The sequence below is a fragment of the Buteo buteo genome, unplaced genomic scaffold, assembly GCF_964188355.1.
Source record: "Buteo buteo unplaced genomic scaffold, bButBut1.hap1.1 HAP1_SCAFFOLD_275, whole genome shotgun sequence".
In the NCBI taxonomy this organism is placed as follows: Eukaryota; Metazoa; Chordata; class Aves; order Accipitriformes; family Accipitridae; genus Buteo; species Buteo buteo.
The window spans coordinates 15238-80784 of NW_027439439.1; the positions used below are offsets into that span (position 1 = coordinate 15238).

General features: G+C 44.0%; 1 protein-coding gene and 1 pseudogene across 1 annotated transcript in view; both read left to right on the forward strand.

The window, feature by feature from the left end:
* The window catches only part of LOC142028359 (protein ELYS-like), an 11931-nt gene extending 9765 nt beyond the window's left edge, over positions 1-2166 (forward strand). The window contains exons 7-8 of the mRNA XM_075022252.1: positions 1-896; positions 1677-2166. The exon at positions 1-896 is cut by the window's left edge and continues 929 nt beyond it. Coding sequence (XP_074878353.1) covers positions 1-896; positions 1677-2053 — 1273 coding nt within the window. The 3' untranslated portion in view covers positions 2054-2166. The remainder of the gene's footprint in view (positions 897-1676) is intronic.
* Positions 2167-6461: 4295 nt separating this feature from the next.
* LOC142028358 (protein ELYS-like) lies at positions 6462-50762 on the forward strand (annotated as a pseudogene).
* Positions 50763-65547: the final 14785 nt, after the last annotated feature.

The window sequence follows — 65547 nt, forward strand, 5'->3', positions numbered from 1 at the left end:
CGTAGCCGCTACTCCAAGAAGAAGATTAAGGAGAGCGAAGGAAGCTGCAGCTGAACTCTTGGGAGAGGCTAATGAGGAAACTTCTCTTGCTGAAGGTAGCGTTATCGCTTCTGCTACTTCCCAAAGGACTAGAGGAGGGAAAAGTTCAGCAGGAGGTCAAGAAACTGGCCAGACTGACACGGGTCATAAGATAAAAACGTCAGTCAGTCCCAGCAGAAGTGCAAGAAAACTGAAAAGCGTTAATTTACAATTTATGGAAAATATTGTCAAGGATCAAGAGGTGCAGCCTAGTGCCCAACTCCTTTTACCGGTGGCAACTCAAAGAGGCAGAAGAAGAAAGACGAGTTCATCAGAAGTTTCAGAAAATTCTGACCTTGATCTGTCTAAATCATCGCTTCCTCAAACAGAATTCAAACTTCCCGTCACTCCGAGGAGAAGTGCTAGGAAGCAGGCACAAAATCTCCTGGCAGACACAGAATCTCTCTCTGCTCAGGAAGACATGTGTGCAGGTGGGAAAGTGGGAATCCTCGATACTCCTAAGAGAAGAATAAGAGGAGTCCCACATGCTAAACTAGAAAAAACGGATGCTCCTGAGCAAAGAGCTGCCCAGCCAAACGAGGAATCAAGCACACCCAGGACTACAGTAGGAACAGGGCATTGGGGCAGAAAGAGACAGTCAGTATTGGAGGAGAGCACAGGGGAGAAGGCCTTCCGCCAAGGAGCTGGTGACAGTCCTTTGCTGCCTGAAGACAGAAACCCATCAGGACATGCTTTAACAGATCGTTTTACAAGAGCCAGATCCCGCAAAACTTCTATGCATCAGAAACTGTCTCTTGAGGAAAAAGAGTCCTTCCTTTTCTCTCCTCCTCTCACAAAGCTGACAAAGAAATGTAAAGGTAGGTGCACTATGTTTATATGCAAAATAGGGCATATTGCTGTTTTGTAAACCACAGAAAACAGCTTGTGAGGATGGCTTTAAGTATGGTGAGAGTATAACCATAGGAAATAAAAAATTGGGAAAGAGGCATTTCATCTTTTTTCTGAACTCTCTATGACTGCCTGGCTAGCTGTGGTGGAGACAGGAGAGGAGGCTGATCTGAGTACACTGAAATGAAATTTAAGCTTAATTTTTTGTCATGAGCTGAATGTCTATCTGTTTTGAAAACTGGAGGACATATCTTAATATGTGGTTGTCATCACTTCCCCCCAGTGGAGAAATAAAGGAGACATGCTTTCAAATTCTGTTAATGTTTTAACTTAACATGAGCTGCAACTTGCAACAAACTATACAGCTGTTTAGTTATAGGATTGTTTTTCATGGGCATATACTTTGTTAGTGAAGTCACTGCTCATGGGGTTCTTTGTATTGGAGTACATGATAAAAAAATATTTTTTGAGATGAGTAAGGACTGTCGATGCCTCTTGAGCATAGTATCTTTCATTATGTAAGGGCAGGTAAAATGGCTACACTGGCTTATTTTTGTTTCACTATATAATGTAAAAGAATGGATCTCAAGAGGCAGTTACTAGGCGAAGAATACCTGCACATTTTTTATAAACCCAATTGGACCTTTTATGTCAGGAATCTATTGTGCTTTTGATTATTAGCTGTAATTTAATGTCACTGTCGTTTATGTATAACGTACATGAATGTTAAGAATGCCTTGTCATTTTAGCTGGAAAAGAAGACCATCCTGTGCAGCTTAAGGATATAGACCCGGACTTGTCTTCTCAATTTGTCTTTTCACCCCCTCTGTTGAGGTCGAGGAGAAAAAATAAATCTAGGATTTCCCAAATTGTGAAAGAAGCAGTAAGTAAAAACTCTAGTTGTTTCATGTTCAGAAGAATAAGAGGAGTCCCACATGCTAAACCAGAAAAAACGGATGCTCCTGAGCAAAGAGCTGCCCAGCCAAACGAGGAATCAAGCACACCCAGGACTACAGCAGGAACAGGGCGTCGGGGCAGAAAGAGACGATTAGCACTGGAGGAGAGCACAGAGGAGGAGGCCTTCCCCCAAGGACCTGGTGGCAGTCCTATGATGCTTGAAGAGTGAAACCCATCAAAATGTGCTGCAATATTAAGATCTGTAATGGATCGTATTACAAGAACATGCCTAGTGTGTCAATAAAGCCGCAGATAACTCTCAGGGTTGTCAGTGCAATCCATTTATTTGCTGGAGTTTCATCGGTTCCCATGTAACTAATCCGAAATAGCCTAGGTGTTGATTTCTGGTGGGGATCTGGCCTGTTGAGAGAAAAGCTCTGCAGAACTCCTGGGCTCGCGCTAACAAGCAGCCCTGCAGCGAGCAAGCTCACAGGGCGCGGCACAAGCGCGGGGCAGTCTGCGGCACCTCCCCGACCCCGCGTGAGGGAAGGCCGCAGCGCGGCGGTGGCAGAGACGTGACCCCAGAGGGTCACCGTGGCCCGAATCCTGCTGTCCTCGCTGTGTGTGCCCCCGGCCAGGCGGAGGGGTGCTGGGTGACCGTGGTGCTGCTGCTGACGGGCGGCTGAACCACCTCAGAGCAGCCGGGCCGGGGGAGGCGACTGCTCGCGGCTCTGCTCCGGACAACGGGCCTTGCTCCTATCATCGCTCGCTCCCCCAACGTTTCCCCTCGGGAGACGGACACCAGAACTACCGTTTTTGCTGAAGTCCCCTGTCGACAGAGCTGGAGAGGGGTCTGCAGAGCCGCTTACGCAGGACGAGCCCGGGCTGGGGCTGGTTGAGGAGGAGGGGGCTCCGGCTGGCCCGGACGTGCGTGACCCGTCTCTGGAGCACAAGCGAGCTCAGCTCCCCACGGCTGCTCGCGCAGGCAGCTCCGAAAGCTGCTCAGCCCTGGCAGGCAGGGCCAGTCCCGGGCTCATCTGGGACGGGGATGGGAGGGAGACGTCGTCTTTGCAGCCGGGGGAGGTTGGGAGCCAGCGGTGCTTCCGTACCCCCTTTCTGCGGGTGCAGGGGATGAGCGGCTTTGTCTGCTGCTTCATCCTGAGAGGCGGTAGGTCGTTTGCTTTGAGGCACACCTTTGTGGTTCTCGTCTTTACAGCAATTCTTCCTAGGTCAGATGTTCCAAGAGCGGTAACTGTCGCAACCTATTTATTTCCTCTGCGTTTCTGCAGAGTATCGTTTTCTGTATCTTACTTCATAATGTCTGAGCGACGGATCTGGTAATTTTTCCTGCTGTTGATACCGTATTTTAACAGATTTTTCTCGACGAAGCCATCGCCAAACAGCCAGTTATAAATCTGGCGGACTTGGCAGGAAGCGAAAGGCAAAAATCCTCCTCTGAAGGATCTGAAGGAGACAGGTTGAAGGAAGGCAGGTGGGTAAATCTAAGTCTAACCACATTAGGAAATGTCACCAGCTGGTTTTCTTTTTCTTTTTTTAAAAAAAAATCCTTCCCTGTGAAGTAAAAATTAAATTTCTGCAGGTGAAAAATAGTTTTCCCTCCATTCAGGATTCCTTGCCGTCTGGCTAAAGAAGTTACTTAAATGAATAAAGCCTGAGATGTCCACAAGCACAAACATACTGAAGCCTGTGCCTAAGCATGAATATGCAGAAGGTTCTAATCTGGTAGCCTCTTCCCTGCCGCCGGCCCCCCAGATTTGCTTTTCATAGTCATGCTTCTACTTTTCACTTTATTTTCCCTTAGTGCTCTGGCTGAGGTTGCTACAGGAAAGAGAGTGGTGCACATCCCATACAGGGACTTGGTCCTGACGAGACTCCTGCAGTCTGCTCAGGGGGGAAGAAGCAGGACCATCATGGTAAGTTGATTCTTGAATTTATAACCCGCTTTGCCCATTGAAATAGAATTGTGCGGCTCTGACATTGGTGAAAGTGAGTGTAATTTAAAAGTTAAGCTTGCTTCCTGTGCAACACAAAGGGGAGAACCCTTCTGCTGGTCAAAAGCTTCTAGCCACTACTAAACGTGTTACTCAAATGGAGAGCACTTCTGTTTTCGGAACAGAAATGTGGCTGGCGCAAAATAGATATCTCTGTCTACGTTAGAGATACAACCTCCGTTTCTTCTGAAAGAGTTTTCTGCATATCTGTAAAAATTTATTGACATATAGGTAAATGTAGCTATAAAACTCAGAGGCACCTGTTTTATATAAAACCCGTGTTCTTTACCTACCTAAAACTAGGCTGCATTATGAAACAAGTCCTTTTTGCCCTAACTTCTGAGATTATCGTTTGTGCCGTGCACCAGAGGTTGCATTCCTAAATGAGATGAAACTCCCCTAGGTTCTTCCTTGTCTCAGGTGAATTAACTGTATGCTCCAGCATCTTGGAAGAGGTATTTTTTTTAAAGGAAGTGCAATTAAATGAAAGGTGGAAGAATACGAACAGAAAATGTGCACATGTGAAAAGGTTGACTGTAAATGCTGATACTCTCAAAACAGCTTACCTGGGTTTCTTCAAATGCTAGCTTGCATAATTCATCAAAGATGTTTTGAACAAATTGAAGGACAGATTCTTCAATTGCTACTTGTACAAAGACCATCAAAGTGGTTTTGCGCCTTTTTTTTTTTTTTTTTTTTTGCGTTGGTGCTAGCATTAAGGCAGAGTTAGCAGGATTCGAGCGCCTTCAGTATTAATTTTTGCAAAACCCACCTCTATCTTCTCATCTTTCTTTCTGTCTCATTTCTCTTCTGGCACAAGTGTTAGAAAGAGTTAATTTATGGCCAGATTGCTAAGACACCTGGGTTCTCCTTTTATATTTGGGGACTTAATGGTCTATCTTTCCACGTTAATCCCTGTCTGGTTTTTGGTAGCGTTTAAAACTATTTTAAAAACCCTCCTTCAAAATCTAATGTCAGTTAATACTTTTCATATGCTTAGAGATTGCGGCCGTTGAGTCCAGCAGACATCTGTTACGAAGAAACTTTGTCAACCTTACGATATGCTGACAGGTACGCTTTCATAAGTTTTCCCTTTCTGGTCTTGGTGCACATTGCGGTCAGGTGCTGGGCAAAATGACAGAAGATACCAGTTCAACGGGACTGACAGCTCAGAAGGAAGAAAGGGTGAATCTGTCCATAGGCAGGGGCGGCACATGAAGAGCTTGTTCTTTACCCTTATTAACGAACGGCATGTGTTTTTACAGGTAAGTTGTACGACAGAGGTAACTGTATTTCCTGAGGATTCCAGGTCTCCCTCATATGTGTGACTTAATTGAGCTTCTTTCCTGCCCTTTCTTTCCCAGTAACACAGCACCTCTAAAACTAAGCTGTAGTTTGGGGTCCCACAGCCCAACCGTGGTTGAAACGTAGAACATAGAAGTGATGCCTGCTGCCAGGCATTTGTCGTCTCTGCTTCCCAATCCCAGATCCCAGCGATAGTGCCACACAGAGCTATTCCTTCCTGCCCAGGAGCAGCTTGCTTTCCCGGCCACTTTCCCAGTCCGTCAGCTCCTTCTGGAGGAGAAGGTTCCCTCTCTGCTCCCCTTTGCTCTCCTCCTGCGCTTCCTGGGCCTCAGGACTGAAAACCGCTCTCTTTGCAGTCCTTTCAGGCAGGCTTTTGCTGGACTCCAGCACTAATGCCTTCTTATTCCCTCTCCCATAAAAAGAGGTCAGGCACTTACACCCCAGTCCGTTATCCCAAAGCGGGTGATGGCTCGGTGACCTTGTAGCCGCAGCAGCCTGGCTGTTCGCAGGTGTCAGGAGCAGAAGATTTAATGTCTCCAGCAGCAGTTCAGTCCTGCAGAGAGCTGAACTGCTTTCATGTGCCGATATGAACGCAGACCAACAAACTCCCCACGCCTGAGCCAGCTCCGTGCAGGGGCAGCTGGAGTTGTCCTTTGCCTGCCTACCTGCCGTACCCACACTTACAGTGGGTGAGGTGTGGTTTTGAAGTACCCCATCCCATATTGCCCTGCATACTAGAGGCAGAGCGGCTATGGCTCCATTGCTGCAAGTTAGGGTTAGCTGGAGAAGAGAAGGGTTTTCGTGGGCTGGCAGGGGCAAAACCAAACCGGGCTGTGATTGCTGGTAGCGGTACAGGAGAGGGCATCAGATGTTTCCACCCAAGGAGCAAAGTGGCTGTGAGACTTTTTCGCTTGTGAAGTTCCAGAGCTACATGGGATATTTCCGAACAGGGAAAAGAACAAAACAAAACCAAACCAAAAGTCACGTTTGATTGGAAACGTTGTCGTTTGCTGGGATTGTCTGGGTAACAGCTTCTTTTTTGTCTTTTATGTATTTTCATATTTAAAAGGACAAAACGGGTCAGGAACAAAGCCGTGGTAAATGCCAGTCCCAGTGGGAAGCTTCTAAGAGAACCAACCGCAGGCTGCAAATAACAAACTGTTGTGCAGACTGGCTGGGCTCGGGAGCACAGGGCGACCAATAGCCGATGGAACACGTACGTATTTCAGCATAAATACAGCTATGAATAGCAAGCAGATTTTGACTTCCCAGAACATTCTCAGGAGGCATTTTTGGTAATCTGTAACACCGAAGAAGTACGGTGGGAATGGAGCTGAGGAGGATTCGCGGGGGTTGGCTCCTGTGCACGCTCTGGGCACCGTGTTTTGTTGATCACCTTCTGGTTAGACGAGGACAAGGAAGATGGCAGCTTTCATTTCCAGTTCAGGATGCTGACAGCAGCAACAAACATCTCGGCTGTTCCGCAGCGAGGTGGGTTTGTGTCCCCACGTGCCGTACGGTCCCCAGGAGGTTTGGGTTGGAAGGGCTTGCTCTGCAAGAGGCCAGACCGCCTCCCACTGCATGGCTTCCTCGCTGCTGGTCCTCGTCTCTCACGGGGCTTGATATTTTACACGTAGGTACCCTGGTTAAAGCTGTCTTGCTGTTCACAAGAGGTGTGGTTTTTGCTGGCTGAGAACAAGTGGCAGATCTGGAGCACGCAGGCGACGTGGGAGTCCTGGCTGGAGGAAGCCCAGAAGGAGTGGGAGCACCAGCACACTGCAGTGGCTCAGGCGAGTTTCCCAGTAATGGGCATCGCGGGCAGATACCTTAACCTCTGCTCTTCTGCTTCTGATGTTTTCCCCTTCTTGTCATCTTTAAGACTCGTTGCTCACACACTTCTGTGCCAACAGTGCCCCGATGAGACCCTCCAGGGGCTTTTCAGCCTGGGTAAACTGGCAATAACGTAGCCCTGGGTTACGGGTCCACAACATAATAGCAAATCTCTCATGAGCTCAGATAACAGCATATTCTGTCTACTTCTAAGTACCTTACGGTTTCTTGGTTTCATTTTGTAGTTGTGAGAAATCATGACTGAAATAAAAGGTGCCAGTGAATGTACCGAGCCGTGTCAAAGCAGCTCAGGCTTGGGTCACTTCAAAGTCCTTGACAGGCAGAACCAGAGGTTTTCCCTTTAAAACCAGTCATGAGATGAACACCCTAGAACTTGGGGCAGATGTGTTCTTTGCACTTTCTGAAAAAAACCCAAAAAACAAACCAAACCCCCCCCAAACAAACCCCCAAAACCCAACACCCCCTCCCCCCCCTTTTAGTTTTGGGCATGTTTCTGAAAGCAACCAATGTTCACATGACTTATTTAGCCAGCCAGAAGCATTTCAGTAGGAGGCTGTGGCGGTGCGTGAGAGCCAAGGAGTGCATGACGGGCTGCTCTGGGAAAGAAGGGGCCTGATGGTGACTTGATGAATAAGTCGTTCAAGGCACACCTTCACTGAAAGGCCATACGCTGCTCCCCTCCCAGCTGCTTCTCACGAACCATTTTATTGCTTCAACATGGGTAACTGCCAAACAGAGGAGCTGGGAAATCGGCTCTCTGCATAGAGCGGCGATCGATTGCGGGAAGAGGGCTGGGTTTAATGGGGAGAGCAGAGCTTTACAGGAATCCCGCGCGTTTTGTGGGGGTCTCTTGATTTTTGCATGAAGACTGCATCACGCAGCAAAGTTGCTGACTTAAACAAAAGTGCTTGATTTCTTCCTGACTCGAGGTCTGGAGCTTCTGCCAATAGAAGGAAGCGTGGAGTCAGTCTTTCAGCTCTAGTAATTGCTTGCTGATGGTGTTTGGTAAAACTAGGGGACATTCAGGGGCTGAATTCTGTCGGGAATGCTGAACCCCGTGTAGGGTGTACGGCTAAACATGGTAGTTCAAGTGCCGCCTTAGGCCCATCGGTCTGGATGATGGCATCAGTCTTGGCTGGCAGCTGTCACAGGTGTTTGGGCACACAGGACAGGACCCTGTTCTGCTGAGGACAGCTCCTCATCCACTTACTGCATCGGCTCGTTTTCCTGCATTGATTTGCCCGGGGTGTGCTTTTTTAAGACGGTGAAATGAACTTAATCGGGCTTCTATTAGTTTTGAGTCTTCTCCCCAGCAAGCTGTTGGATACAGTTTTAGAGAAGTAATGGTGACAAGCCTTTGCTGGTGTGGTATTTTTTCACCTGTGTGGTGGAGAGAATACTTAAATTGGTAGGAGAGAGTCACCAAAAGCCTGGGCCTGTTGCACGTGTTGCCAATGTTTTTGCGGTTCAGCTTGTCAGGTTGCTGTTTGTCCAAGTACGTTTCAGAGCTGGATACTCAGAAGCCGTCTGGACGTGGTGCTGGGCAGGCTGCTCTAGGTGAGCCTGCTTGAGCAGGGGCTTGGACCAGATGACCTCCAGTGATTCTGGAAGGCCGCCTGCTTCCAGAAGAGAACTTCTGGAAGTTCTCTTCCTTGTGATTCTGTGATTCTAGAATTTGTGCTGGGAGGGGCAGGCACCGGGGCGATGGCACACCGGTGTGGTATGCTGGAAATGTCAGCTGCTGTCTCCCTCTCTTAGGAAGGCTGCGCGTGTGTTCTGTGCTGAGACACTTAGCGCCTATGTCTGTCTGTCCAGGTACGCCAAGCAATGTAAAAAGAGCGTAAGTTCAGAAGGGACTTTAGGAACTTTTGCTCGCTTAGCCACGTTAGACAGGGGCTGCGACTCTTGAATGAAAGTATGGTCGTGTTAGAGAATAACCATAGGAGGTGGCTGGGTAAACTGGCTCCAGTGTCAAATTCTGAGCTGTGTTGGTTTTGTTTGTGTTTTCCTTTGAAGGGAAGTCAAATCTATGGTCTTAGCTGTTGGGGGTTGTTGGGCTAGAGAGCTGAAATTCTTCCTTCTCCTTGCCTTCTGCTGTAGGTTTGGGCTTGTGGAGCATCCGCACAAACTCTGCAAGAGAATCTGTAGGCTGCGCTTGAGTGAAATAAGCCTGGCTGTGGAGTTCCGATACAGACCGTCTCTGTTATGCTAGTGGCTTTTTAGACTAGAACTTAGGCTTTGGATGAAATGTAGGGTGGTTGCCTAAAGCATCGGGGCGGGGGGGGTGTTTCTGCCTAAGTGGGAAAGAAATGACCCGGTGGTACTCACAAAGTCACCTGCTAACTCACTCACTAAATCCTCTTTCGGCTGGAGTAAAATATGGCAAAGCGCAAATTCACTGAACCCGACTACTAAGGTGCAGAAAGTGTCTTTTCCATCCACTGCTCCTCCAGCGCTTGTGAGCTGCCTCCTGCTTTTCTGGGGAAAATGTCATTGAACCAGTCGTTAATAATAATTCAAAAAATTCTGTCATTGTCATCTTTAGCTGTTATTCAACAAAGTGGATGCTGGTTTCTCAAAAGGACTTAGTTTTTCTTCCATTTCTTCTTCTTTGGCTTCTTCCCACTCTGTGTCCTGTTTCCTTGGAAAATGTGACCTGAATCGTGTCGCACGCTGTTGTCCGTTCTCTGATCACCAGGTAGCACTTCCCTGAAATCGCTTTAGCTTCCACATCTGGCTGAATGAAAGAATGACGCCTGTCAGCTGCAGCCTTTCTCAGTGAGACAGTGAGTCTCTACGCGCACGAGGGAGTTAAAAGTTGACTGACTGTGTCTCGGGTGGTGTCCTTTCTAAAAGGAAAGGGTTCTGCAGCTCTCCTTGCAAACTGCGTGTGTAGTTTCACACGTGTATGAGCTAGCGTAACGGCTTACTGCCACAAAATGGAGACGGACGAATTCCCTCTCCTTCTTCCCAACGCACTGTCCTGCCTCCTTCCTTGTGCCAACTTTCATGCTTGCTAGTTCTCTCTGCCAGCCAGTTTAACTCTCTAAGCTGGTGGAAAACTATCTACTTTTCTGGGTTCGTTTCCCATCTGCTTAGGCAGTTAACCTGGCTCGTAAAGTGCTCTAAAAAGTGCTCAAGTCAGTGCAAGGTAAGCCGCAGGAATACAGCAGTAGAACAAAGGAGCAGATGGAGAGATGGGAGGCGGCAGCAAGGCCTCTCTTCCAGCGGCAGTGAAGGCAACGTGTTTTGTGAAACCGTGTCTTCAGCTGCGACTGAGCGTATTTTTAGCTTTTTCTTCAGTAAGCCTGTAACATTGTTGGCCTTTGATTTTCCTGGACTACCGTCAGTCAGAACTGACATCACAGAACTCTGACTTGGCTGTATGTGATTCCACTTGAACATGTAATTTCTCTTTTTTTTTTTTTTTTTTTCCCCCTGGGGATTTTTAATCCAGAAATCTGTCATCAGTCTATGACTTGTGGCATGTTCCTTTCTTTGGAAACAGTTCATGGTGTTTAGAGGTCATAAGTAGCAAGGGTGAAGAAGAACGGTAATTTTGGCAACTTGTGCACAGACCACTTTGGTGTAGCATACAGCGGGGAGGTTGGATTCTGGCTTCCTCCTGAACATGGAGTAGGCCTGTGGCATTTTACACTGATCTGTTTTCTACCAGACAGAAGGAGGAATGTGACTGTAGTTGTTGTTTTCAAAGAGAGCAGAAATGCAGTTAGTGTTGGATATCTCTCTTAAAGGAGAGGCTTCACGCCTTTAACCTAGTTCTATCTAACTATTTTCCCACTGTGTGGATTTGCCAGTAATCCTTGGTTCAACTTAGCAGAATGATGCAAGTAAAACATCCTGATAGCCAGGTCACTGTATATACAGTTCAGGCTTTATTGTGGAGTTTATTTTCCTAGTTCCATATTACCAAGCCAGATGTCTAGGAACAAAATGTTTCAAACGGCCATTGGCGTACTGGCAGAAACCTGGGCATGCCTGATGGTCTAGCATTTTCACGTGCTTTTCTATGCAGTTAATAACTGCAGCGGAATTAAATTTAAAGTTCCATGAATGGTCCGGGCGTGGGAGTGTTACGTACTTGATGGTTCTTAGCGGTGGTATGGGCCTGATAAGCACATTTGTTGTGTACTGTAGGCAGGAGTACACTGTGTCAAGGTGTGAGCTTTCCACCAGAGAAGAATTCTTTCTGATTTGGTGGGGAGTTTGGGGTGGCGAGTGGTTTGTTTTTACGCTCAACTCTCCCCAGTAGAGTATCTTAAAATGTGATGTGCAATTTGGCCACGCCAAGTTCTGTGCTCTTGGCCTGTCCAGGTAGGCAGTGGCAAAGGCAGGGTGACGCAGGGTGACTCTTGTTCTTCCTCTTCTGAAATTTCTTCCCGTGATAATCTTCTCTGGTCATTCCTCCTTTCTTATTCAGCATCACGGTATTGCTGAAGGCACCTGTCAAAACAGCTGGACGTTGAAGGCCTTTGAGAGATGCTATTCACCAACCCAATAGATCTGTATTTGTATTTGGTATTATGGGTTACTCATAAAACATATGGATTAAATCATTACAATTAAACTGAGCCGGAAGGCTGGTCAAACTGTGGGGCTTTTTACTGTCTGGAGCCCCTGGATGCAGTGCAAAAGTTCATCCCGCTGTCCCTGTGAAAGGATGACAAGTACCAAAAAGCAAACGCGAGAAAACTACTGCAAATGAGTTGTCCCACTTGGAACTTGACCTGTGCTAGTTGTGAATGCTGGCAGGGCGGTCAGGCTGGCCAGCTGCAGCAGCGTCCTGCAATACTGGCTTTGCCATCGGCAACCTTTTTTTCCGAAGGTTGACTTGCGCTTAGTGCGGGACCCTGGCTTACACTGCCTGTGTTTCACGCGCTCGTTGTTTTCATGCTGGCAGAAGATACTGGAACATGTTCTCAGGTAGAGTGCCTGTGACCTGAAATATAGTAGATTCCAATGCCCAGGCTTTAGAGCATAACCTTTCTCCACAGAAGTACAATCTGTGTAAATGGTATTATTTATAAGCGTTTCCCTTTAATAACTTTGTGTTGCTCCCAGAGTCTGGTCTTCAGAACTAGCTGTAACCTCCTATGCCGTAAGGAAAATAGGTTATTAGTGCACGCTGGAAGAAGCAACCATAAAACTTTGCTTGCGGGAGAACATGTGTGCTACAGTTAATGCAATGGGCTTTGTGTGCCCATTGAAGTGGCTGGCTGTACTGGTTTGTGGCATAGGGTAAGGGTTCTGTTTGATGCCCGAGTTGGTCAGCATGTGTAACGCCCAGGAATAGCGAGCTACGTAGAATATCTTCCTTCTGAGACTCCATGGAGAAAGCAGTGCTATTTGAAGAGATGCTTGAACCTGTCTTGTCTTCCGGAGGCTTTTTCAATAACCCATAGAACTTGCAAAACGTAGTGAGCTGAAGTAGTTTGTATTTCCACGTGTGTGGAATATCTCTTATTTAGCCTCCTATTCAATCTTGTAAGTCACCTGAGCTTTTAAGTCCCCGTCCCCCGTCCCCCGTCCCCCAAAAAAATCTATCTTGACATAGTGAAACGTGAACTGTCTGTGGAGCACCGATAGAGGTGTGGAAACTGAAAGGCCTCAAAGTTTTTGTACAATAGTGCAGAGATGTGATAAGGACTGGCAATAGGAAGGAAAGGACTGGAATAAGGAAAATGGGGATTTAAGTGTAGAAAAGAATCCGTGTTTTAAGGTGCTGTGTTATGTTCAGGTGATAAGTGTATGGAAAACTACTTTCCAACTGATGAGCTATGAAAGTCTGTATCGCTTGTCATGCGGAAACATCAACGGTACATTTTCTGGAAGAGTTTGAGAGTGAAGGTAGTTAAGAACTTAGTATTCCTTAAAGTTCAAAATAAACACACAAGAAGTGAACAAGACACAAACGATGCCTGAAATCTACTAGAAGACAACTGGCAATAAATAATGAGGTACAAAATCAAGAGCAAGGACTAATGGAAACTCATACCTTTTACTGCAGCGCTAATTGAAATACGCTTTTTCTCGGATTGCATCTTACTACAGACTCGCATATCTGAGTAGGCTTGAACTCGGTGTATTGTTTTTTTTCCTGTTATTGACCTTATCAATACCCCTGTGTCGCTTTTTGTTGGTGATCTCATAGGCATTAGAAAAGTAAAAGGATTCTCCTTTTGCTCTGCTGTGAGATCAAAAACTGTCCCGAGTGCCATTTTTTGAAGGAAAAGAGCTACAGGAGCTGTCTAGGAGATTACTTGCGGCATACTGATGAAACTTCTGTCAATCTCAAAAAGCAAATCTCAGTTATGGCTGACATGAGTCTGTTTTTGCATTTTTTTCTTTATTTACAGTGAAGAATGCGAGACCTATCAGCTCAGGTAACGAGCAGTCTGCTGCAGTTTCCAGAGGTGACTACTGAGGCACTTGGGGAAGATGAGAAACCCCTAGGTTCTGTGCTGAGCGGGAAGTTTTCTGGAGGTGAGCGTTCTCCTTTAAATTTGGTCTCGGTCTGAAGTTCTTATTGCCTGGAGGTTACCTGAAGCACAGGGTCACAGTATCGACTGTGTCAGGCTGGTGCTGTTGTTAAGATGCATCAGGTTTCGAGAGAACAGGAAGGAAGTTTTAACTATTAAAAATGCTAATATTAAAACCTTAAAACTAGTATAGTTAAACTTTGAAATTACAGCAACCTTCACCAGTCTTGTGCTATTAAAATAATTTAGTTAAGCATGCTGAGTCAGCGGGCCTTCCTCAATGTTGTGGTCACTCAATTGTTAATTAAATAAAAGGCAGTTTTCAAAAAAGTGATAGTGTTGTTTTGGGCCCTATTTATTTGTACCAGCTCAAGCTCTATGACCATCATAACACCACATGCGGAACTAGTTCTTCTACAACGTTACAGAGGCACCCCCCTCCCGCCGCCCCCCCCCCCCCCGCTTTTTCTTTTCCTAGTCTGAATACAAACAGCAAAGGAAGAGGATAACACTGTTAAGCGCTGCAGCCATATTTCCAACGTATTTAACAGGGTGCAGATGAGTACCCAGGGAGAGCTGCTGAAAGTGGCTAAGCAGATTAGGTAGTTGACTTTCTAGGTGATCCGCAAGTAGAGCTAGCTGGGTGCCTACCTGGTTGTCTAGGCTCTGTTAGACCAGGTGGAATCCATCTACCTGACTGAAAGTGCAGTAATTGAGTTAATACTTCCTCCGAGTTTGTTCAGTGAAACAAAATGTGTTAAATTCTTTCTGTCGTCAGCCCGTGTAAAAGATCAGATGTACTCATGCAGTGCCCATTTGACGATAATTTCTTGCTGCCGTCCAAATCCCTGCCCCAAGTAGGCGTGTGTCAAGTAAAATTAATAAACTAGAAATGAATTGGTTTAGATTTGTTATCTTTGAAGTGTGCTTTAAGTCTCGTATTCCCGTATGTATTTAGACGATTTCTAGCCAAAACAAGCCGAATATGGGATGAAGTCTCTAGATCAATATGTTGTCATCTTCATCCCAAGCAGTCCAAATCCTTCAGTGCGGGAATGACAAGTAGAAATGCAAAATAATAAGGTTGTTAATATTAAGAGGTAGTGCTGGAGGATCTCCATGGGTGATTTTGAATAATTGACCACAACTAGGGAAGTCGGTCTTCCCTTTTGGGTACTTTTAGTGAAGGAAAGGGGCAGTGGCTGTGATTTTCCAGTTGTTTTCAGTCTTGTATTGGAAATTTGCTTTAGTCAGCTTTCTTTTCTCTTACAGGGAGAAATGGCTTGGCATGGCTGGCGTGTGGTCCTCAACTGGAGGTAGTGAGCTCTGTGACGGGAGAGCGGCGCTCTGCTTACCGTTTCCGTGGAGTAAAGAAACAGCCTCCCACCATTCGTGTGGTAAAGGATTTTTCCTGGCAGAAGAGAACGGGACTGCTGGTTGGGTTGGAAGAAGCAGAGGGAAGTGTTCTCTGTCTGTACGACCTTGGAATATCGAGAGTGGTTAAAGCAGTTGTTCTCCCAGGAAGGGTACGTACACTTTAATCGGAGGAACGAAGCTTTTGCGTTGTCAGGTGCTGCGTAATCCTGTTTCAGGAGAAGCTTTGGAGCGTCTCTTTGTAGGCGGTATTTTTTCTATCTTGCATTAGTGCAGACTGCCACTTCAGAGTATCCAGTCAAGAGAGCCTTGGTGCAAACTCTTGGGCTTAACGGTACCGTTATCTTTTGAGCTTACTGATTGTAAAACAAGTTTTCTGGGTTTATGGTAGAGCACATAGTTACCTAATTCTCCACTGCCACAAAAAGGCATTGAGAACTATCTTTTATTGGCCAGAGTGAAAAAGGAAAAAAACCCCCGCTGTTCCCAGTGTCTGTAACATACATTTCCGAAATGCTTGATTTCTATGTATGTTAGAAATACTGTCTTTAAAATATCTGAAACTTCCATAGTTGTGCTGTAAATGACTTAGACACATTCCCCTGAATCTCAGACTAGCAAGCGGGTGGCTTTAGAGCAGAACAGATTTTTATGTTGACTTAGGATAGGAAAGAAGAGCCGTTAGGGAGTTACCTGACGGATTGTTGAACGATTGACTTTCAACCTGCAGTCCTTGAATCGCTGCTTATTGAATATTGTGTTTGTGTAGATGGGAGAGGCTGGTGGAATGTTACTCATTTTTTTCTGTCTTCTGTAACCCAGGAAGTCCAATGATGTAATGTCCCCTAGTCTCATTATCTTAATGTAAACAAGAATCAGTGCAAGTTAATAGAACATCAAGATTGACTATATTGGTTTTTTCTTGATATAACTGGAAACAATGCTTTGCTTTTAAGTCTTATGGTCCTCTGCATTTACTTTCTTGTTTCTGATGTGCTAATTCCGGCTTCACTTTTGAATGATTTCTGTTCAGCTTGTCAAACAGCTTAAATGCTAGCTTGCAGTTTTCCTGTAGGTAACTGCTATAGAACCCATAACTAATCACGGAGGACCCAGCGTGAGCACTCGGCACCTACATCAGAGTCTGCGATGGCTCTTTGGAGTGGCAGCAGTGGCTACAGATGTTGGTCACCTACTTCTGGTGGACCTTTGTTTGGATGATTTCTCTTGCAGTCAGAATGAAATACAAGCATCGGGTAAGCCTGCAGTTTTTAAACTTGAATTTGAGAGTAGGAAAACTTGTGTATAAACAACATGCATCCCACTTGGAAGACACTAGTGTGCAGGCATTTCTGACTGCTGGTTACAGATGGCGGTTTGCCTTGGTATAGTCCCGACCTGATTAAAAATGGGAGTGGCTTAATACTCCTTCTAATGTTATAAATGCCCCCCTGCCACCAAGATCCGTACGTCACTATGATGCTTGCCAGTGAGGTGTAGGAATTTTACCACGTGAGTCAGTGCAGCTGCCTGAGAGGAAGTTGTGTCAGAGGCGCCCTATTTCTTGGGAATGTTCTTCTGCTTCTGTGAGTTGACTTGGGGCAAATTTTAGGCTTGCTTGTTAAAATGAATCCGACTTGTCAAAAATCGTGCATTTGGATGACTGAAATCTCTAATTTGCATATTTGGGTTGCATACGCTGTTTTGGCTATTACAAGAGTGGCTTCAGGAGTTGGTGTCGCTTCAGCCAGCTTCATCGTGAGGCCCAAACGCGTGATTTATAGAGCCCAGGAAGAATTTGTCTACGAAGGTTACGCTCTTACCTGGTTTTTATTTACGAGTGAGAATACCTGTCCGATCAGAGAGTTCTTCTGTTCTTTGGAAACATACAAAAGAAAGCGTTGCATAAATGGGTATTTTGCCCCGGACGGTAGAATTGGATGAGACGTGTTGTCACGTCAGTGTTCAACATGCAGCCTAAATGGCCTGACACATTAACTCATGGCGTGGTTTTGTGTGTGTAGGTCTAGAAGTTGTCACTAGAATTCCTGCTGAAGTTCCACAAAGAAGAGAAGCTGTGACCAGAGAAGGGAGACATCTCTGCTTTCAACTACAAAATCCTTCAGGAACAGCAATATCAACCCTGTACTACATAAGCAGAAGCAATCAGCTTGTTGTGGGTTTTTCAGATGGCTGCCTGTCACTGTGGAATATGAAAACTTTGAAGAGGGAGTAAGTAGGCCTTTACAGCTGGCCATGCCCGGAGGTGCAGGGGTCTCAATTGTTTGCTTACGGAAGCATGTTCATGAAAGAGAACATTTTAGGGAGTGAAATTTTGGGTATAATCTTGGGATGTTTAGAAATCCTCTTCTGAAATAACTATTAAAAGTCATACATGGATTAAGTAGACCGCCTTCTCCCCAGTGGACTAGGATTGTTTTCCTTCTTGTGCCTGTGGCTCGAGGGATTGTGGAAAGCATGCTTCTTGGGGTTACGTCAAGCAGTTTAGGATGCGATGGAGCTCATTTTTCTAAGACGCTTTGTCCGATCAGTAGTGTTCAGTGAAGCCAGGAAACGTGTGTGTTTTGATGAACCAGATTTTAGGAATGATTTTTCAGAACCAGCTACTGCAATTAGGGCATACATTGAGAAGCTTACGTATGTTAATAATGTGGGTTTGGGGATAATATTCTTTAAAGCGCCCAGGATGAAACTAGTGAGACACGAAAAATCAATAGCTGATCCGTGCCTGAAAAGATATTCTTTCCTACATGTCAGCCTTGTCCAAAATAGGGGACTGACCCATTCCAAGGCAACGTTGCGTGTGAATGAAAATTTGCTTGGAACACTTGGAGATGAGGATAAGGGGCATGTAAATCTATAAGCAATAGAAAAATTAAGAGACGATTTTATATCTGCCAAAGGGCAATCACACGTGAAATATGTGACCAAATTCAGATAGGGATTGGCTTAAGCAAACCTGCAGTGACTCACCAGAAACTGTTGGATGCATAAATAGACAGTGGAGGACTAACTGGGTGGCAAGAATAGATTGTGAAGGTACACGTAAGGTTCAGAAGTCTGGAGGAAAAATGCTTTACGTAGCATCCGAGTAAAGAAATGAGAAAGTACTTGTGTTTGGCCCTGTCTTAAATTTGTTCAGAAGGTAGGCTGCATTTTAAGTTCAATATTGAAGTCGGCTGGAACAGGAGGAACAATCTTTTGCCTGGCAGGTGAAGTAATCATTTATGTTCTTCCTCCCTAGGCAGAGGAGGATATAAACCCAGGTTATTGCATTTGATGGACAGTAATTTCCTCAGCTCTTGACTGCTGCATAAAAAGTAGTCGCTTCCCTGACTCACTTGTCTGAGATGGAAGTGTGACCTTCTGTACTTTGGGGATAAGCATGGAAGGATAAGCTTTTTTCTCAGAAGATGCTTCTACCCTTCTACAAACAGTTAGGGCTCATCGTAGGCTCACAGGTTTTTATTTTTCTCTCTTTTCCCCTTTTCCTTTTTTTTTTTTCATTTTTTCTTTCTTTTTTTTTTTTTTTTTTTTTTCCCAACCACGTAGGCACCACTCTCAGCTTGAAGGAGGAAGGATTCCTGTCTATGCTGTTACTTTTCAGGAGCCTGAGAATGATCCTCGCAATTGTTGCTACTTGTGGGCTGTTCAGTCTACACAAGAAAGGTGAATTAAAAGTTACTATAAGCCACTGAATGCATTTAAATTTTTTTGTATCTTTGTTCACATACCGTTGATACATGTATCTTTGTTTTGTTTATGTAGCCGTGCAGGAGATTCTCTCAGGTGTGGAAGGTGTTAAGCTTACACTGCAATTTTTACAGGATTTAACAGATGTGAAGAGGGACCTACTAGTGCCTACCTTCTGAAAGAAGGCAAAGCAACAGTGGCTGTATCTTTGTGCTTGCATTCTTACACGATTTCCTTTGTTTCTTGAGGACTGCTTCACGATTTGTTTGGTACTTGCACCATGGTATGAAAATACCATTCAAAGTAGTTGGGGCTGCAGATCTCGAGCGCTAAACGTGCCAATATGACAGCCGGCTGCCCCTAAAGGAGGGAGGTGACAGTATTGCGGATTACCTTGTGCCAACTTGCGCGGTCTTTGGAGCCTTTGTGAGCCAGGCCAGCTCACCTGGCAGAGACCGATCCCTGTTGAGCAGCAAAGTCAATGGTTTCCTGCTGGGCTAATGACCCGAATCAGTATGTGGAAGGGTGCAGCGTGTGTATGCAAGAGAGGGGCTGGAACTTTGGTGGGAAGGGAAGGGAAGGGGAGAAAGATCTCTCTCTTTCAGCATCAGCAAGCTATTTAATCAGCTCAGCCGTTCACAGTGTGGCAGTCTTTTTAAGTTTGACTTTAAAGCAACAATTTGTAGTCCGTACAACATATTAAAGCTTTCAAATTGTATGGTTAGCATTTGCCCCTGAAGCTGTTAGTGTCCAAATGTCCTCCTTTGTGTTGTAGCGGCTGCACGTGACCAGTTATCTGATGGTTTGGGAAGTGGTGTTTTTCTTTTCAGCAAGAAAACATCAGTCTAGATCTAATAAAATGATAACAAGGCCTCTAAAGCAGCTTTGTAATCAAATGTCCTAATTTCTACCTTTTTCAGTGAAGGTGACGTCGTGAGTTTACATCTGTTGCAGTTAGCATTTGGTGACAGAAAACGCTTGGCCCCAGGACAAGTCATGTATGAGGTAAGGCGTGCACGTATGTGAAAAGATGAAAATAGTGATTTTGTCTATGTGAGTATCAGTGAAGTTGTCAGGGGTGATTTTTACCATCAAAATTCAGAGGTGACTGAAACCCCAATCTTTTGCTGAGTCTTCTTGGGCATGTTTTATGCTGCTGCATCTCTTGTAGTGCTCTAAGCACTTTGGCAGGTCGACAGGAGAAAGATGCTTTAATCGTTCTCCAGTTTCACTTTTGAACTTCTGCTTTGCTTTATCCTCTTTTAAAAGTTATTTGTAGCTACAGTCTTAGCAGTGGCAAAGACCTTGTACTGTGTGCTGCTTTGGAAGAAAACCCAGTCGTCGATATCCATTCCTCGCGTGGCTACTTTGTTCTGTCTCAACGCTTTAATGTTAAAATGGGGGACCTTTTACTATTTGGCAATGCTTTGCCTTGGTCATCTTCTTTTCCTGAAAAAGGTGTGACGAGTGTCAGATTTCACCTCAGAGGGTTGAAATGTTTCAGCAGCTTTGAAAAATGGGTCTGCTAAAATTTCCGGTTTTAAAAAAAAGCACACAAAGTGATTAAATAATGTGGTTTGCGTTTGTGACCTGAGAAAGCTGTGGTGTCGCTAGTGTGAGACTTTTAACCCTCTACAGACAGTGCAACCAGTAATACATTCACAGGCTTCTAAGAGGTGTCAGGCACCAGTCTCTGCCTTTGAGATATTTTACTCCCCTGCTGTTCCTGCGTTCCTGTGATGAGCGTTGTGCAAGGTTGAAACAGGAACCAATCTCACAAGGTAGTTGAAGAGAGAACAAAACAGCTGGACCTCTGGGGGGAAAAGTCAGGTTCTTCAGCTAGCTTCCAGATGAGCCACTTACACATGTAGCTTCATACCAAGACTTGCTAACACCTCCTGCCAAAAAAACCCCCCAACAACTCCCACCCCCCGGAAACAAACCCAGAAGAAGCATTAGTACAGGATCTGTGTTCTACAGAGGACACTTGGAGTGTCGGAATACTTCCCTGTAGCCACAGATTGGTCAGTACTACATGACTGTCTGCCTGCGTGACTGGCTGAGTCAAGTTTCTTGTCCGTCTTCCGTGGCAGAAAATTTAAGAGTTGTTCCCAATTGCCAGGCCAAATTGGAGGAAAGGAGGAGGAATCTACTGTTGACCCTTGTTCGTTGAAGAGAGTTCACAGAAGCTTGAAAGAAAGCTTGAAATCTAGTGCATCCGGCCATGGTCATGGAGCGCACCTTGACATTTGTCCTGCATGATGCTTGCAGGTGGATAGAGTATGCAGCCCCCACGTCCACATCAGAGTCTGACGAGTGCATCTCATTTGAAAACTGTCTTCAGATTTTACGGGTCAATAAAGTCATTATTTAACATCTTCCACGCAGTGGAGTTCCTTAACTTAGATTTGCTTGCCCCAGTGGAGAATTTAAAATACGCTGTTTTGCTTCAGAAGTTGTCTTCGGCAGGAATTGTTTGATATCTTTTTTCCCTTCCCCTCAGCCCTAACTTTGGGGGGGGACTGGCTCTTCACAGATGAATAAAAGTTGAAATTTCTAGCGGTTAAAATTCATCTCTAAGAGGTTGATGGAGTTGTAGTACTTTATCTGACAAAAGGGTCTTTTGGCACGGTGGACCTGTTCAGGACATCTTTTATTATAAACTGTGTTTGGTGATTATTCCTTCTGTAATAAAAATGGGATTCTTTGCTTAGGCTTCGCGCTAGTTTTTCAAAGAGATGGTTCAGATTTTCCTGTCTACTCTGCACATGTCTGTTATTTCCAAAGTTACTTGATAAAGTAGAATGAACTGTGCATACTGCAGAGCAAATTTTAGCGAGGGAAATGCTAAATTCTGAAAATGTGCAAAGCCCGTTACTATTTGACGCTTCATTCTCTTGCATGTCAGATGTAGTTTCTATTTGCCATCAGAAATAAGCTCATGGGAAATATACAGTACAATATGCATATTATATTATACATATATACATTCTTTCACATTTAGCTATAATGTATGTTTTTATCTCAAAATGACCTTTTCTCTCTCCTTTTATTTTTTCCCCAGGGTCTGGAATACTGTGTCGAAAGATACAGCTTAGGTCTCACAGGTGGAGTCTTTCCCTTGAGCGGGCAGGCCAGCGATATTAAATTACTTAGCTGTCAGACTGTAGAAAAACTTCCCAAACGTGTCGACGGAGAGGATAGCGTTAATGCAGGTTTGTTCTAATGTCCCTGTTTGGTTATTCTAAAATAAGTAGTTTTGGAATCTAAGCAATGAATGCTGTTCTGTACCCCAGTCTGTGAGTCTTGAATACCTTTACAGACTAGCTTGTTGGGCTTATTTAAAAAAAATAAATGGGTGCTTAAGTTATATGGGACTTCTTTAAAGGAAAAAATAAGTTGTGTTTTATGCTTGCTGACATGCTATAGCGATGTATGGTGGGGTCACCTGCATGAAGCTTGTCAGTCGTTCTATTCCTCCAGCTGTCGTCTTTGAACAGTAAGATGATGCTCCCCATTGCTTAGGAGTGTTACCTGAATTTTTCTTTCCCTGTTCCAACCTATGTCTGCATCTGCATCCAGCTGGTGGCCGGTCACAAGTGGTGTTCCCCAGGGCTCGGTATTGGGGCCAGTTCTGTTTAATATCTCTGTCAATGATCCGGACGAGGGGATTGAGTGCACCCTCAGTAAGTTTGCAGATGACACCAAGTTGGGTGGGAGTGTTGATCTGCTTGAGGGTCTACAGAGGCTCTGTGGAGGGATCTGGACAGGCTGGCTCAATGGGCCAAGGCCAACTGTATGAAGTTCATCAAGGCTAAATGCCAGGTCCTGCTCTTGGGTCACAAGAACCCCATGCAACACTACAGGCTTGGGAAAGAGTGGCTGGAAAGCTGCCTGGCTTTGGGCCCCTCGCTACAAGAAAGACATTGAGGTGCTGGAGCGCATCCAAAGAAGGGCAACAGAGCTGGTGAAGGGTCTGGAGAACAAGTCTTACGGGGGTGGCTGAGGGAACTGGGGTTGTTTAGCCTGGAGAAAAGGAGGCTGAGGGGAGACCTTACCACTCCCCCCAAGTACCTGAAAGGAGGCTGTAGCGGGGTGTAGTGTTGGTCTCTTCTCCCAGGTAGCAAGTGATAGGACGAGAGGAAATGGCCTCAAGTTGCGCCTGGGGAGGTTCAGGTTGGGTATTAGGAAAAATTTCTTCACTGACTGTGTTACAAAGCATTGGAACAGGCTGCCCGGGGTTGAGTCGCCATCCCTGGAGGTATTTAAAAGACAGGGAGATGTGGCGCTTAGGGACGTGGTTTGGTGGTGGACTTGGCAGTTGGCTTTAGGGTTGGGCTCAATGAACATAAAGGTCTTTTCCAACCTAAGCAACTCTACGATTCTGTGATCTGCCTGTCCATTTCTTCCTCTCTAAATCTAATAGGTTCCTACACCTGCAAGTTCTTAAAGCAATAGCTTTCCTTGTCCATATACACAGTTAAAACTCTTACGAAGTCTTTCATTATCTTGCAGTAATTAAATGTCCCTCTCTGGGTTTACAAATTCACTTATGTTCTGACCCTATTTTTGAGCCTGCTGCAGTGATAACTTCCATGGCCCTTTGTTTTGACTGCATTATTCACCTTCCCTCTCTTCTGACTGGCCTTTACTGATGTATGATGTTTACAAAGAAGACACTTGCATGATCTTTCTAGGCTACTTCTGTTTATCATCTTTGACTTAGTCCTGAAGCGGCAACTTGCATCTCTTTTGTGATGCCATCCTCTATCAACAGTGTGTCAAAATCGAACAAAAACACCTTTGGATTTTCTCCACTTGTGTCACGTTTCTGAGGAGAGTGCCTCCTAAAAGCTTGTTAAAAACAAACACACACCACCACTCCACCACACCCGAAAAAAAAACCCCAAACCAAAATAAGAACAACAAACCCCCTTTCTGTCTCCTTTTTATGAAGCATGAGGCATGGAGAAATACCTGTAATTTCTCGGATGGTTTCTAATTAGCTTTCATTCAGAATCTGTTTGAGTTAAGTTCTAGGCACACATGAGCTGCTGTTGGATGTGGGTTGAGGCTAGCAAAGAAGCTGTCTTCTGAATTATGAAAATAATTGGTATCTTCAAAGGCACTTGCAGCAGCTACAAAACGGAAGCGGCACAGATGTTCACAATGAAACATAGTAAAGTGTGTGAGGATCCCTAAGCGTAATGATGAATTCAGCAGAGAACAGAGAAACCTTTTGCCAAACAAACTGTCGCCTTCTTCCTTACTCTACTAGGGTAAATGATATACCACATCCTTTGCTTACATCTGGAGAATGCGTTCTCCCCAGAGAAGACAAACCATTCCACTTATTGAGAGAACTGGAGTATAACATTGTGAATGTTTTATGTTAAAATCTTTGTTCCAATTACCCGTTTGTTGGGTTTGGGTTTTTTGTATTTATTTTGTGTGATAATTGTGTTCGTTCATTCTGAATGTGCTGGAAAGGAGCTATTCTTAAAACCTGTAATTGAGTCCGATCTGGAAATTAGTAGTGCCTGCTGAGTGATACCAGAAGAAGGGGCAGTATGACTGAAACCTGTCACAGAGATGTTTGCTATTCCGTAAATTTTTTTTGTTGTTCTCAGTGAGTGTTGTGCTTTGTGAGTGATATAACAGAATTAAGCCAAAATAGGAAGTGGTGTTTTAAACATATCAGCTATAGCGTTATTTTCTACAAACAAGAAACAATGTCTTGTCTTTTACAGTAATATCGCCTGACACCAGTGTATCAATCTTCAGCTGGCAAGTGAATACATGTGGTCAGGGAAAACCATCTGCTTACTTGGGTGTATTTGACATTAATCGCTGGTATCGTGCTCAAATGCCAGATTCACTAAGGTATATTTTTACTAAGTTGTTTTCAATATCCCTACAAATCAATCATTTGGAAGTCGGTGTTTAGCTTATGCACTTGCTTGCTTTCAGGCCAGAAGAACTCCTTCATGATTGCCCCTATTTTGCGTTGTGGTCACTGGATACTGTAATAAGCATGACTTCTCCAAACCCCATTTTGGATATTCTGGTACACGAGCGGAGTCTAAGTCAGGGAGTTCCTCTTTCTCGTCCACCACCTGAGCAGTTTTTTCATCCAAGCTCCTACAATTTTGGTAGGTATTTCACTGCTTTTGATAGTGAGAAGCTTAAAGTGAGGTCAAATGCCATTTATTGGTTCTCCTGTTCATTGTTTGTCACTCAAACCCCATCCGAAACCAAAAAGCCCCAAACGCCCACAAGCCCAACCCTTGATTACGTTGTACTAACAAGGTGTTTAACACTGTGACACATATCTGACAGTCTGCTGAGTTTTGGGTTGTGGTGCTTTTGTAATGTAGCCTGTGAAGGGGTGATGGTCATCAAATGAAATGACGTTGAACTGAAGCTCAGAGCAGAGCACCTTGATAGCACTAGAGATAAAATTGCTACACGCAGTAATTATTTTCAAAAAAATAAGTTTGGAAGTGATCTGATGAAGAAAATGGGTACTCAGTTACAGCTTTCCAGATACTGCTATTTACAAAACGTAAAGTGGTCATAAGCTAAGTGCGAGAGTATGGAAGGCTGTCAAACGTTCATTGTCTCTGCAGATGGTACGTGCTTGCTGAGCTCCGGAGTTGTTCGTATGACTTGCACCGGCTTCCAGAAGGAGGTGATCTTTTACTGTATCTTTATTGAGAATGGCAAGAGATGAACCTTTCCTATGTTTTCTATTGCACTGCTTTCAGGGTCGGAGACCATTTTATGCCCATCCTGCCCATCCACATGCATGATTGCAATGGTGTCCTGCCAGTTTTATGCAAATGGTAACATTTTAGGTCCACTCTTGGGACTGTAGAACTACCACTGTCTCCTGTTGAAGCACGCTGAGGGATTGAATGTCTAGAGCGGAATACAACGTTGCTGTAGGAGCAGGAACAAAACTGTTGTGGAAGTTGGGGAAAGCTGTTACTTCTGCATTACCCATCAGTGGAACTGCCTCCATAGTCTTGAGTTAGGGTTTTGATGCCTGATTAACTTGAAAAAGGAGGGCAGAATGGAGAAAATGAAATATTACTTAACTGTTTGAGAAGAAACGATTATTTTTTTTTTCTCCCGCACTTGGCCGAATTAAAACTTCCAAGCCACTGCACAGCTTGTGACAAATAATTCTGAATTAAATTTCAGCTCGCTAAGTGTTTCCAACATAAATCAACTTCTGCACAAACAAGCACAGAAAGGGTCTTCCAAAGCGTGATTTAAAGTTGTGTGCTAGCTTTAGCTTATATAGAATACATTTTGTGTCAGTGTTCAGGGTAAAAAAAGGTCTGTGTATTGACAGAGAAGCTAGAGAATACTTAATTAAGCATTGCAAGGGCTGACCTTTTGTTTTACAGGATATTTTTTATAAACCGTAGCGGTTAGTTTGGCTGCCGTCTTTAAGACTCTACGTAGTAGTGCTTACTGATGCAAGCTTTCTAACAATTTAAGTGAACATTTTTTTTTATTTCTCTTAGCGATTATTCAGAACCTTAGTGACTGAATAATACTGCTGTCTTAATCCGTAGTTTTTGATTAATGTTTCAGGCCTTGAAATTTTTAAAGAAATGTGGTCCTTCTATAAGTGAAACCATTCACGATAGCTACAACAGGTGTCTTGTAGCTGGCTTGCTGTCTCCAAGACGCGTTGATGTCCAGCCATCCAGTTTGAGTCAGGTGAGTGCGTATCAGGGAATCAAGGGGGAAATACATCCATCTCGTCTGAGAGGGCTGTAGAGGCTACAAGACATGATAATCTGATTTTCCTATTATTCGCAAGTTGCACTGAAATGCAGGTGTTGACTTGAGTTAGCAGAAGTTATAGTATTCTTCAATCCAAACTACCGAGTTTGAGTGGGGGCAGCACTAAGAGATCTGCGTTGAGAGACCCATCTCTTAATTCCGTGCCACAGATACGCACAAGGAAGCGTGCAGGCAGTGCTGGTCATGCGCAACATAAAGCATCTTTCCCTCACAACAACCTTCACCCCATCGGTTTCTCAAAGCATTACGTTCAGTGCAGTAGCTGACTATGGGGGTGCCTCACTCGGATGCGAGCTGTTGCAAACATCAGCTTGCTGCACTAGACGTGATCGCTTGCTTCCAAGGAATTGGGCTGTGGTAAACAATTACTCTTGTCAGCTCTGCCCGACAACTTCATCACCGCTCCCCCTCATCTTCCCTTCATCAGTAGGCTTTCCTGCAGCCTCTCAAAGCAGATCTTCACCTCTGTAGCCTCGTAGCCCAATTTACTCTGCTTAGCCTGCCCCCTTGTTGCTGCAACACCTGAATCGCCTTTATCTCCTGACACCCACTATCTTCTCTCTGCTTTGTCCCACCATAGTGACTCCCCCCGCCTCGTCACAGGTTTTCCACTTGCAGTGCACCAACCTTTCTCTCTCATCTGAAGAGTTTCATGAGAGACGGAGCCTTTGTGATGAACAGCCCCTCTTCACGCAGGCAGGATCTAAGCTAAACGATTAGCTAGCTAGTCGTCACACAGTGGAGCCATTAGTAGGAAGGGGAGAGCGGTCTTCTCGCTGCCCTCATCTTCCTGTCTACTGGACTGTTCACCAGATTTGTGGAAATGCGTTAAGGCAAATAACACTTCTGCACAGTGTGGTAGCTAAAAGAAGTTTCTTGGCAAGCTGCCCTAGCCCATAGACTGCTTATTTTGCAAGCCTGGCGTAGACTCTTGCATTCAAATGGGATGTTCTGATGTCAGCTCCGGTTTGGAAATAGCTTGGGCAACCAAGACGTGTTTTAATAACCTTTGCTGAATTGTGGCCATATCATTCAGAGACTTGTTATGCATTTGAGCAGGGATTTCTTTTGAAAGTTAGTAAGACAAATTTCAGAATTAGGGTCGAGAAGCTGGGTTTGGAGTTTTGTTTGCCACCGTAAGTAGTATCTGGTGTGTTTCCTTGTCTGAAACCCATTTTCAGAAAAAGATGGACATATCATATGTGTATTCTAATGTGTAGAAATTGCTTTGAATGTAATGATTTTGCCTAGAAGGGAAAGCTACTTTTGAATGTGTTTAAAAAAAACACATAAAAAAAAACAAACAAAGAAAAAAACAAAAAGAAAGAAGTAAAATTTTGTGAAGGGTCATTTCACCTGAAAGAAGTAATCACACCACCAGCTGAAATAAGCTGCTACTTAATAATCGCACGTCTGTGCATAGCTGTGCATTATCCTTCTCAAGGATTACCACTGCATTATAATACAGTATTTGAGCAGCCTACAATTTAAACCTATTAGAATTTAAATGTGTCACGTCTTTTTCTGTCATTTTAGAAAATGGTAAAGTTTTGGGTGTCTGAACTGCTTCATGTCTTCAGAGTCTAGGAAGCTGCTTGCCCTTAGCTTCCCCGTTTCCGTGCAAGCGTTGCACCGTTGTCTTTGCTCTGTCCCCTTCACGCATTCCTGATGGCAAACTTCTACGTGCAAAATGCGTGACGGGTATTAGCAGAGGATGTTACTGGAAATAGTTAATTGGAACTCGGTAAACTGAGACTATACTGCAGAGGCATGCAAATAAAGGTTAGAATCAGCCTTCAGTAAGTTGAAATGTTAGAGGGAAAGTTTAACGTGTTTCTCAGACCAACAAGCAGTGCAGCCTGTGGCTAGAGTTAAGAAAAGGAATGTGGAATTAGCTGCGTGTGTACTAGTGGACTGTGTGATGTCTGAATGAGTGTACAGTTAGAAACAAACGCTTGCTGTTACTGGTTCAGATATTGAAAGCATGTAAGATTCTCAGTTTATTTTGTCGGTTACGTTTAGGAGGAGCAGTTAGAAGCGGTATTGTCAGCTGCCGTCCAGACAGGTTCTTTAGAACTTCTGACTGGATGCATTAAACATTGGGCATCTGAAGGTAATACTTCTTACGTTGTTCTTACGTTATATATTTTTCTAGTTTGCAATTGTCGATTCATTTCTTTTTTGTTTTCTTTTTTTAAAGCGCAGCCAAGTTCTGCTGCTAATTTACAGTTTGTTCTTGAGTGGACACGGAAGAAAGTGATCTATGCAAAAGATGAGTTTGACCAAATATGTGAGTACTAGTGTAGTCATTCTGCCAACACAAAATGGTTCTTTCTAATTGAGCTTATTCAGGAACGTGGCGGTATATGGTACTGCACGGGGTTCTTTAAGCGTACTTTGAAACTCTGAAATTGCTCTGAAGGCTAATGATGTAATATTTATTCTTGAAAAGGTGTTCCGCTGTTTGATGGCTCTCGCAACTTTGTTGACCCGCAGACGTTACAGTCTCTTCAGCACTGCCAGTTGCTTTGGAGCAACCTGAGCACGGTCTTAACCTGTTTTCTAACAGAAGCACAAGAGCTTACTGAAAAAGGTTTGTAATCGTATATATGAAATCTTTGGTATGTTTTACTAAGATTTGGAATTATGCTTGAGTTGTAAGTGTGGAAAGATGAGCTTCTGTTGGTTTTGATGATTGGAAGACAGCCAAATTTAGCTGGGAGAAGGGGCTGAAATCTGAGAAGTTGGGACTACCACTTAATACGCGTTGATTTCAGGGAAACAGTTGGTTGTGGAGTTCATGCAAGTGGGTAGGGGAGGCTACATTCACCGAGAAGCTGTGTAAGCAGCTGGGTGGAGATTCCAGCAACCGGATGTGGTAGCGCTGCAAATGATTCCTTTTAATTCTTAGCTAGCAATTTATAATTGCATGCGAATGTTGTATTGCAAATTGCTAGAAAATACAAAGGAAGCACAAATGAGTAACTTGTGAAGTAAGTTACTTGAGTTTCTGTAGCTTTTTATGTTATCACTTGTCCTTGGCATATTGAGGGGAAAAGAAGACTATCCCTTTGCTACGGTAAAAATCCCCCGCTACGTGAAAAACAAATGTCTTATTCGTGAGTGTATGTAATAGTTCCGGCTTTAGGTTTTTTTTCTTTGAAGCTTTAGTGAATCTGGTTCTTTGTAGGGGTTGCTTTTTTGGTTTGGTGGTGAATGTGGTTTTTTTCTTCAAATAAGAAGGTGCCACAGAGTGAGAAATGCAAAGACCGCGATGTCTACCACGTTACTTTTATACTTTCTATTTGGGATGATGAAAGGGGGTTTGTAAAAATGAAAGGAATTGGATAACAAGAATCATCTCGTGCCTTTTTTTCAGGTTTTACAGACTTGACAAACAAGCAGGTGGTAACTGGCCTCCTTTCTTTGTATGCACGAGTGGTCATCTGGTTCTGTCGATCCAGTCTCCTTCCAGAGGGTTTAGGTAAGCATGAACTGTAATACATTTGTAACAGGGAGACTATCCAGTAAGTGATTCTGATGAACACATGCTTAGCCATGTTTTTGTAAATGTTTTGTCAGTGCTGAAGTTGTGCTGGTGAAATGGAGATTTTACTGTTTTTTTCAAATACCTAGTGTAGAATAATGCAAGCAGTTTCTTTCCTGGATGTTCCTTAGAAAGAGCAATAAGCCTCTGACTTGAAGGAGTTGCTTGTGTCCACAGCTTGCAAGACTTGGGATTTGAAACAAATTACTATTACACAACAAATCCTGGAATGCTTGTTTTTACAGCAAAGGCATTACCTGCGTGTTTGGAACTTTTTATTCATTGCCTGAGGAAAAAATACACCTCGGCAATACTTCTTTATTTGGGTGGATTATAAAGTCTATTGTCAGCCTTCATTGTCTCACAAATGCTCACATGACATGTTTAAGAAACCATTCCCTTTGAGAATTGTCCTTTCTGTAGTGAGCTTCTGCTTACAGTACGTGTTCTGAATGCTACCTCAATTGTAAACTTGAAATGGCACTTGAGAGAAGAAGGAGTTGAGTCTTGTGTCTCACCGCTCCGTTAGCAAAGGCAGAAAGAGGATTGGCTTCTTTCAAAGTGGGAGGCTTGCCTGTGCTTCTTGATGCTTAGCTCGTATGATCTTCTGTCTTTTTAGTCAAACGTTTTAGTTTCAACATGTGATATTGCTTCTTTAACTTGCTTTTACTTTATTGCCTGTAGATGATGATGCGCGTTTGGGTAGACCTTTCTACAATTACCCTCTGATTCAGAGCTACTACACTGGTCATCGACAGAAACTTGAGCGTTTATCAAGGTGAGCCTTACAGGAGAACTCGAGAACACTTCCACTGCGAAATCAGAAGTGGCAGTGAGTGAGTGGCTTTGCTATCAACAGTTGGTATTTGCTCTGCTTAATGCAGTTGCCGGCAATCCTCTCCGCTTCAGTGATGCATGCGTTCTCTTGAACACGGAGGTTACTTTCCTGTGTTACAATATTTGTGTATACCTCTGCTTAGTACCATTTGTTGGCATCATCGTTTCTTGGTAGCGTACTTAATCCAGCGGCCAATCTGTATCATTTGGTACTACTGAAAAAGGTCATGTGTTCAGGAGAGGGTCAGCGATCTCCCGTTCAGCAAAGCACGGTGTTCACAGAACAGGTGTTTTGGACAGAGAAGAAAGCCAGTTTTAAACCCAAACCAAACCTCATCTCGTTTATTGACTAGCGAGCAAGGGTAATAACTGTATTGGCCTAAATCACAAGTACATTTGTGTGATTTAACGAGATAGTCAGAGTTCGATGTAGTTGGCACACCTAGCACTCTACTGGCTGTTGGATAAAAGTCACTTGCTGAACGTGAACTCTCTTTGCTGCGCTAGCTCACTAGCATATAGGTGATATGCCTTGGATTAGACGATAATAGATTTTTCTTTGGAAATTGTGCTGAAAACTAAATAAAGAGCTAAAGAAGCTTAGGCTATGGCACCGCAAACAAGAACAGGATGCTGCAAGATGAGTTAAGGTGCAAGCTGCGGTGTAGTAGCTATTGACTTTAAAGTTCATCTTACTTAGCTTACTTCTCAAGTAACTTCCATACCGGCTCAGATGTCCCTTAGAAGCATACAACCTCCAGTGTGCTCTTTCTGCTTCTTATTATGGGGAAATTAAAGGGTAGTGTCGCAGTCAGCCAAAGATTGTGATGGACTTGTGAAGAAAGCAATTTTTAAAGCTTCACCCATCCATGGTTGTAATGGTCTGTGCACAGAAACATAAATGCTGCTTAAGATGACACTAAGCTTCACCTGTATGCTCAGCTTTCTGAAAACAACTTTTTTTCAGTAGCAAAAGTGAGCTGCTGAGAACAAAATCTGAACTTTCCGCGGTGTTGTCTTCTCACAGCTGTGTATTGGGACACTCCAACGGGAGGCATTAGACTTGCGCTAAAGAATAGTCCTGGTCTTTTGATACTGTTCCGTTTCCTCTGTTAGACAGTAGGAGAGTGGTTATTTCTGGCACATAAAAAACTTTGTTCACACTTCCTTTGTACTACAAGTAAGACAGCAAAAGAGAGAACCTGAAAACGAAAAGGTCCCTTAGTAGGGGAGCTTTCCAGGATGTCTGTTTGGAACTCCTCTAATCATTCACTATGATCTAACAAACATCTTTCACCTGACTCGGACGTTTCTTTCATGTGCGTTTCAAGTCATAATCATGCCTTTGTGTGTTTGTCACTTTCTTTGCCTCGTGGGAGCTTTTTTCTGTTTGGTTTGACTGGAGGAGATCTGTTACACTGAGAGGCTGGAATTAGTGTTTGACTCTCCAAATCCTTGCTACCTTTTGTTCCAGAGGAAAATGGGATTCTGACTGCTTGATGATTGATGGAATGGTTTCCCAGTTAGGAGACCAAGTTGAGAAGTTGTGGCGGAGAGATGAAGGAGGAACTGGGAAATACCCACCTGCTAGTTTACACGTGAGTGTTACGTTCCCTGAAAACAGCAACGAACCCCCCAAAGCCCCACCCAAAAGCCCATGATTCATGAAAGACAGGAGTTTTTAAAAAACTTTTGATTTTTCATTTTCAGGCACTGCTGGATCTCTATTTGCTAGAAGGCATTGAAGAAAGCTACAAACATGCAATTGTATCCTTTCTCGTTATTTTTACTACACCTTCAGCATACGCACATAAATGTTCTTAAATGTTTGTCACCTGCGCCTTTAATAATGTTTTTGAATTTATGCTTCCAACACAGTGCAAGTGAAAACATTTAGTTTAGAATGAAGGCGTGGACAGGAGCATTGTTTTATTTCTTTGTACCGTGGATTCTTTATGATTTTTTTTTTAATGTTTTGTTGCAAAGTCTTTTCTGACATGCGAAAACAGATTTACTGAGAAATGTTAAAGATAAAAATCTCCCTTGGTTTTTCTCAAAACTTAGCACAGTGTTTAATTTTTTAAAGCACCCGTACCTGTAGCAAATGGCTGCTTACTAGGATGATGCAGTAATATGTGCTGCTTGAGAGCAGAAGGATTTCTAACCGGTACCTGATTTTTGCCCAATTCATCCGTCTTCCAGCCCAGATAGCAGTGCTTGCTTTTGTTCTGTTAGAAGTGCAGGCACACCGAATAAGAAAGGGAGAGAAGAGAAAAGTCATCGGGCAGAAACTTAATTTTTAAGCTGCTGAAATATACAGAATTACTTTTTGTTGTTTGCTGCCTAACCCGAGAGGGGAGCCTAGAGAGCAAGGGGTTTAAAAACGGTTGTAGCCCAGAGCTGTCTTATTAGAATATGTCCCTAAAAACGGATGTCAGAAAGAGAAAATGACACTACCGATGAGTGATCCGCATCCTGTTTGAAATCTAGTGTCAATCATTCAGTGCTACGTTGTCTTGTAAGGACACCTTAATTTACATTGTTCTATATACTCTGGAAATGAGGAAAAAACCAACGGTAGAATTTGTTTGCTTTAATAATTAAGCATTGGATGTTCAGGTGTTTTGAATGTCCAACTGGTAGCTCCAGTGACTAAAGAGGGAGCCTGAGTTTGTAACAACGGAAGTATTTAAGTATCTAAAGTTAACCTTTCTGAATGCGATACAGAAATCAAAGAGTATTTCTTTGTGGCTATTTATTCAGAATGCAGTTTTGTGGTTAGGACCTGACCGTCCTCAAGTCAGAATAGCTCAAAATGTCAAGACTAATACGGCAGTATTTTCTGCTTCCTACCACTTGTATATCCTGACTTCACTGTGTTTTTCGAAACGTGATGTGATAAATGTTTGGTCTTCCAAATTGATTAGCCTTAACTAGATACTTGATGTCAGACAATTTACTTGCTGCTAGATATCACGCGTTCCTTTCCGAATAAAACAGAGGCTTCAATCGACTCCTTCCCAACTGCCTTTGCTATCCCTTGGGGACTTGTTAAGCTTGTTGAAGGTTTTTGGCTTCTAGATCACAATGATTACGAAGTAAGTACGTTACAGTTCAGTTAGACATCCCTTACAGTCCAAAGCTGTAATCTGTAAAATGATTTTAAAAAATCGGTGCTTAGCTAATTACAGGTGCTACAACATTAGAAGCCCTTTTGTCATACTGCTTCGACATCTTTAGCAATAAGTTATAATCTGAAATTCTCTTTTAGCCACTTTGACAGGAAATTGATTAAAACAAAGAAGAAATCAACTTTAATAATGCTTGATACTTGAGTTTTCAAAGCCATCCATTTAGGTTGTTTCCAGCAGACCGATGGAGCGCTTTCTCAAAGACAGTGTTTTAGGTACTTTAAATATTAAAACTATGATCATAGCAGCAAGGTTTGAGGCAGAAGACTGCAGAAGTGACTGTTCAACCTAATTCATGTTCTTTCTGATGCTGAAGGTTGTTCTTTGCCTGTCACAAAGTTAATATATCTGTTTGTCTGGGAGAATAGCTTATTATTTAGTAATGTATTTATAGAAAGTGGTGTTTGTACACAGAGATTTGGTTACTCTGGAAAAGTGTGAATTACTCCTTTTAAAACACTCGCTTTGTTCTGTATGGCTAACTGGATTATTTTTTTTTTCAAATACGTGAGAATTTTTATCTACAGTAGTTAGTCATCTAAGTTTATTTGACACACGCCCACCCTTACTTAAGATACTTTTGAATGTTCTTGTGGCGTGCGTGCATGTGCATATGATAATATACCTGACCTCTAACCTCTACAGAATTCACTGGCCCTGCTCTTTCATCCAGCCACAATCAAAACTGTGTCATGGCAGCACAGGAGAATTATTCAATCCCTGATGTGCCAAGGAGAGCGTAGGCGAGCCCTCAGATACATACAGATGATGAAGCCAGCAATGTCAAGCAGCAGTGAAGTGCGGCTTTTCCTCACGGTGTTGTTGTCCAATAGGTAAAGAAACCTATCCCACCGTTTTGGCATTCCAATATTGTGAAAGGTGGAGAACAACTAATGCGAATCACCATGCCCTAAATTCCCTTTAAACTCTGAATACAGTCGTTTGGGGGCATCTTTTTGGTGATACTATTAATATTCCTTTACATCTCAAAAAATTGAATTACAGGTGCGTGGTGGAGGCTTGGGGTCTGTTGCAGCAACATGCCACCAGGTTAAACATCAAAGAGCTGTTAAAACACGTGTATGAAATCTGTCAGGAGATGGGACTAATGGAAGACTTACTGAAGCTACCTTTCACAGGCACTGAACAAGTAAGTGTGGACACGAAAAAAATCTTAATGGTCTCTTTGAAAAGAGAAGAGGCAGAATCATAACAGATTTTTGAAATGTGTTATTTCTCATAGGAGTGTTTGGAGAAGATTTTACAGAGCGATGCTGCTGTCCGGAATCTTAGATTTCCTTTAGACCACCATGTGCAGCGTGCCAACTATATCCCAGCGCTGCAGTCGAATCGTTCAATGAACGTTAATCTTACGGTAAGCGTGAAAGTTCTGTCAAGTGTGCAGGTTTCTGTTAGGTGTTACTAACCATTTTTGGTAGTAAATAAAATAAAAATCAACGCTTTGGTTTTTATACCATTCTTTGAAATACTAGGAATAAGTTTCTACACTTTCCGTTCCAGCTGAACCTAAAAGTTGAACAAAATATTTCACTACTCCAAAGCTACTGCGTGAAGTTATAAACTAAGTGTTGCAGACCATTGTTGACTCCACTTAAAATAGTTTGTTTGCATCTAAGGAATAATGGTTTAGATTGCCGAACGCTGTTTGTGTCACTCCTTTCTGTGGCATGAAGAGTATGTTGTATGTCACCTCTTGAATCTTGCACACAACTTTATTTTTCTAGCTGAGAGCAGTCTGGATGCCAATGCACAGGTAAAATCTGTGTGCTGGTTTGGTTTTCTTTTTATTTCCTCCAGTTATAGCATGAGCTCTGCGACTCCACAACTTCTGTTTTACCCCTTTGATGACAGAAATTCTTATCTAACTTCTGTTTCTCAAAACAGCCAGATTAAATTTTGCGTTTTGCGAACTTCTGTTATGAATCTGTGATACATTTTCTGTGTTCCGGAACCATAGTTTTCCAGTGGATCGCACTTATAAGGTGGTCTTGGAAGGTTTAGGTCCTGCATTTGAAAACTTTCATTTGGCCAGAAGGTGTGTGTAGGTAGCCTTTTCTTACTTGTTTTAATATTCACATCATTGCGTCCACTGTAATTTGCAGTTGCCCTGAATATTCAGTCATCTCGGACATTGGTGTTTCAGGAAAAACAAGGGAAAGCCTGCTATTTCGTAAGCCATTTGAAAATTGCAGGTGAGAACAAGCGTATCGGAGTGAGGTTCTGCCGAGTGCCAGAATTGTTTCAACTTGAAGTTGTAGGTTCTGTTCTTATCCTAGTCTGCCTTGCCCTTTGCTGAAATTACCAGGTGGAATTGGTGTGTGCCAAGGAGTAGAACTTGCTGCTCCTCTGTGCAGTGGCGGTATTATACAGTATCTGTGGAGGAAATGTATTCACTAATTAGAAATAGCAGAGATAGTTGTGTGCAGTGAACTTCTTGTAATCAGTTACCTTCTTGCTTTATGCTTTTTGTTCATCAGAATGATCGTGAGCCTGGCTTGAGAGAGAGAGCAGTTGCCAGGAATTCTACATTGCACCAATGTGGCAAGATCCTTCCTAGAGTTCAAAGGAAGCTGGCCAGAGAGAGAGCCAAGCCTTACCACTTGCCTTCATCGGTCTCAAGAGAAGGTAATTCTTTAGAGGAGGGAAATACAATGGACAACTGACCACGACTTTGATCACACAAGGCTGATATGTTTTCCCCTCTTGCTTTACAGGCGCAAGACAAAAGCCGTTATCAACAGTAACAAAACAAGCAAATGCAGGAAATGTGCGTACAAGAGCAACGTTCATCAGTAATGTATTGTCCAAAATTGGAGAAGTAGGGGTAGGAAATGAGCAGAAAACCAGTTGCTCATGCCGTGAGAGGTAAGCAGCCTTTTAACAAAGTTTAGTCTTGAGCTGCGTGTTTGGAGAGAGGGAGAGAGAGAGAAATCCACTTGAATTATGTTAGTGTTTTGGAGGGAAGGGGCACCTGAATAAAGCTTTCTTTGGCTTTTTTTGCACCTACAAGATATAACATTTAAGAATCGATTCATCTTAAGTAATACTTGGAGCGAGAGTTCTTCTGCTATGATAGTCTCATTTATGCGAATACATCTATTTACATTACAGTAAAAGTGTTTACAGAATTTAAGGTAGCTGAAACGAAACCCATGATTGCCAACAAGCTATTGGTGTACAGGTTTTGGTAGACTTGATTGTGTGATCAAATAGCAATCTTTTACCACTTTGTGCCCAGCTTCTGCTTCGTTTCTGCCTTTTTCTTTTTTTTTTCACTCAAAACCAGGCAGAATTATAAAGAGCAAAAAAGAAGCTAGCAGTTGTCAGATGATTTTCCTAGAGGTAGTATATTCAAGGTGAAACTTGAATTCTGGTACGTTTGGACTTGAGGGGAGTGCAAGTCAGTTACATTTTCCTTTTAATTCTAGGCCTAGAGCTACAGAACCACCAGTCATAACACGTCCTCTCCCTGATGCAGAGTTGCCCGACGCATTTGTTGGGACACCCGTTAACAAAATTTAGCTTTGTACCTGTTAAAGAAAAGGTCGGCTTGGGGACACAACTAAGTGGAGAATTTGAAGTGGCCCCAGCATTGAAATGCAGAGGAATTTTCTTCTGACATGAGAATTACATCACTGGTGCAACGTAAAATTGCATTACTCTTGCCTCAGATGGCAGGGATTTAGGAAATTAAGTGTGACATGTCACGAAATCATGAAAAAACAAGAGAAGGCCTGTAACTTGTTCATGGGCCTGATCCATCAGCCCAGCAGTGCGGGTTCACCTGTATTTCTTGTTCATTGAATGTTTTTGTTATGTATCATCTCAGATGTCTTGAGTGCAGCTCAAGATTTTATTTCATGTATTTATTTATGTTCATATTTTCAATTGTGTATCTTCACAGATTGCCGGATTTGGTGGTTCGTCCTGTTCCTTCAAGTTCTGCAGCACAGGGTGGTAGCTGGCAGTCACCATGCGGCGCTTCTACTTCATTCATGGCATCCAGCCCATTGAAATCAAATATGCTTGGTTCCATCTCACAAAAGAATTTTTCAAGAGCATCGGAGCTGAATTTACTGGAGACACCTCTTGTGGTTAAGGTTTGTGTTTTAGAAAACAGGATCAACCAACCGAACCAAAAGCCTGTAAACTTTGTTTAACATGAAACCACCAAAGTATTTAACACAAACCCTGTTGGATTCAGACTGTGGAATATTTTCAGCATGCGTGTGGTTATTGGACGTAGAATCCTTTTGGAAGCAGGACGTTGGGAACAGTCTTGAAGAGGGAAAGTTTAGTTCTAAGTTAACTGCCGTACGCACATTGTCCCATAGCTTTGTGAAATACTTTGTTCCATGCAATAAAAACGAGTGTAAGTTAAAAATTGGACTTCTGAGTACACATAGATCCTTAGAGATGCAATTTGTAGCTTAACCATCTCATTGTCTAAGTGCTCGATAGCTCTGTGGAGTTTGACTTGCATGCCAACAAGCAAGAAGGTATATGCTTCAGTTTCTTAATCCACTTAAGGGAATGACAACGTAATTGATGCCAGGTAAGCGATGTCAGTCTCTGTCAAATTCAGTGATGGCTTTTTGCAGGGATTCTACGTATTGATGCTTGTGACAAGAAGATGCCATATCCTTGTTTCTTCAGGAAGTTAGTTTGAACGCTAACATTTTATGTTGCATTAATTAAAAAAAAAAAAAAAAGAAGAAAGAAGCCAGTAGATTCATAAGAAACATAAAATGCATGGTTTTTATACCATTAAGTTTTTTGTCCCTTTGGAAAAAACAGCAGTGCAGAGGCTAAACTTTGTCCTCTCTGCTGGTACAAACTCGGTTTAATTTGAACTAATACTTTAGTTGTGTGCAGTGAACTTCTTGTAATCAGTTACCTTCTTGCTTTATGCTTTTTGTTCATCAGAATGATCGTGAGCCTGGCTTGAGAGAGAGAGCAGTTGCCAGGAATTCTACATTGCACCAATGTGGCAAGATCCTTCCTAGAGTTCAAAGGAAGCTGGCCAGAGAGAGAGCCAAGCCTTACCACTTGCCTTCATCGGTCTCAAGAGAAGGTAATTCGTTAGAGGAGGGAAATACAATGGACAACTGACCATGACTTTGATCACACAAGGCTGATATTTTTTCCCCTCTTGCTTTACAGTCGCAAGACAAAAGCCGTTATCAACAGTAACAAAAGTTTTGGCCACAGCTGCTTCTGTTTTTCCTGCGTTTACTCCTCGGTCTATTCTCAGATCCAGCCTTCGCACTACACCCCTAGCAACTCCTTCTGCATCTCCAGGACGATCTCTACCTCCTCCTCTACGAGCAAAGGAGCGTAGAGTATCTTTCAGGGAAGAGAACTTGAATGCAAAATGGACTGTTGGGGTAAGCTGGCCTGTAGTTAGTGATCTTTATAGTTAAAGGCTTTACAGACTGTGATTTGATTTAGTTTTTTTCAAGTTTTCCAATACTCCTTATATTGAGAACTGGAATAGCAAATCAGAACGGCAGACTTGAATTTGGTCCAAAAAGGTTATGTTAGACCTTCTGTAACATCACCTGCCTGCAGGAACATATTCTTAACAAATACCAGCCACCTTGGTGGTTTTTACTCCAGCATCACTAGGCGCTGTGATTGTTCCAAATTGCATGTGTGCAGCTTCCCGCTATACCTTTTGAAATGGTGGTATGGCAGGAGGGTAAGGAATACAGATTGAGTCAGTTGTTTGGGTTCGTTAAGCTTTGTGAATGAAACACCTCTGAAAGCAACAAAAGTCATGAGCTGCATTTACTCTCAGTCTCTCTTTTTGCAAGGCCTGGGTTTCCTTAAGCTATGGTAAAAATAGACTGCCGATGAAGAGAGCTGTATGGCTGTCTCTTCTCTAGCCCTAAAGTTCTTGGTTTTGCTTCTTGCCTTGCACCAGCGATAGCATTTGTGTAGTTGTCAAATGAAGTCTGTCCACCTGGAAGTTGCCCCCTTCTGCTCCTCCTTTTGTTCTGTCAGGTGGCTTCCCTGATTCAGCTCGTCATGCAGTTGCCAAAGTAATGTTCCAAAGCTAGTATCTACCTGGAGGAGCTTTCCGTACCTGTACTAACAAATTGTCTTAACCTGTTTTTATCGTACCTGTTATTGCCTGTTATAAAGAGCTACTCAACTGTAAGAAGAGGCTCTCTCTCCTGTAGGAAGTTCTTAGTAATAGTGCAGTGTGGCCGGATTAATTTACTTGTTCCACGCCACAGGCATAGTGAACGCTAAAACATGTTAGTAGTGCATACAAGCTGAAAAGGCAAGCATAAAAAAAGAGAAATCTTGGAGTTATGATTTTAGGTATGCAAAGCTCCCTCTTCTTGAAAACACAGTAGTGAACCCAATGAACAGCCTTGAGACGACAGGGTAAGCAAGCACTTACAAGGCCCATTTCATCTTAATTCTCCAAGGTTGTGGAAACTCAATAAGCAGTCAACAGTGGGATTGGTTTTTACACTCCGCTTGAAAAGCTAAGATAGTGCTAGCATGAGAACTAATTTTGTAGCGCCTTGCTTAAGGCGACACTTGCAAATCTGACAAATATCAATATATATATGTTCTTTTTTTTTGTCTTGCTTTGACAAAAAGCATATGTGTGATCTTGATTGTGAACTTTCTTTTTAAAAAATAAAGGTAACAGAAGATAACAAAGCACCATCTGGAGTTTCATCTGAGCATCATCACGGAGTGGTGGAGGATGCTTGGTCGGAAAGTAGAGATAAACCAGCTCTGTTTCCTCTGAGCAATCCCGAGGAAGGTGGTGCTGAAGTGGAAGAGTCTGGAGACGGTTTGGAGAAAACGGATGTCAGCAAAGAAAACAGTAACTTCTCTGCCAGGTCAGACCAAGCTGCTTTGGAGTATCATGATGCAAAATCACCTGGCGATTTTGAAGACGAAGTCATCTTTATAGCTGCTAATCCAGCTAATTCTTCCGCTGAAGAAACTGCCGATTTTGAAGAACTGGAGAAGGAGGAAGACAGTGAAATAGTTGAAGAGAAACCCTTCCCGATGGGACAACCAGATTCATCAGAACTGAGAAAAGCAGCTGGTGTGTTTCCTGCTATGATAACCTAAGCTTCTGCATTTTTCAAATGTCTTCAAAAGGCTAAATTACTGACGGGTGCAACAGTCCATGATGAGCATTCACAAATGTCCGAGGCACTTCCTTGTCCTAGGCTTTTAAAATTGCCACTGTGTTTTGAGCCCTTTTTTAGGTCTCGTGGACATTCTGAATGTATACTGCTTTTGGCTGGCATTTCTTGTGTGTAATTGCAGCGGAGAGGCAGCAGCGACTTGTGGGAGTTTTGAGAGGGGTACAAGCTGAAAACTTAGGCTTCTGGTTCTGTTTTAGGGGGACTTCTGTAGGCTGCAGGTTTTTTTACAGCACGTTTAGCCTATGGCGTGCTTTGACTAGATAGGTAATTTTTTGTTGTTTTGTTTTTTTACCCCCCTCGTTAGTGCTCAGTTAAGTAGTTTTCTTTGGGAAGTGAGTCTGCTTGTGTATCTGCTTCTCATTACAGCCATGTTTGCTCCTTTTGCTGGCTCAACAGCTTCTGCAGCCTTTTCCAAACCTATTTCAGCTGGTCTTTGGTAATTCAGCTCAATTCAACTCATTCAAGCCAGTGCAGCTGCTGAGGATGTGTTCATATGAGCAGGTCTGCTGGCAGATTAGAAGAGATGTAGCTCACTAGGTGGTGAGCAGTGATGAAGAGCTGGGAATGACAGTGGTGCAGGAACAGGGAGAAGATGTGTAAACACAGCTACAGTCAGGATTGGACAAACAGAGCTCAGTCCGCTCAGCTCCTTAGAACAAAAGTTTGCTATTCCTGGGAGAGGTATGCAAGTGTCGGAGTTCTGCGTCCGAGGTCTCGAAACAGTTTGTAGCGGGGAGCGTGTACTCTGGTATCAGTGCATCATATGCAGCCTGATTCAGTCCTAAGCCTGAGATGATTCCGGAGGATCCTGGAGAGTGACTGCTGCTCCTGAAGCTCCTCAGCTCCTTTTCTTTTTCAATAAGAGCAGTGCCCAGACAGGGACTCCGTGTACATGGGTGAAAGAGGTTCTCCAGGTCTGAGTGTTTCTAGTAAGATAGGTCAAAACATTTGCCTGTCTGCTTTTAGCTGCCCTGTGTTTGGACAAGAAATCAAGGGTGCTTTTCCTTAAAAACAATGATAAGGTCCTAATCATTAAAGAATAACCTTATGAAGAAAGTTTGTCATTGCCGGACTATGGTACAAACAGTTCTGTACAATTTCAGTCCTCTGGAAGCGTTAGGGGGCAGTCAGTATAGCTCTTGTTTGGGCTGAGCTAGCAAAATTATCCCAGTCCTGCGTGCTGTCTGCAAAGGTAATTGTTGGATCTGGAGGAAGCAGATGGCAGAAACAAAGAAGAAAAGGAGGAGGGTGTTTCTAGAATTTGGCCTGTTGAGAGAAAAACAGGCTAGCAAGCAGTTGGGTTTCAACACCACCAGTCAACCGCTAGAGAAAAGAACAGGAGACGACCTTAGATGCATTCTTGTAGAAGAGGGGAAACGAAATCAGGAAAGGAAAGAAGCATTGCTGGGATGAGTTAAATATCCAAAGAGAAATAAGAAAAACTTCTGACCCAATTTTAAGAAGGAGGGATGTTTCCTGAGGTTTTTATGTATTAGGTCAGTAACATATCAAGTTGAGTTTGTAAACAGAATGTCAATGGCCATGTTGTTTTCTTGACGGAAACTATGCATCAGACGTCTGGTTTTACTGGACAGAAGAACTCAGACCTTCTGTGCAGTTGAAGTCTTGGTAGCGTTATTTTGTTAGATCACCATCCTAGGTGAAATGCGTTACGGCTCTCTTGAAAATCATATGAGCATTTTGAAAGAAATGATGTTAAGTGCAACAGGGAAGTCACCCATCTGTCTGTTTTTGTAGGATTTGTGGAAGAATCAAATGCTGACCGTCTTACCCTTCCTGAGGATGGTAAATGGTTGTTTAAAGCTGCTGAGGCTGCTACTTCTGGGACTGCAAGTGAAGGGTAAGTTTATGAAATATAGATACACCTTTAGGTTCACACAACATGTGACTGCTGGCTTTCCTGTGTTTGAAAACTATGATTTTTGAGCTGGTATTGGTTCTCTCCTGTGTTCTTAAATACAACAGGTTTCCTGTTCCTTTCTGTCTGTGGACAGAACTAATGTGGCATGAAGAGAAGTCAAATTGACGAGCTGTCAGTTTGAGCCTTTTTTTCTCAAATCATTGCAGACCCCAAAGTAGCGGGATAAGGATTTTGTTCAGCAGGCTATATGCACCTTTTTACAGTTTGAGGGGGTTACTAAGCAGATACTGTGAAGAGAAGCCCTGCTTTTGTCTGAATGTTATGTCGGTGCAAATTACACCTGAGATTCCTGTAACTTTAGTGGGTTTATTGTGGGGCTTGAATACTTTCTGGCAGTATTTTATACACTTAATTTCTATTTTCTGTGTGTGGTCAATTAGCTCCTGTTTGTTTCTGGAAAGGGAAGCAGTTTTCTCACCAGGTACTTTAAAAGCTGCAACTGCTTAGTGAGAGACGTTAGCGATGAAATAACCCTTAATTTCAAGTGGTAACTTAGAGTGGCACAAACTTTTGTTCAGTTGGTTCTAGACCTCGAGTATGGCAGTTGCACTCTTTCTACAGAAGACAAAGAATATATTATTCTTTAATACAACTCTGTTGTTATGTTATTATCCAGTGTGAGATAGCTGGGAAGAATGTTAAGTACTTGATTCGTTGCGCAAGATGAGTCGGGAATTGAATGTCGATGTGTTGGTAAAGGAATTTCTCATTTTCCTTAGTTTTTTTCTGTTTGGAAACTGGAAGACCTTACAGTGAGAAAGTAATTTGTAAAGCTCTTCAAGGTTTGTTTTGAAGCTTTGTGATGGATTTCTCTCTTTCTGCTCATGCAGTGAAGCAAACCAGCAGGAGTCCAAAATGTCCTCTTCATCAGAAGAAAAAGCCATACCAGTTGCAACAAACCCACAGCTTTCTGAATCCCTGCAGGCAGAGGGTGAATGTACGTACAGTATGTGGGAGATGTTATGTGAGTTAAGGCAGCTGAAGGCCTCAAGTAAAACATGCAGTTTGCCATAGCGCTACAGGTGTCTCAGACTGAAGTAGTACTAGCATGTTACTGCTACCTTTCATTAGACTGTAGAGAGAAGAATACCCTCCTCAGAGAAAGTCCTTGTAGAAAATGCATAGCCAATGTTCCTGTTCTGGATAAAGGTACTGAGAAAACGGGTTGAATGTCAAATATTAGAAGGAGAGATCATTATGTGTTTCGGTGTTGTACACCACTACTAATTTGTGTGCTATGGGATCTGCTGCTTGAGTTACTATTTTGAAAGATGATGCATCCCTCAGTACTCAGGCTGTGAAGAATAACTAGCTGCCGGGTAGATGGTTCTGGTTTCTAGCGTTTGGGGAAAGCCCGATGTATGTGGCAGGATGGAGAACTGTATTCTTGGCTCCTGCTCCCTCTGTTACTTCCTGTTGCTTAAACGCATCTCATTTATAGAGCAGTTAAGTTAAAATGATATAAATCTCTTCCAGCTGTGATACGTATCCTTGACAGCGAGGAAGTGGTCAGTACTCATTCAGAAAATTGCCTTGAGGGGAAGTGTGTGGATTTACCTGAAGAACGTAACCCAGAAGCAGCTGGAGATGAAGGAAACGTTCCTTTTCCACAGGAAGAAGTAACTGTTTCTAACAATCTTCCTAAAACTGAGGAAATTAATGTAAGTAAACTATTTTCCCATTTTCTACTAAAGAGAAAACACCTTGCAAATTGAGGACAGTCCTGTCTAACTGACGATTAGAAGGCATGCAAAACCGTCTCAGTTTCTTTAGCTGGGTAACACAAGTCCAAACCTCGTTGGGTAAGGGCAGATAGGTTTTTCTCCTACGCATTTGCTGTACCGATAACACAGAATAGAACCTGTCAAGACTTGGGCCTTTGAGAGCTGTAGGAGTGCCAAAACCCGCCTAAATATTTTTTAAAATCACCATGCCTTCATTTGGTTTGCTAGACTGTAAATGTTTCTTATTTGACTTAAAAAAAGAAATAGTTTTAATGTTAAAGACAATAAGAAAAGCTGGGGAGTGCAGCTTTTCAATACCGGAGGCCGTTTACCAAATGACAAAATGGCGTGGGAACCAAACTCATTTTCAGAATGATTTGGGTGCTTAGATCCTTTGCTATTTGTTCCTTATTAACATAAAGAGAATTCCCAGTAATGAGTTAATTTCAGTGTCAAGATATTTCCAGCTGCCTAAAACTCTTTTTGTGTGCGTGTGAAAATGCGGGGGTTTTAACATCTCAACTTTGTAAAGTATGAATTTTAAAAGGTTGTTCACAAGGGCTGAAAATCAGAGCCAGAGATTCCTCAGTTGTGGCAGGTTTTCCCCATTGTTCTCACTTCTGCTGGGGCCGATGAGTGATTTGGATTCATTGTGGATGTCCTCTAAGTACCACATAGAGTATGCTGTCGATTTCCTGTAGGGTTGTACTCACGGGAATTAGTAATAGTTAGAGTGAAATACAAACTGAAAGGTAGGCGTAGCACAAATAGATTGGTCTCAAGCAACAGAAGATGCTTTTCGGTGTCGCAGATTTCAGATGAAGTTGAATAGGCAGTCGCTTACGTCGCTCGTCTCGACTTTGGGGTTTAGGACAACGCTCTAGAGAAGATGATTATAGACTTGGGAATACATAAATCACTCACTTATGGGAGTAAATGGAGAATTTGTGATGGGAAGAAGGGAGCCGGTACGTGAGACGGTCACAAAGCTGCTGCAGTCATTCCTGTAGCAGTAGAGTGAAGGTTTTCCTGCTTTCGTTATGAGTGGTTCTTACTGAGTTATACGTAAACGTGTCTTTTTGGCTTGTCTACCTTCACTGAATTTAGGACAAACTACTTACTACTTTCTTGGTCGTAGATTTGTAAGCATAAAAGGAAAGTTTATGCAGACTGAGAGGGTTGTCAAACATTGGCATGTGCTGCCCAGGGAAGTGGTTGAGTCACCATCCCTGGAGATATTCAAAAAGCGAGCAGACAGGGTACTTCAGGACATGGTTTAGTGGGCATGGTTAATGGTTGGACTCGATGATCTTGAAGGTCTTTTCCAACCTAAATGATTCTACGATTCTATGATTCTATGACTAGTATTTCTCGAATTTAGCTTTGAAGCGTGGCATGTTGCTAGATGCGTGTTGCGCAACTCCATGCACTTGTTCTCAAATTTGCGCTAATACCTCGCTTGCAGTCTGTGCTCCCTGCCGTGCTGTTAATGGCCGGTGGGAACCGGGCTGGAGTTACCCTGTCGTTGCACTTTGTAACGCCGGCTTATGACAGGGTAGAATTGCTGGTGGTCGTGAAACTAGTCTGGTATTTGTACTCGGTATTGCCGTCACCTTCGTACTTCGGGAGCCATCCATCGGAAACTATCAGTAATTACAGCTTTTAGCTTTTTTCCTCGGCAAGCCCGCCTATGGGGGGCATCTCCGTCCTTCGGGTGCCATCGCCTGGAGACTGTTAATGATTCCACTTTTTACCTTTTCTCCTTGGGGAGCCAGCCTAGGGAGGAGAAATCTTCCCGCATCTTCCCCTTCTCTGCCAGGCTAATTCCAATAGTGTTTGAGGACTTTGAAAATTTGCATATCCTTGGGCTGCTGAAACCAGCATGGTCCTATGCGAGGTCTCCTGCATGTCGTTCAGGTCTTGTTTAGGGTTGAACAACTGTTTAAGAATACGATCAAAGATGATGCTTTAGCAACTTTTGGCAAGGCAGGAGTCAAGAAAATAAGCAGATTCTATGGAGACTCCCGCTGAGTGGCTTCCTCCTTCTGCCCTCTTTGGCTAGCCCTATAACTTAGAGGGTTGGGCAAAGGTCTTCACGCGTTGATTAAATTACCTTGGCCACCTGCGTCACTTGAAATACATAACAGAGACTACTTTTGCTCTCAGCATAAAAGCTTGAGTGTCTCATGTGGCTCTAGCAGGAGAGAATAATTGCTCAGTACGGGGAGCTACAAAGGCTGCGATGGAGGTATTTAGAATCTATGTGTTGTCTCCTGCAATCCAAGTGATTCCTTAAAGTGCGGTGTTGAGTTGTGCGATGTGATACCTGGCCAGTTTGACTAAGTGTTGCGGTGACACCTATGATGAGCGAAACTTTAAGCTTGGGGGACATCGTTGTACTTTGCCCCGTTAGATGCAGAGTCGGTCACTCTGTGTGGATTTGTAGTCAGTGCGGAAAGTACTGCAATGTGATGATTACTGCCAGCTGGGTGTACAGCTTGTATTGTAAAACTGCTCACTTTGTTCACGGGTGGTGGCAAATCGTTAGTCATGAACAGAAGTATCAGAAATGGAGCATGTGATTGCATACACGGGATACTCTGTTCTCTGTCCCTTAAACGCATAAACTTTTACCTGTAGTAGAGAGTACATGGTATGTTTCTAACTTTACATTTGGTGGTGATCGGAAAGGAAAAGCAGCATTTCAGTGTCCTCAGCTTCATCTAGCTCAGCCTGAAGTTAGTCTGTTTGGTAACTGATACTGCATTAAGAGACCTTTTTTAACTTTAGGTTCTTGAAGATGGTGCGGTTAAGGCACAAACCTCAGAAGAAGCACCTGAAACATCACCATGTAGTGAACTACATCCCTCAGGCAATCTTCAGTACAGCTATGATAGTACAGAGCAACAGTTTGCATGTCATTTGCCTGATAACAGAGATGGTGAATGTGATGCAGCTGAGGGAGATGGAGAGCTTTTTCTACCTCAGAATAATTTTACTTTAGTCTTGGAAGGAGAAGAAGGTGAAGCAGAGATGGGAGACCCTACATTAGTAGATGCTTCTAAAGCAGCTGGCACAACAGCAGAGGAAAAACCTGTCAACAGTTTAGGCAATACTGAAAACCAAGAACATGTTACCAACTCGGTGTCCACTGTAACTAGTGATCAGGCATCTCAAAATATTGCAGAGTCGCTCCCGTATGTGCCTGAACCCATTAAGGCAGCTACTGCTGAGAACTTACCGGATGCAATCAAAGACACAAGAAGTAAAGAATTTACATCTGAAGTTGCAGAACAATCTATTCATGAAACCATAGGTAAAAAGGTAACTGGATTCCAGAAGGCAAAAGCTCCCTTAAGAACTGTGCCGGAAGGAGTGGAAGACGAAACCAGCGTACGTCAAGTAGAGTACGGCATCGCTCCTGGAACACGTGCAAGGGGACAGCTGAGTAGAAGGCTAAGTACTCCATCGGCAGGCACTCAGCAGCTACTGAAGACAGGCAAACCAGGTCTGTTTGCACTGTCTCCTAGGAGAAGTAGCAGGCGAACAAAAGAAGCACCTGAGACTTCTAGTCTTCAAACGGAAGAAAATGCTCAAGAGGAGCAAACGCTTGTGATGCCTGTTACTCCTAGGAGAGGCAGGAAGCCTAAACCAAGTACTGCAGGAAAAGTAGAAAGCAGCCTTTCTGATGGACAAACATTGTCCCTCCCTACACAGTCCGTAGCCGCTACTCCAAGAAGAAGATTAAGGAGAGCGAAGGAAGCTGCAGCTGAACTCTTGGGAGAGGCTAATGAGGAAACTTCTCTTGCTGAAGGTAGCGTTATCGCTTCTGCTACTTCCCAAAGGACTAGAGGAGGGAAAAGTTCAGCAGGAGGTCAAGAAACTGGCCAGACTGACACGGGTCATAAGATAAAAACGTCAGTCAGTCCCAGCAGAAGTGCAAGAAAACTGAAAAGCGTTAATTTACAATTTATGGAAAATATTGTCAAGGATCAAGAGGTGCAGCCTAGTGCCCAACTCCTTTTACCGGTGGCAACTCAAAGAGGCAGAAGAAGAAAGACGAGTTCATCAGAAGTTTCAGAAAATTCTGACCTTGATCTGTCTAAATCATCGCTTCCTCAAACAGAATTCAAACTTCCCGTCACTCCGAGGAGAAGTGCTAGGAAGCAGGCACAAAATCTCCTGGCAGACACAGAATCTCTCTCTGCTCAGGAAGACATGTGTGCAGGTGGGAAAGTGGGAATCCTCGATACTCCTAAGAGAAGAATAAGAGGAGTCCCACATGCTAAACTAGAAAAAACGGATGCTCCTGAGCAAAGAGCTGCCCAGCCAAACGAGGAATCAAGCACACCCAGGACTACAGTAGGAACAGGGCATTGGGGCAGAAAGAGACAGTCAGTATTGGAGGAGAGCACAGGGGAGAAGGCCTTCCGCCAAGGAGCTGGTGACAGTCCTTTGCTGCCTGAAGACAGAAACCCATCAGGACATGCTTTAACAGATCGTTTTACAAGAGCCAGATCCCGCAAAACTTCTATGCATCAGAAACTGTCTCTTGAGGAAAAAGAGTCCTTCCTTTTCTCTCCTCCTCTCACAAAGCTGACAAAGAAATGTAAAGGTAGGTGCACTATGTTTATATGCAAAATAGGGCATATTGCTGTTTTGTAAACCACAGAAAACAGCTTGTGAGGATGGCTTTAAGTATGGTGAGAGTATAACCATAGGAAATAAAAAATTGGGAAAGAGGCATTTCATCTTTTTTCTGAACTCTCTATGACTGCCTGGCTAGCTGTGGTGGAGACAGGAGAGGAGGCTGATCTGAGTACACTGAAATGAAATTTAAGCTTAATTTTTTGTCATGAGCTGAATGTCTATCTGTTTTGAAAACTGGAGGACATATCTTAATATGTGGTTGTCATCACTTCCCCCCAGTGGAGAAATAAAGGAGACATGCTTTCAAATTCTGTTAATGTTTTAACTTAACATGAGCTGCAACTTGCAACAAACTATACAGCTGTTTAGTTATAGGATTGTTTTTCATGGGCATATACTTTGTTAGTGAAGTCACTGCTCATGGGGTTCTTTGTATTGGAGTACATGATAAAAAAATATTTTTTGAGATGAGTAAGGACTGTCGATGCCTCTTGAGCATAGTATCTTTCATTATGTAAGGGCAGGTAAAATGGCTACACTGGCTTATTTTTGTTTCACTATATAATGTAAAAGAATGGATCTCAAGAGGCAGTTACTAGGCGAAGAATACCTGCACATTTTTTATAAACCCAATTGGACCTTTTATGTCAGGAATCTATTGTGCTTTTGATTATTAGCTGTAATTTAATGTCACTGTCGTTTATGTATAACGTACATGAATGTTAAGAATGCCTTGTCATTTTAGCTGGAAAAGAAGACCATCCTGTGCAGCTTAAGGATATAGACCCGGACTTGTCTTCTCAATTTGTCTTTTCACCCCCTCTGTTGAGGTCGAGGAGAAAAAATAAATCTAGGATTTCCCAAATTGTGAAAGAAGCAGTAAGTAAAAACTCTAGTTGTTTCATGTTCAGAAGAATAAGAGGAGTCCCACATGCTAAACCAGAAAAAACGGATGCTCCTGAGCAAAGAGCTGCCCAGCCAAACGAGGAATCAAGCACACCCAGGACTACAGCAGGAACAGGGCGTCGGGGCAGAAAGAGACGATTAGCACTGGAGGAGAGCACAGAGGAGGAGGCCTTCCCCCAAGGACCTGGTGGCAGTCCTATGATGCTTGAAGAGTGAAACCCATCAAAATGTGCTGCAATATTAAGATCTGTAATGGATCGTATTACAAGAACATGCCTAGTGTGTCAATAAAGCCGCAGATAACTCTCAGGGTTGTCAGTGCAATCCATTTATTTGCTGGAGTTTCATCGGTTCCCATGTAACTAATCCGAAATAGCCTAGGTGTTGATTTCTGGTGGGGATCTGGCCTGTTGAGAGAAAAGCTCTGCAGAACTCCTGGGCTCGCGCTAACAAGCAGCCCTGCAGCGAGCAAGCTCACAGGGCGCGGCACAAGCGCGGGGCAGTCTGCGGCACCTCCCCGACCCCGCGTGAGGGAAGGCCGCAGCGCGGCGGTGGCAGAGACGTGACCCCAGAGGGTCACCGTGGCCCGAATCCTGCTGTCCTCGCTGTGTGTGCCCCCGGCCAGGCGGAGGGGTGCTGGGTGACCGTGGTGCTGCTGCTGACGGGCGGCTGAACCACCTCAGAGCAGCCGGGCCGGGGGAGGCGACTGCTCGCGGCTCTGCTCCGGACAACGGGCCTTGCTCCTATCATCGCTCGCTCCCCCAACGTTTCCCCTCGGGAGACGGACACCAGAACTACCGTTTTTGCTGAAGTCCCCTGTCGACAGAGCTGGAGAGGGGTCTGCAGAGCCGCTTACGCAGGACGAGCCCGGGCTGGGGCTGGTTGAGGAGGAGGGGGCTCCGGCTGGCCCGGACGTGCGTGACCCGTCTCTGGAGCACAAGCGAGCTCAGCTCCCCACGGCTGCTCGCGCAGGCAGCTCCGAAAGCTGCTCAGCCCTGGCAGGCAGGGCCAGTCCCGGGCTCATCTGGGACGGGGATGGGAGGGAGACGTCGTCTTTGCAGCCGGGGGAGGTTGGGAGCCAGCGGTGCTTCCGTACCCCCTTTCTGCGGGTGCAGGGGATGAGCGGCTTTGTCTGCTGCTTCATCCTGAGAGGCGGTAGGTCGTTTGCTTTGAGGCACACCTTTGTGGTTCTCGTCTTTACAGCAATTCTTCCTAGGTCAGATGTTCCAAGAGCGGTAACTGTCGCAACCTATTTATTTCCTCTGCGTTTCTGCAGAGTATCGTTTTCTGTATCTTACTTCATAATGTCTGAGCGACGGATCTGGTAATTTTTCCTGCTGTTGATACCGTATTTTAACAGATTTTTCTCGACGAAGCCATCGCCAAACAGCCAGTTATAAATCTGGCGGACTTGGCAGGAAGCGAAAGGCAAAAATCCTCCTCTGAAGGATCTGAAGGAGACAGGTTGAAGGAAGGCAGGTGGGTAAATCTAAGTCTAACCACATTAGGAAATGTCACCAGCTGGTTTTCTTTTTCTTTTTTTAAAAAAAAATCCTTCCCTGTGAAGTAAAAATTAAATTTCTGCAGGTGAAAAATAGTTTTCCCTCCATTCAGGATTCCTTGCCGTCTGGCTAAAGAAGTTACTTAAATGAATAAAGCCTGAGATGTCCACAAGCACAAACATACTGAAGCCTGTGCCTAAGCATGAATATGCAGAAGGTTCTAATCTGGTAGCCTCTTCCCTGCCGCCGGCCCCCCAGATTTGCTTTTCATAGTCATGCTTCTACTTTTCACTTTATTTTCCCTTAGTGCTCTGGCTGAGGTTGCTACAGGAAAGAGAGTGGTGCACATCCCATACAGGGACTTGGTCCTGACGAGACTCCTGCAGTCTGCTCAGGGGGGAAGAAGCAGGACCATCATGGTAAGTTGATTCTTGAATTTATAACCCGCTTTGCCCATTGAAATAGAATTGTGCGGCTCTGACATTGGTGAAAGTGAGTGTAATTTAAAAGTTAAGCTTGCTTCCTGTGCAACACAAAGGGGAGAACCCTTCTGCTGGTCAAAAGCTTCTAGCCACTACTAAACGTGTTACTCAAATGGAGAGCACTTCTGTTTTCGGAACAGAAATGTGGCTGGCGCAAAATAGATATCTCTGTCTACGTTAGAGATACAACCTCCGTTTCTTCTGAAAGAGTTTTCTGCATATCTGTAAAAATTTATTGACATATAGGTAAATGTAGCTATAAAACTCAGAGGCACCTGTTTTATATAAAACCCGTGTTCTTTACCTACCTAAAACTAGGCTGCATTATGAAACAAGTCCTTTTTGCCCTAACTTCTGAGATTATCGTTTGTGCCGTGCACCAGAGGTTGCATTCCTAAATGAGATGAAACTCCCCTAGGTTCTTCCTTGTCTCAGGTGAATTAACTGTATGCTCCAGCATCTTGGAAGAGGTATTTTTTTTAAAGGAAGTGCAATTAAATGAAAGGTGGAAGAATACGAACAGAAAATGTGCACATGTGAAAAGGTTGACTGTAAATGCTGATACTCTCAAAACAGCTTACCTGGGTTTCTTCAAATGCTAGCTTGCATAATTCATCAAAGATGTTTTGAACAAATTGAAGGACAGATTCTTCAATTGCTACTTGTACAAAGACCATCAAAGTGGTTTTGCGCCTTTTTTTTTTTTTTTTTTTTTGCGTTGGTGCTAGCATTAAGGCAGAGTTAGCAGGATTCGAGCGCCTTCAGTATTAATTTTTGCAAAACCCACCTCTATCTTCTCATCTTTCTTTCTGTCTCATTTCTCTTCTGGCACAAGTGTTAGAAAGAGTTAATTTATGGCCAGATTGCTAAGACACCTGGGTTCTCCTTTTATATTTGGGGACTTAATGGTCTATCTTTCCACGTTAATCCCTGTCTGGTTTTTGGTAGCGTTTAAAACTATTTTAAAAACCCTCCTTCAAAATCTAATGTCAGTTAATACTTTTCATATGCTTAGAGATTGCGGCCGTTGAGTCCAGCAGACATCTGTTACGAAGAAACTTTGTCAACCTTACGATATGCTGACAGGTACGCTTTCATAAGTTTTCCCTTTCTGGTCTTGGTGCACATTGCGGTCAGGTGCTGGGCAAAATGACAGAAGATACCAGTTCAACGGGACTGACAGCTCAGAAGGAAGAAAGGGTGAATCTGTCCATAGGCAGGGGCGGCACATGAAGAGCTTGTTCTTTACCCTTATTAACGAACGGCATGTGTTTTTACAGGTAAGTTGTACGACAGAGGTAACTGTATTTCCTGAGGATTCCAGGTCTCCCTCATATGTGTGACTTAATTGAGCTTCTTTCCTGCCCTTTCTTTCCCAGTAACACAGCACCTCTAAAACTAAGCTGTAGTTTGGGGTCCCACAGCCCAACCGTGGTTGAAACGTAGAACATAGAAGTGATGCCTGCTGCCAGGCATTTGTCGTCTCTGCTTCCCAATCCCAGATCCCAGCGATAGTGCCACACAGAGCTATTCCTTCCTGCCCAGGAGCAGCTTGCTTTCCCGGCCACTTTCCCAGTCCGTCAGCTCCTTCTGGAGGAGAAGGTTCCCTCTCTGCTCCCCTTTGCTCTCCTCCTGCGCTTCCTGGGCCTCAGGACTGAAAACCGCTCTCTTTGCAGTCCTTTCAGGCAGGCTTTTGCTGGACTCCAGCACTAATGCCTTCTTATTCCCTCTCCCATAAAAAGAGGTCAGGCACTTACACCCCAGTCCGTTATCCCAAAGCGGGTGATGGCTCGGTGACCTTGTAGCCGCAGCAGCCTGGCTGTTCGCAGGTGTCAGGAGCAGAAGATTTAATGTCTCCAGCAGCAGTTCAGTCCTGCAGAGAGCTGAACTGCTTTCATGTGCCGATATGAACGCAGACCAACAAACTCCCCACGCCTGAGCCAGCTCCGTGCAGGGGCAGCTGGAGTTGTCCTTTGCCTGCCTACCTGCCGTACCCACACTTACAGTGGGTGAGGTGTGGTTTTGAAGTACCCCATCCCATATTGCCCTGCATACTAGAGGCAGAGCGGCTATGGCTCCATTGCTGCAAGTTAGGGTTAGCTGGAGAAGAGAAGGGTTTTCATGGGCTGGCAGGGGCAAAACCAAACCGGGCTGTGATTGCTGGTAGCGGTACAGGAGAGGGCATCAGATGTTTCCACCCAAGGAGCAAAGTGGCTGTGAGACTTTTTCGCTTGTGAAGTTCCAGAGCTACATGGGACATTTCCGAACAGGGAAAAGAACAAAACAAAACCAAACCAAAAGTCACGTTTGATTGGAAACGTTGTCGTTTGCTGGGATTGTCTGGGTAACAGCTTCTTTTTTGTCTTTTATGTATTTTCATATTTAAAAGGACAAAACGGGTCAGGAACAAAGCAGTGGTAAATGCCAGTCCCAGTGAGAAGCTTCTAAGAGAACCAACCGCAGGCTGCAAATAACAAACTGTTGTGCAGACTGGCTGGGCTCGGGAGCACAGGGCGACCAATAGCCGATGGAACACGTACGTATTTCAGCATAAATACAGCTATGAATAGCAAGCAGATTTTGACTTCCCAAAACATTCTCAGGAGGCATTTTTGGTAATCTGTAACACCGAAGAAGTACGGTGGGAATGGAGCTGAGGAGGATTCGCGGGGGTTGGCTCCTGTGCATGCTCTGGGCACCGTGTTTTGTTGATCACCTTCTGGTTAGACGAGGACAAGGAAGATGGCAGCTTTCATTTCCAGTTCAGGATGCTGACAGCAGCAACAAACATCTCGGCTGTTCCGCAGCGAGGTGGGTTTGTGTCCCCACGTGCCGTACGGTCCCCAGGAGGTTTGGGTTGGAAGGGCTTGCTCTGCAAGAGGCCAGACCGCCTCCCACTGCATGGCTTCCTCGCTGCTGGTCCTCGTCTCTCACGGGGTTTGATATTTTACACATAGGTACCCTGGTTAAAGCTGTCTTGCTGTTCACAAGAGGTGTGGTTTTTGCTGGCTGAGAACAAGTGGCAGATCTGGAGCACGCAGGCGACGTGGGAGTCCTGGCTGGAGGAAGCCCAGAAGGAGTGGGAGCACCAGCACACTGCAGTGGCTCAGGCGAGTTTCCCAGTAATGGGCATCGCGGCCAGATACCTTAACCTCTGCTCTTCTGCTTCTGATGTTTTCCCCTTCTTGTCATCTTTAAGACTCGTTGCTCACACACTTCTGTGCCAACAGTGCCCCGATGAGACCCTCCAGGGGCTTTTCAGCCTGGGTAAACTGGCAATAACGTAGCCCTGGGTTACGGGTCCACAACATAATAGCAAATCTCTCATGAGCTCAGATAACAGCATATTCTGTCTACTTCTGAGTACCTTACGGTTTCTTGGTTTCATTTTGTAGTTGTGAGAAATCATGACTGAAATAAAAGGTGCCAGTGAATGTACCGAGCCGTGTCAAAGCAGCTCAGGCTTGGGTCACTTCAAAGTCCTTGACAGGGAGAACCAGAGGTTTTCCCTTTAAAACCAGTCATGAGATGAACACCCTAGAACTTGGGGCAGATGTGTTCTTTGCACTTTCTGAAAAAAACCCAAAAAACAAACCAAACCCCCCCAAACAAACCCCCCAAACCCAACACCCCCTCCCCCCCCTTTTAGTTTTGGGCATGTTTCTGAAAGCAACCAATGTTCACATGACTTATTTAGCCAGCCAGAAGCATTTCAGTAGGAGGCTGTGGCGGTGCGTGAGAGCCAAGGAGTGCATGACGGGCTGCTCTGGGAAAGAAGGGGCCTGATGGTGACTTGATGAATAAGTCGTTCAAGGCACACCTTCACTGAAAGGCCATACGCTGCTCCCCTCCCAGCTGCTTCTCACGAACCATTTTATTGCTTCAACATGGGTAACTGCCAAACAGAGGAGCTGGGAAATCGGCTCTCTGCATAGAGCGGCGATCGATTGCGGGAAGAGGGCTGGGTTTGATGGGGAGAGCAGAGCTTTACAGGAATCCCGCGCGTTTTGTGGGGGTCTCTTGATTTTTGCATGAAGCCTGCATCACGCAGCAAAGTTGCTGACTTAAACAAAAGTGCTTCATTTCTTCCTGACTCGAGGTCTGGAGCTTCTGCCAATAGAAGGAAGCGTGGAGTCAGTCTTTCAGCTCTAGTAATTGCTTGCTGATGGTGTTTGGTAAAACTAGGGGACATTCAGGGGCTGAATTCTGTCGGGAATGCTGAACCCCGTGTAGGGTGTACGGCTAAACATGGTAGTTCAAGTGCCGCCTTAGGCCCATCGGTCTGGATGATGGCATCAGTCTTGGCTGGCAGCTGTCACAGGTGTTTGGGCACACAGGACAGGACCCTGTTCTGCTGAGGACAGCTCCTCATCCACTTACTGCATCGGCTCGTTTTCCTGCATTGATTTGCCCGGGGTGTGCTTTTTTAAGACGGTGAAATGAACTTAATCGGGCTTCTATTAGTTTTGAGTCTTCTCCCCAGCAAGCTGTTGGATACAGTTTTAGAGAAGTAATGGTGACAAGCCTTTGCTGGTGTGGTATTTTTTCACCTGTGTGGTGGAGAGAATACTTAAATTGGTAGGAGAGAGTCACCAAAAGCCTGGGCCTGTTGCACGTGTTGCCAATGTTTTTGCGGTTCAGCTTGTCAGGTTGCTGTTTGTCCAAGTACGTTTCAGAGCTGGATACTCAGAAGCCGTCTGGACGTGGTGCTGGGCAGGCTGCTCTAGGTGAGCCTGCTTGAGCAGGGGCTTGGACCAGATGACCTCCAGTGATTCTGGAAGGCCGCCTGCTTCCAGAAGAGAACTTCTGGAAGTTCTCTTCCTTGTGATTCTGTGATTCTAGAATTTGTGCTGGGAGGGGCAGGCACCGGGGCGATGGCACACCGGTGTGGTATGCTGGAAATGTCAGCTGCTGTCTCCCTCTCTTAGGAAGGCTGCGCGTGTGTTCTGTGCTGAGACACTTAGCGCCTATGTCTGTCTGTCCAGGTACGCCAAGCAATGTAAAAAGAGCGTAAGTTCAGAAGGGACTTTAGGAACTTTTGCTCGCTTAGCCACGTTAGACAGGGGCTGCGACTCTTGAATGAAAGTATGGTCGTGTTAGAGAATAACCATAGGAGGTGGCTGGGTAAACTGGCTCCAGTGTCAAATTCTGAGCTGTGTTGGTTTTGTTTGTGTTTTCCTTTGAAGGGAAGTCAAATCTATGGTCTTAGCTGTTGGGGGTTGTTGGGCTAGAGAGCTGAAATTCTTCCTTCTCCTTGCCTTCTGCTGTAGGTTTGGGCTTGTGGAGCATCCGCACAAACTCTGCAAGAGAATCTGTAGGCTGCGCTTGAGTGAAATAAGCCTGGCTGTGGAGTTCCGATACAGACCGTCTCTGTTATGCTAGTGGCTTTTTAGACTAGAACTTAGGCTTTGGATGAAATGTAGGGTGGTTGCCTAAAGCATCGGGGCGGGGGGGGTGTTTCTGCCTAAGTGGGAAAGAAATGACCCGGTGGTACTCACAAAGTCACCTGCTAACTCACTCACTAAATCCTCTTTCGGCTGGAGTAAAATATGGCAAAGCGCAAATTCACTGAACCCGACTACTAAGGTGCAGAAAGTGTCTTTTCCATCCACTGCTCCTCCAGCGCTTGTGAGCTGCCTCCTGCTTTTCTGGGGAAAATGTCATTGAACCAGTCGTTAATAATAATTCAAAAAATTCTGTCATTGTCATCTTTAGCTGTTATTCAACAAAGTGGATGCTGGTTTCTCAAAAGGACTTAGTTTTTCTTCCATTTCTTCTTCTTTGGCTTCTTCCCACTCTGTGTCCTGTTTCCTTGGAAAATGTGACCTGAATCGTGTCGCACGCTGTTGTCCGTTCTCTGATCACCAGGTAGTGCTTCCCTGAAATCGCTTTAGCTTCCACATCTGGCTGAATGAAAGAATGACGCCTGTCAGCTGCAGCCTTTCTCAGTGAGACAGTGAGTCTCTACGCGCACGAGGGAGTTAAAAGTTGACTGACTGTGTCTCGGGTGGTGTCCTTTCTAAAAGGAAAGGGTTCTGCAGCTCTCCTTGCAAACTGCGTGTGTAGTTTCACACGTGTATGAGCTAGCGTAACGGCTTACTGCCACAAAATGGAGACGGACGAATTCCCTCTCCTTCTTCCCAACGCACTGTCCTGCCTCCTTCCTTGTGCCAACTTTCATGCTTGCTAGTTCTCTCTGCCAGCCAGTTTAACTCTCTAAGCTGGTGGAAAACTATCTACTTTTCTGGGTTCGTTTCCCATCTGCTTAGGCAGTTAACCTGGCTCGTAAAGTGCTCTAAAAAGTGCTCAAGTCAGTGCAAGGTAAGCCGCAGGAATACAGCAGTAGAACAAAGGAGCAGATGGAGAGATGGGAGGCGGCAGCAAGGCCTCTCTTCCAGCGGCAGTGAAGGCAACGTGTTTTGTGAAACCGTGTCTTCAGCTGCGACTGAGCGTATTTTTAGCTTTTTCTTCAGTAAGCCTGTAACATTGTTGGCCTTTGATTTTCCTGGACTACCGTCAGTCAGAACTGACATCACAGAACTCTGACTTGGCTGTATGTGATTCCACTTGAACATGTAATTTCTCTTTTTTTTTTTTTTTTTTTCCCCCTGGGGATTTTTAATCCAGAAATCTGTCATCAGTCTATGACTTGTGGCATGTTCCTTTCTTTGGAAACAGTTCATGGTGTTTAGAGGTCATAAGTAGCAAGGGTGAAGAAGAACGGTAATTTTGGCAACTTGTGCACAGACCACTTTGGTGTAGCATACAGCGGGGAGGTTGGATTCTGGCTTCCTCCTGAACATGGAGTAGGCCTGTGGCATTTTACACTGATCTGTTTTCTACCAGACAGAAGGAGGAATGTGACTGTAGTTGTTGTTTTCAAAGAGAGCAGAAATGCAGTTAGTGTTGGATATCTCTCTTAAAGGAGAGGCTTCACGCCTTTAACCTAGTTCTATCTAACTATTTTCCCACTGTGTGGATTTGCCAGTAATCCTTGGTTCAACTTAGCAGAATGATGCAAGTAAAACATCCTGATAGCCAGGTCACTGTATATACAGTTCAGGCTTTATTGTGGAGTTTATTTTCCTAGTTCCATATTACCAAGCCAGATGTCTAGGAACAAAATGTTTCAAACGGCCATTGGCGTACTGGCAGAAACCTGGGCATGCCTGATGGTCTAGCATTTTCACGTGCTTTTCTATGCAGTTAATAACTGCAGCGGAATTAAATTTAAAGTTCCATGAATGGTCCGGGCGTGGGAGTGTTACGTACTTGATGGTTCTTAGCGGTGGTATGGGCCTGATAAGCACATTTGTTGTGTACTGTAGGCAGGAGTACACTGTGTCAAGGTGTGAGCTTTCCACCAGAGAAGAATTCTTTCTGATTTGGTGGGGAGTTTGGGGTGGCGAGTGGTTTGTTTTTACGCTCAACTCTCCCCAGTAGAGTATCTTAAAATGTGATGTGCAATTTGGCCACGCCAAGTTCTGTGCTCTTGGCCTGTCCAGGTAGGCAGTGGCAAAGGCAGGGTGACGCAGGGTGACTCTTGTTCTTCCTCTTCTGAAATTTCTTCCCGTGATAATCTTCTCTGGTCATTCCTCCTTTCTTATTCAGCATCACGGTATTGCTGAAGGCACCTGTCAAAACAGCTGGACGTTGAAGGCCTTTGAGAGATGCTATTCACCAACCCAATAGATCTGTATTTGTATTTGGTATTATGGGTTACTCATAAAACATATGGATTAAATCATTACAATTAAACTGAGCCGGAAGGCTGGTCAAACTGTGGGGCTTTTTACTGTCTGGAGCCCCTGGATGCAGTGCAAAAGTTCATCCCGCTGTCCCTGTGAAAGGATGACAAGTACCAAAAAGCAAACGCGAGAAAACTACTGCAAATGAGTTGTCCCACTTGGAACTTGACCTGTGCTAGTTGTGAATGCTGGCAGGGCGGTCAGGCTGGCCAGCTGCAGCAGCGTCCTGCAATACTGGCTTTGCCATCGGCAACCTTTTTTTCCGAAGGTTGACTTGCGCTTAGTGCGGGACCCTGGCTTACACTGCCTGTGTTTCACGCGCTCGTTGTTTTCATGCTGGCAGAAGATACTGGAACATGTTCTCAGGTAGAGTGCCTGTGACCTGAAATATAGTAGATTCCAATGCCCAGGCTTTAGAGCATAACCTTTCTCCACAGAAGTACAATCTGTGTAAATGGTATTATTTATAAGCGTTTCCCTTTAATAACTTTGTGTTGCTCCCAGAGTCTGGTCTTCAGAACTAGCTGTAACCTCCTATGCCGTAAGGAAAATAGGTTATTAGTGCACGCTGGAAGAAGCAACCATAAAACTTTGCTTGCGGGAGAACATGTGTGCTACAGTTAATGCAATGGGCTTTGTGTGCCCATTGAAGTGGCTGGCTGTACTGGTTTGTGGCATAGGGTAAGGGTTCTGTTTGATGCCCGAGTTGGTCAGCATGTGTAACGCCCAGGAATAGCGAGCTACGTAGAATATCTTCCTTCTGAGACTCCATGGAGAAAGCAGTGCTATTTGAAGAGATGCTTGAACCTGTCTTGTCTTCCGGAGGCTTTTTCAATAACCCATAGAACTTGCAAAACGTAGTGAGCTGAAGTAGTTTGTATTTCCACGTGTGTGGAATATCTCTTATTTAGCCTCCTATTCAATCTTGTAAGTCACCTGAGCTTTTAAGTCCCCGTCCCCCGTCCCCCGTCCCCCAAAAAAATCTATCTTGACATAGTGAAACGTGAACTGTCTGTGGAGCACCGATAGAGGTGTGGAAACTGAAAGGCCTCAAAGTTTTTGTACAATAGTGCAGAGATGTGATAAGGACTGGCAATAGGAAGGAAAGGACTGGAATAAGGAAAATGGGGATTTAAGTGTAGAAAAGAATCCGTGTTTTAAGGTGCTGTGTTATGTTCAGGTGATAAGTGTATGGAAAACTACTTTCCAACTGATGAGCTATGAAAGTCTGTATCGCTTGTCATGCGGAAACATCAACGGTACATTTTCTGGAAGAGTTTGAGAGTGAAGGTAGTTAAGAACTTAGTATTCCTTAAAGTTCAAAATAAACACACAAGAAGTGAACAAGACACAAACGATGCCTGAAATCTACTAGAAGACAACTGGCAATAAATAATGAGGTACAAAATCAAGAGCAAGGACTAATGGAAACTCATACCTTTTACTGCAGCGCTAATTGAAATACGCTTTTTCTCGGATTGCATCTTACTACAGACTCGCATATCTGAGTAGGCTTGAACTCGGTGTATTGTTTTTTTTCCTGTTATTGACCTTATCAATACCCCTGTGTCGCTTTTTGTTGGTGATCTCATAGGCATTAGAAAAGTAAAAGGATTCTCCTTTTGCTCTGCTGTGAGATCAAAAACTGTCCCGAGTGCCATTTTTTGAAGGAAAAGAGCTACAGGAGCTGTCTAGGAGATTACTTGCGGCATACTGATGAAACTTCTGTCAATCTCAAAAAGCAAATCTCAGTTATGGCTGACATGAGTCTGTTTTTGCATTTTTTTCTTTATTTACAGTGAAGAATGCGAGACCTATCAGCTCAGGTAACGAGCAGTCTGCTGCAGTTTCCAGAGGTGACTACTGAGGCACTTGGGGAAGATGAGAAACCCCTAGGTTCTGTGCTGAGCGGGAAGTTTTCTGGAGGTGAGCGTTCTCCTTTAAATTTGGTCTCGGTCTGAAGTTCTTATTGCCTGGAGGTTACCTGAAGCACAGGGTCACAGTATCGACTGTGTCAGGCTGGTGCTGTTGTTAAGATGCATCAGGTTTCGAGAGAACAGGAAGGAAGTTTTAACTATTAAAAATGCTAATATTAAAACCTTAAAACTAGTATAGTTAAACTTTGAAATTACAGCAACCTTCACCAGTCTTGTGCTATTAAAATAATTTAGTTAAGCATGCTGAGTCAGCGGGCCTTCCTCAATGTTGTGGTCACTCAATTTTTAATTAAATAAAAGGCAGTTTTCAAAAAAGTGATAGTGTTGTTTTGGGCCCTATTTATTTGTACCAGCTCAAGCTCTATGACCATCATAACACCACATGCGGAACTAGTTCTTCTACAACGTTACAGAGGCACCCCCCTCCCGCCCCGCCCCGCCCTGCCCCGCCCCCCCCCCCCTCGCTTTTTCTTTTCCTAGTCTGAATACAAACAGCAAAGGAAGAGGATAACACTGTTAAGCGCTGCAGCCATATTTCCAACGTATTTAACAGGGTGCAGATGAGTACCCAGGGAGAGCTGCTGAAAGTGGCTAAGCAGATTAGGTAGTTGACTTTCTAGGTGATCCGCAAGTAGAGCTAGCTGGGTGCCTACCTGGTTGTCTAGGCTCTGTTAGACCAGGTGGAATCCATCTACCTGACTGAAAGTGCAGTAATTGAGTTAATACTTCCTCCGAGTTTGTTCCGTGAAACAAAATGTGTTAAATTCTTTCTGTCGTCAGCCCGTGTAAAAGATCAGATGTACTCATGCAGTGCCCATTTGACGATAATTTCTTGCTGCCGTCCAAATCCCTGCCCCAAGTAGGCGTGTGTCAAGTAAAATTAATAAACTAGAAATGAATTGGTTTAGATTTGTTATCTTTGAAGTGTGCTTTAAGACTCGTATTCCCGTATGTATTTAGATGATTTCTAGCCAAAACAAGCCGAATATGGGATGAAGTCTCTAGATCAATATGTTGTCATCTTCATCCCAAGCAGTCCAAATCCTTCAGTGCGGGAATGACAAGTAGAAATGCAAAATAATAAGGTTGTTAATATTAAGAGGTAGTGCTGGAGGATCTCCATGGGTGATTTTGAATAATTGACCACAACTAGGGAAGTCGGTCTTCCCTTTTGGGTACTTTTAGTGAAGGAAAGGGGCAGTGGCTGTGATTTTTCAGTTGTTTTCAGTCTTGTATTGGAAATTTGCTTTAGTCAGCTTTCTTTTCTCTTACAGGGAGAAATGGCTTGGCATGGCTGGCGTGTGGTCCTCAACTGGAGGTAGTGAGCTCTGTGACGGGAGAGCGGCTCTCTGCTTACCGTTTCCGTGGAGTAAAGAAACAGCCTCCCACCATTCGTGTGGTAAAGGATTTTTCCTGGCAGAAGAGAACGGGACTGCTGGTTGGGTTGGAAGAAGCAGAGGGAAGTGTTCTCTGTCTGTACGACCTTGGAATATTGAGAGTGGTTAAAGCAGTTGTTCTCCCAGGAAGGGTACGTACACTTTAATCGGAGGAACGAAGCTTTTGCGTTGTCAGGTGCTGCGTAATCCTGTTTCAGGAGAAGCTTTGGAGCGTCTCTTTGTAGGCGATATTTTTTCTATCTTGCATTAGTGCAGACTGTCACTTCAGAGTATCCAGTCAAGAGAGCCTTGGTGCAAACTCTTGGGCTTAACGGTACCGTTATCTTTTGAGCTTACTGATTGTAAAACAAGTTTTCTGGGTTTATGGTAGAGCACATAGTTACCTAATTCTCCACTGCCACAAAAAGGCATTGAGAACTATCTTTTATTGGCCAGAGTGAAAAAGGAAAAAAAACCCCGCTGTTCCCAGTGTCTGTAACATACATTTCCGAAATGCTTGATTTCTATGTATGTTAGAAATACTGTCTTTAAAATATCTGAAACTTCCATAGTTGTGCTGTAAATGACTCTAGACACATTCCCCTGAATCTCAGACTAGCAAGCAGGTGGCTTTAGAGCAGAACAGATTTTTATGTTGACTTAGGATAGGAAAGAAGAGCCGATAGGGAGTTACCTGACGGATTGTTGAACGATTGACTTTCAACCTGCAGTCCTTGAATCTCTGCTTATTGAATATTGTGTTTGTGTAGATGGGAGAGGCTGGTGGAATGTTACTCATTTTTTTCTGTCTTCTGTAACCCAGGAAGTCCAATGATGTAATGTCCCCTAGTCTCATTATCTTAATGTAAACAAGAATCAGTGCAAGTTAATAGAACATCAAGATTGACTATATTGTTTTTTTCTTGATATAACTGGAAACAATGCTTTGCTTTTAAGTCTTATGGTCCTCTGCATTTACTTTCTTGTTTCTGATGTGCTAATTCCGGCTTCACTTTTGAATGATTTCTGTTCAGCTTGTCAAACAGCTTAAATGCTAGCTTGCAGTTTTCCTGTAGGTAACTGCTATAGAACCCATAACTAATCACGGAGGAGCCAGCGTGAGCACTCGGCACCTACATCAGAGTCTGCGATGGCTCTTTGGAGTGGCAGCAGTGGCTACAGATGTTGGTCACCTACTTCTGGTGGACCTTTGTTTGGATGATTTCTCTTGCAGTCAGAATGAAATACAAGCATCGGGTAAGCCTGCAGTTTTTAAACTTGAATTTGAGAGTAGGAAAACTTGTGTATAAACAATATGCATCCCACTTGGAAGACACTAGTGTGCAGGCATTTCTGACTGCTGGTTACAGATGGTGGTTTGCCTTGGTATAGTCCCGACCTGATTAAAAATGGGAGTGGCTTAATACACCTTCTAATGTTATAAATGCCCCCCTGCCACCAAGATCCATACGTCACTATGATGCTTGCCAGTGAGGTGTAGGAATTTTACCACGTGAGTCAGTGCAGCTGCCTGAGAGGAAGTTGTGTCAGAGGCGCCCTATTTCTTGGGAATGTTCTTCTGCTTCTGTGGGTTGACTTGGGGCAAATTTTAGGCTTGCTTGTTAAAATGAATCCGACTTGTCAAAAATCGTGCATTTGGATGACTGAAATCTCTAATTTGCATATTTGGATTGCATATGCTGTTTTGGCTATTACAAGAGTGGCTTCAGGAGTTGGTGTCGCTTCAGCCAGCTTCATCGTGAGGCCCAAACGCGTGATTTATAGAGCCCAGGAAGAATTTGTCTACGAAGGTTATGCTCTTACCTGGTTTTAAAATACGAGTGAGAATACCTGTCCGATCAGAGAGTTCTTCTGTTCTTTGGAAACATACAAAAGAAAGCGTTGCATAAATGGGTATTTTGCCCCGGACGGTAGAATTGGATGAGATGTGTTGTCACGTCAGTGTTCAAAATGCAGCCTAAATGGCCTGACACATTAACTCATGGCGTGGTTTTGTGTGTGTAGGTCTAGAAGTTGTCACTAGAATTCCTGCTGAAGTTCCACAAAGAAGAGAAGCTGTGACCAGAGAAGGGAGACAT